General features: G+C 43.6%; 1 protein-coding gene across 1 annotated transcript; it reads left to right on the top strand.

Annotated features, from left to right (window-relative positions):
• The first annotated feature begins 8,308 nt into the window (after nt 1-8,308).
• LOC126545388 (uncharacterized) lies at nt 8,309-39,428 on the top strand. Its single transcript, XM_055061837.2, has 5 exons — nt 8,309-8,373; nt 12,850-12,966; nt 26,633-26,778; nt 31,933-32,006; nt 38,023-39,428. Exons 1-5 carry the CDS (start codon nt 8,331-8,333, stop codon nt 38,111-38,113), a joined length of 471 nt encoding a protein of 156 aa, XP_054917812.2. The 5' UTR covers nt 8,309-8,330; the 3' UTR covers nt 38,114-39,428.
• Nucleotides 39,429-67,487: the final 28,059 nt, after the last annotated feature.

Raw genomic sequence — 67,487 nt, 5'->3', positions numbered from 1 at the left:
TCTTGCTTGTGTCCGCCCAGCCGCCTTGGTTGCGCTTTTCTAGGGACCCTGTGCATCCATGAGCTTCAGAGCGTACGCTAGAAGCGGGGGCGAAATGACGCTAGGCTTGTACTACATTTACTCCCTTGTGCGGCGGAAAAACAGATAGGAGAAAGAAACCGGAACCAATCCACCGGTATCATAATTGCGTGACGTTAGAAATTTCGTGGTCTCCCTTTCGTTTCCTCTGAAAGGAGATTGTGGAAATATGGCTGCGTTCAGTATTTATCTTCGAATATATTTTAATTGCATTTTAACCATCGCCACATAATATCCAGCCATCACTCATTGCAGAGGCTTATGACATCAGAGGAAGCACTGAGGTTGGCATCAGCCGTGTTTCACGTGTATCATATCATGTTAACTTGCTTTGGCAAAATGTTACCCAAAATGTCATCCACTTGCTATTTCGGAGCATAATTGCTCAATGTGCAGTGGAAACTTTTACATCAGGCCCTCCCTTACACAGAAAGGTTCTAATTTGAACCAGTGCTCTGTTTTGCTAATAATTTAGGGAAAATAATTTTTGCTTAACTTAATGTAAACATAATAATAGCTTGCATGCATAAACAGTGAACTTACTCCTTTGCCACATGAGCCCAAAAATTTTCATTTTTAGCCGTGGTATTATATATCAATATTCAATCTCATAACTGCTACATGATGATGATATGCCTAAAATTTGCAAAACTTTCCACCAAAAGATAAATACTTGTTCGTACTTAAATGTCTGTCACTAGTATACAAATATAGTATCAAAACAAAATTATAACGATCTTTACTTCACAGTCGATGAAGTATCCTTGAGCCAAAGTAGCCAGTTGCATACACAATGGCAAGAATTTGCTATATTTTGTACAGTTTATGCCAGCGAACCTTCTCATTCTGTGGCAACTTTAGAAATAGGTCCATTGTTACTCAAGATATCTATGCTATGCATAAAAAATATGCTGGTGCATAAACCTTGGCTCCATGGATTCCATAGCCTTGGCTGCGTGGGCTACATGAAATTAACAAAATTCACTAATTATGTTTTTAACTAATTACCTTATGGCACATTGCAATTTACAGATTCTAGCGGCTGAGACTACAAGGCATATCCACTTGAAAAGAATTGTGTGGATGACACCATTTACTAGATATGCGTTGTTGTCAAATTTGCAGTAAAAAATGCAGTGTCATTCTACTTACTTTCTTAACAACACATCATTTATGCATTGAAGCGCAAAAGCAACTGGAATGCCAATGCATTTCTCTGCAACGTTCGGAAATTAATATCTCGTAAACTGGTGTCATCCTGAGAATATGTTCCAAGTGGATCCGCCTTGCAAACTCCTCAGCTGGAATTTGTAAATTGCAGTATGTACCATAAGGTAATCAGGTAAAAACTTAATTTGTGAATTTTTGCTAATTAGTGAGTTATGCATTTCAATTCTTTTGTGCAAGTAATGTCCCCCTCTCCAAGTAGACCAGCTCATGGATTAAAATTGTGCTATCTGCCATGTGCAATTAAAAAAAATGTTTGAAAGTGTTCGCTGAAACACCTAGTATATGGGTGAATGAGTTTTGTTAAAGGCAGTTGGCTGCATATGATGTTAAAGTGAATGTCATTAACGTTTGTTTGCTTAACACCACTGTAACAGCATAAGAACATAAAGGCAAAAACCAGTTATTGTCATTTTTATGCACATTTGGCAGGTGCATAAACTTGTCTTCTTTAGATACCCTAATAGGTTCAGTGTACAGTATTCCTTGTATTTTATTCTTTCCAAAATTATAGGGTTGTAAACTTAGTACTTACATTTTGTTCAGTTTACCGATCTAAAATTTTTCACTGCAAAAGCAATTGTACAGACTCTCTGGCATGTTTTCTCCATCGCTGTGCTGTCCTGAGCTAAAGGGGGCACTAAAGGCAAATATTAAGTCAACGTGGACTGTTAAAATACAATTCCAGAAACTTTGCAGTGCTTGTTTCATGCAAGAAAAGACTTAGCATAAGACAAAATAACATTTGAAAGGTGCGTATACCTTTAGCGAAATTCGTATCGCCTGCTCCCGAGCAGGGAGTGGTGACGTTGCATAAGCTATGACTGCCCTTTACTGGCACCGGTGAGTAAAACGACACTCGACAGATGGCACTACAGTTTTTTCGCAAAACGGAAACACGTGGCCATGGAGAAACCGAGCCAAAAGAGCATTGGATGCACCGCTGAAATTGCTTTTGGCCAAGTAGCATGCACCGTTTGGGCGTCTTGCGACATCACATGGACGTGGAATTCTGTGCTTTGAGTTTCGCGAGCGAGCAATACCAACACAGCACTATCGATAACGAAGCTACTGAAACGCTAAAGGGCAGGTGGCACAGAGTCGAACAAAAACGAAACCTTTCGACCACCTGCATCATTGTCAAGGGTAACGTCAATGAGTTCTTTTTTGTAAAAATCAAGCTGGTGACGTAGAACTGGTGAAGTAGCATTTTCTTCCATCTTATAATGCAGTGCAATTATCTTTTATTATGAGTGGTTGAGTACTAGTGACAGAATTAAAATCACGAGTGCCTACGTCATTGGTTTAGTAGTACTTGAGTGTCCCGGGTGAGTCTCAAACCGTATCCTGCATTTACTTAAACTTCTTGATTACTAAAGCTTTGTTCGCAATAATATTGATGCCTTACATGTTCTTCAGCATTAATCTATCACACTAGCTTGACTTAATTTTTGCCTTTACTGTCTCTTTAAGTCCACCTGCAAGGACAATGAGTGGCAGTGATGCCGGACTCTTGAGATATCCCTAGATGACCCTAAAAAATCTGTAGTGTTGCAGGAAAATCCCTAGCTTTACATTTTGTATGGTAATTTTTCACAAGTTCTTCGCTCTGTTACGTCAGTACTATAGGTGCGATAGTGACAGTACTACATGAATCGTGGCAGTACTATAGCATGAAAAACAAGGAACGAAAACTCTAAAACTCACCAACACATGCTAATAATTTTTTACTTCAACTCTTTTCATGCTACAAAAGCCATAACAACTTAGCCAAAACTTGTCCAACTTTATATTGATGCTTCATTGCTCATGTGATTCAAGTGGTAGTCACTCATTAATATCTTTAGTTTTTCCAAGAGGGCAAATATTATTTTGCAGTAGCCCTTTCATATCAGAGCCGGTGAAAAGGACCGAGAGACAATGAGCATTTACCATGTCTCCTGATGCAGAGAATTCATAGTGCTGAAAGCCACCCTCACCATTTTCTTGAATTTTCTTTCAGAGCAGTCAATTATCTGCTGGAGAGTGGATCTCAATAGCCTACTTTCAACACGATAGCGTTAAGGAGTCCGTGTCGCAGAAAATCCAGTGTTTGTGTTGGACATTGTTTTGGCAAAAAGATTTTCAAATCACCCATACCCAGGCCCTCTGTGTGACGCAAGGAATTTACTGAACTAATTGAATTTCTCAAGCTAAAATATGTGGAAAAATCGCAAACTGTGAATTACGCACAACCTGCAGACATGATAGCGCTCAGAGTGTAATTTGAATATACAAGAAAACATAATTCTGTTACGTAGAAACTCAAAGAAACCCCTTTTCCGGCGTTTCTACCATTCACAAACCAGTCGCGGTGTCTGCCATTTGCGTGCACCGGCGCGCAGGTGTCTCGAGGGCCACGGAACGGTGTGCCCAGTTCTTTGCGATACCTCCAGCTGGTGCTCGCCTCCATCGCATCGCGACCCACGCAAGAGGCCGCATTTCTACCAGAAAGCCTGCCTTTGTGCATAGCATTCGCGGCCAGCGTTTCTAGGTAAACACTAGGGTTACATAGGCTCCAGTTGCTGGCAAACGTGAGAAGCAGTCAGTCATCTTTGAATGCTATCAGTTTCCACTCTTAAAGGCGAAGCTTAAGAGTCCTCCAAATTTTTTGCATTGATTTTAGCCTAACAAAACGCTTTTGATGGCATTCATGGAAATGTCTGTTTTTCTGAGAGGCTACGATGTGTATTCTAATCCACTGACACACTTCTTCATTTCGTTTTTGGAATGTATTAATGATTCCATAGGCTTGATTCTCCCTTCCAGCAGGGCAAAAGATATATATACGTAGATTACCAATAATATCAGCATTGGATAAAGTAAAGAAGCAAAATTGGGGAACCAGTCACCTGCTATTTTTGGTTCCTTGTGTAGCCAGTTTAACATCTTGAAAATTGCAGAGGTTGATTTTTGTAACAATCCAGTTTTGATTTTTATAATACCCATCATACCAAGTGGCTGATCCCAGCTATAATGATGAAAAAATAGCAAGAATTTAAATGCGTTATTACAAAACATGGTCCTAGGTGTATGAATCGGTCGATAGGATCAGCTCTCGGCATGTTTCTAAAAATATATAGAAATTGTCACAAAAATCGCAAATCCTTAAGTTGGTGCTGAACACCCTAGATCTAGATATAAATCTCATGAGTTGGCTTCACCGATGAACAGCTCGCCCGCCGTGTGTTAGTGGTCACATGGCCTGCTGCAGGTGTGAGGGCGAGCCGAGAAGGCTGGTGGCCTGATGCATGTCGTCTTCCCACACACCCAATAGGCCCAACGTTGGGCGTCATGGAATCGAGCCCGTGTTACTCCATGGCCGGGCTAGAGGAGGAAAGTGGGCGTTTCCTCCTTTAATCCGGCCGTGGCTGTCCGGGTGGCCGAGCACATACATGACTCATGCGCTGTATGTTGGTGACCGTCTGTTGTGGTTACCAGGGCAAAGGACAAACATGCGAGGGTAAGCCAAGAAGGCTGGTGGCTTCAAATGCGCTAGGGTGCCTCAATGTCCACCTGCAATGTTCAAGGTGGGGACAACCAAGTCGTCTGCTACAGAATCCATCATTGCATAGCCTGTCTCTCGGGTAGCACGCTGCAAACACACGAATATGCCACTGGATTCTCTTCCGCAGGTGCGTTTCCTGCTGGCAGAATTGGTTGAGGTGACAAGGCATAATAATAAATCGGGGAAACAACATTTTTAATGGTGTAGTTCTGCTCAACCTATGTTGTGATGCGATATCACCCTAGATGCCGTAGTTGACTGATCTTTGATTTGGGTAGTGCTTTTAAGGCAGTGCATTTTTTCAAAATCAAAATGAACCAACTTGCTCCATTTGTTGCTCTTTTGACTGGTCTTTACTGGTGGGGTGTGGGCTCGTTCCCTTTAGCATAGGTGAGCTCTAGATGTTGCACCTTCCCCAAGCAAAGTGGTCTCAGGAAGCAGAAGCATTGGAATATGAATTTGAATTGTTGAAACAATAAAAGAACAAGTAACTTATTGAATTGCAATTCTGGTATTTATGTCATTGTTGGTAAATATGCTAGAGCAGCTATTTTCATGCTAGCTTGGTACACACATGTAGTTTAAGAGAACAGGTGTCATGAACACACAGAGTAAACTTTTGAAGTGTTCTATTTATTGCACTTGTATACTGAGTCCTAGCCTGAAAGGGAAAATGAGCTGAAGACGGTTGCTATCACAAACATATTCCTTCAGCACTGTTAGATATGCATGCTTGCTGCTGCTGCACTCCAAAAGTGTAGTCTTGTACTGTTTGCACAAATTAACCACTTTGATGAAGCTTGACTTTCACAATCCACTGAAATCTTCTTTTCGGCTCTTTTGGAAAGTGCAACATTCTGCAGCCATTTCTAGAGTCGCTCGTGCACAACTGCACCTAGCACCCAGGCATTCTGTGCCGAAGACCACGGCCGGACAGCTGTGCAAAGTTAACATGTGCTGGTTCCATGGGAAGTGGGCTGTGCAATGGCGGACAGTGCCTACAAAAACCGGTCGCAGCAGCGACAACTCCTTCAGAGAATGTGCCCACCCTGAATGGAGTGGCGGGTGTGGAGGTCATTGAGGCACCCTAATATGCGCTTGTCTTCCTGCGCGCCTAGTCTTGTAAGTCATGAGATCTGAGTTTTTCAGTTGGGATGGTGAAGGAAGCGGCAGCATGAAACTTTCTCTTTGGGACATGCACGTGTGCTCTCTGCTACCAACACTCCCAATTGCAGCAGCTAGTACTCATGGTCATCTAGTGACATCTGTTCATGTTAGTTTTATGGGCGTGTGACACCACCCTTGTTTAGTTGATAAGTGAATAAACTCATTGCAACTTATACAGCCAATAAATTACGAACTTCATGTAATTGTCTAATACTTTGCTATTTCTGCCAGTGCTTCACCTTTCTGGTGACACTGCTACGTTTTTTCCTTAATTGTTGAGGGTCTGTATAAAAAATGTTTTTAATGTACTTGAATAGAAAAAAAGTTTGTAGTTGGGTGCAAGCTGCAGGTTCCCCAATATTTTTCTTTGCTGTCCCTCTTACCTTTCTAATGAAAGTAAGGTACGCCCTACTTCTGAATTTTGTGGAACACCAAAGCAATGAAAAAATGCCCTTTTGTAGCAAATGTGCAGTCACCATCATACTTGACCGAAGCAAGGCTGAAGTGCCTTTTTGTTTCTCGTGCAGAGGATGCTGGGCGCTTTGAATGTTTGCTCCTTACATCCTTGTTAAAATTCGGCTGCTGTACATGTCTTCATTGTTCATGTTAAGTCTAATGGTGACTGCATACCCTGAAATTTACAGCAGCACTCCACACTTATTTCAGGCTGTGTGCCATGGTGGTAGGAAAGTTGCCTTTCCACAGCACTGTTGTCCATAAAAATTTGCCCACGTTAAGTGAAGACTTCATGCTTACTGTTCATGTCCTTAAAGTCTCCAATCCTATAAGCAACAAAATGATGCAGGACTTTTAGGATTTCTTTTACCTTGTTTGTTTGTGTAGCACCTGATGGTGACTATTTTCATGCAGAGAACTCTTAGTGTCTTTCTCTTTATAATTTGCCTGTGGTCATGCTCAAAATTTATAACCATGTGTTTTGTTTTCTTTACTTACACATTTCTCTTCTTTGTATTGCATCCCTGTCCTGTGCTGCAACTTCACCAGGGGGTAAGTTCATATGACTCTCACTCCATAAGCTCATTAAGTATTTCATCTGTATATTTGCTTTTGCAGATACATTGCTTTACATTGACAAGTTGTGTTGTTAGATAATATGTGACACATGGCAAAATAAGCAAATTGTCAAAAGTAGCAACTGGGCTATTTCTTCTTTTTTTTACATCCTTAATACGCTAATATAGTGAGTGAAAATTGGCTTGCATGGGTGACCTAGACAGGATGCGACATCATGGTCACATCAGGAGTGAGCTAGGGCTGGTAATACCAATGAATGATTAATTGATTAAATATATCCCACAATACAATTAATCTTCATCGATGTCCACTTTGCATTTAATCGACTCAGCCAATTAGACCTGTTTGAATAATCGTTTTTGAGAATTTGACAGGAGTGCGCTCAAAAATTTTGAAATTGTATCGGAATTGCGGTGCACGAGAGCAGTGACTGTGCGGATGTGGTAAAGCAACTGTTTTTTGTTTTCTTTAAGTCCCTTGTGATGTGGAGCCGAGTGCTCCCCATCTCTCCTGCATATGCCACCACGCCACCCAAAGCCGGAGGCGTCAAATGCCCTTGCAATTCAAGTCATACTATATATAGCAACACAGTCATTGTTGTGTCACTCCAAGTCCGCTGGAGACGTGGCACAGTATGCACGCCGGTTTGGAGAATGTATGTTGACATAGAGATAGAGTTCATGTTGATTCCAGCAAACCTATAGTGTCCGAGCGTCTATTTTCGCATGCTGGTTGTGTGGCCATTCAAAGAAGGTGTTTGTTTTATCCAAACCATCCCAGCCAATCGACATTCCTTCCCTCTGTAAAAAAAGAGCATGTGGTTTAAAATCCTAAACCAGTAATTTGCTTTTCTTTACTACATATCCTTTTTGCTTATGCAATTCGCCTGTACCAGTGGCCTAGTGAGCTCATGCAGGTATTGCAGTAACAATTGAGTGTCAGTGTTTAACAAGCCAAAGCAACTCGAGGGCTATTAGAGATGTAGTGGAGAACTCTCGATTAATTTTGACCACTTGGGGTTTTTCAATGTGCACCCAAAACTCTGTATACATGAGTGCTATTGCTTTCCACCCCATTGTAATGCAGCTGCCGTTCCCAGAAATTGAATTTGTGACTCGTACAGAACACCATAGCCACTGAGCTATAATGAAAAGTATGGCACTTGCCATATATTGAAGCAAACCTTAATTATCTCATATTTGACTGTCATATGCTTAATACATGTGCCTTTTTCCTGCTCTGTCTCCAGGGCTACACACCACTCCATCTGGCATACATGTTCAACCAGCACCACATAGCTGAGTTACTGCGTACCTATGGTAAGATATTACATAACTGTTTAGTCTGTTATGCATTATTTTGAAGTTCTCTGGGTTATGGCATTACAGATTTGCAAGTAGCGAAAAATCAGTAGTGAAATGAAATGTCATTATAGCAGTTCTTGTTATTGTTTTAGAAAGTCTGGGTTTTTGTACTACACGAAATTATAGCTGGCAGTGAGAAAAGCTGACAGGTAACCAATATGTGCAAGGCAGTCTTTGACTGTTGCTTAGGCTTGCCTTAGAGGATGACATATAGTAGCAGCTGCCTAGCTGCTAATATATACTCTGTGCAGTATTGGGGGTGAAGAGTTATGGAGTCGCCATCTGTTGGAAGCGCCTCTCTTGCGTAGTATGAGGAATCACGCGGCGCGCTCCTCATAGATATAGCTTATGGCGCTCAATAAAAACACCACGCGGCAGCCCTCCTGGACATTTATGTAGGTACTCTCAAAACGAGGGAAGTTTTTGACTGTCGATATAATAATCTTGGGCAAACTGAAAGCACAGAATCGTATACAGACGCTATCTCTTTACCGAATACGCACAGTGAACGCCACTGCGCGCGGTCGCCGCTTTCTAGAACCGGCTTCTTGCGTGAAAGGTAGGCAAACGCTGAGAGTAAACTGTTCTTATAGTGGGCTGTCTGTATAACCAAATGGAGCATAACAGAATGGAGCCTCAATCCAGCGATTGCGCGGGTTTGCAGCGACCAACTGCGCGTCTGCATGCATGTCCGCGCACAATGTTTTGCTTTTGCTGCGAGCGCATTTTCGTACCGTGCCATGAGCTTTAGGCCGCAGCATATGAGCATTTGACAGTACACTAGCAACCATTGTTGCGTGGTCTCTATCAAAACTGTTCAAAAATAATAACGTTATAGAGACTTCGACACCTAACTACGGCGACTGTGATGTGCCGTCGCAGCAATTCAATATTTTTTTGTCTTCTAAATTCTATGACATTTCAATATTATTGCTCAAGTTGCGTCGCACTGTATGTTTATCAGTCTTGTCAGTGTGCGATTGCCCTCTGCTTCTTTTTCGTAATCCATTGCATTAATTCATAACACAAACATGATCATAAATACCATGCTTCTTTTAATGTACTTCTTACCGCTCCCTTTCCATTCCACTGAACTCGCCAGTATCTAGCATCAACAAGTTCATAGACCAAACTGTTGACATTAGCCGGGCAGCGAGCGTGGGCGAGCGTCTCGCTGCGCGTTTTCTGCTACTCACCGAACATGGCGGTCCCGGCGCCGTAGCAGAAATCTTCCTCGCGTCTGTGCTTGCTGCATACCCGAGTTGTAGCTGATGGCTGTCTGCCGGTTCTAAGTTTCGCCAGCCAAGCTTCACGCAGCTCCTTGCCCTGCAGCTTCGTGTGAATAAGGCTGACACCGGGCTCCGTTGCGTGCGTCCGGCACTGAGCAGTAGCCTACCATGCTGCACGCCTCCAAAGGCAGCCAATACCTATTATAGTACTTTCAAATGTTTTCAAGTAGATACCCAATGTGGGAAAACTTCACCGCTTAATCAGAACCGTAGCGCAGGTGGGACTTTAAACTTTTGTTTTTTGCTCGCTTCGCCGCTTCCGAAGCAGCTGACGCGGCTGCTGTGTCCACGTGACCCCTCATGCGACGTCACGCCGACAGTGGCGCCAGCTTTTCCAGTGGTGGAGCTCGCCCCCAATATGTTGCTGCAGCAGTAATGTTTCGTGGGACGCCTAGAACAATGTACTATTGCCCACCAAAGTATAGTATACACTCAATTAAATTGGGGCAACTAGTTTAAGGAGTTGCTTGGACATGGTATTTGTGGTAGCTTTGCGTCTTAGGGGTGCCCTGGTGGCCTGGGCCCCCCTTTGTCGCCTGCCAGCTAACAGTATTATGTTTGCAACACCTCCCCATCCCTCTTCTCTGTATGCTATGATGAGGGCCCCCTTCTGAAGGCTACCTTGGACCTGCCTTCGCTTAGGAATCTTATGTTTGGGTTGTAGCATCATTTATTGCATGTGCGTTCAGTCCCTTGGCTTTGTGCATTCTGGTTTCTTTACAAGAACCGAAAATTCATACTTGAATTGTGGGGTCTTTGGATCGCACAGGAGTACCGACCACCGCAGGTTCAAGCTTAGCGAGCCACAGGGCTGCGTCAGCCATCGGCCTCTAGCGCACCGCTGCACACGAGCTCAGGCCGCAAGGGGCTACTGAGCTCGTGAGTTAATGGAAACCGTTTGTCTCCGGCGGCACCCAATACTGCACAAATGCCCGGTCTCGGGGGTGTCAGGGAACCAAAGGAGTCCCGCACGAAGGGCAAAAATTACAGACAGGTGTGTCTATAGCACGTTGCTGCGTGAGCACAGGCTCAAGCTGGGACAAGCCGCTAGGAAAAGTCCCGTTGGCTATGCTACTTGCTCTCGCGATAACCAATGGGCCAACTCGCGAGAGCTCGGGCAATCTCCGTCGGCTTGGGCCTCCAATAAGTGCAGCTCGGCGGGGTAAGACCTTGCATGAGCACTAGGCACTGGTTCTTCGGCTTAGCATCCAGAAAGGATCAACACAAGGTACGTGCTCCCCGCACGGACAAACGCCCCGTGCGTGAGCTCAAGTCCTAGTCACAAAGGTGTCGGTGGACAAGAGGAAGCATGTACGTACTCGGTGCAGTCCATAGGCAGAAGCCCACGCTCTCACCACGAGAGTAGCCGCCAGCAGCCACCTCGTGACGTCAGCGTCCCCGCCCTCACCGTGAACCATCGCGAGTGGAACACCACCGCTGGCAACTAGCTCGGAGCGAGAAGGGGGTGAGGCGTAGGGATGGCAGAGCAGGTGAATGTGCCCGCGCAATGGTGCCAGCGAATTCCTAAATCGCCACAGACTTAAAGTGCAAGAAGTGAGTACAGAAAAAGGAAGACCAGACAGGATGAGCGGTAGTGAGGACAGAGCAGCGGGATTGGACAATAGAAGTTTAGAACACATAAGGGCCCCGTGTACCAGAAATTAATCCTACAAGTACTGAAATTTGGGCGAGTTTGTAAGAATTCCTACTTGATTTAAAGTGCAAAAAACGAGGGCACAAGAAGGAAGACCAGACAGGACGAGCGCTGGTTTTTTTGTGCTTTATGGTCAACATTATGTTACCCGTACTTTATAAGCGGGGTTGCATGCATAGTACAGGGGACAAAATATGGCAGCTTGCTCTGTTTATGTTTGGAATCAGTCAGAGTTTGAAATTCTTAGGTCTCGTGAGTGAGTAGGTAGGTACAGAGCTGCCCACTGTCAAAGGTGCTGAGTCGCAGCTGTGGTGACATTTTCGTGCAGGTGCAGCGAGTGCCAACGATGCTCAGCTTGAGCTGCTTCTGCTGCTGCTCTAAGTGCTCCTTTCCATTTTGTCAAGGGCACATACAAGCCAGAGATAAGCAGTGTTTTCCTGACCCTTATGCACATCTGTGAGTTGCGAGAGAGATATCTGGGGACTGCACCTAGGTACTAAACAGGAGGATGCACTAGTTGAGTTGCACTAGATGCCCACAGATAAATACTCTGGAATAAGCTCTCTCCACTCATTTTTCAGTGTAGTGGTCACAGCACTGCGCTCGTGATTGGGAGATCCGTAGTTTGAATTGCATGTTCGTTTAGCAATTCACCGTTCTTGCTTCATAAAGAAATGCTTGCTGGTCAAAAGGTTTACATCCATCCATGATGCTAAACTTTGGATTCGACACCAATGTGTACCTTTGGCATAGGCATTTGGACACAACACACGCACATATAGAAATAATTAAAATTGTATCTAGCCACCATACTCCAATAATAGAAAACGATAGTGTGAGGTAATTATAAGAACGTAGGACAGCTTGTCATCACTGACTGGTAAGTTGGAACGGTCAAGATGGGCGAGACACACCTTTTTGTGTAGTGTTATTCTCTTGTGGTGCCCTGACCACTGGCTATCGGGTTAATTGACCAGGGAGCTGCTGGTCAACTCTGGAAACAAATGCATGACTGCTTGCTTTACGACACCTTAAGCAGCGGCTGCACTCGGCAGCAGACAATGTGAGCCGAGCACCATTCATGGCACTTACTGCACCTGTGCAAAGCGCTCGCCGCAGCCACCGTTGGTGATGGCGCGAAATGGGGGCCATGCGCTCAGCTGTTCTACTGTTCATCTACTTGTCCCCAAGGTGATGCAACAACAGCAGCCTACATCATGTATCCAAAATGCGAGGCTCACAGCCTCAGTATTTCTTTTACTATTTCTTATTTGGTTTATTTGCTTCCGAAAGTTTAAATCCAGACTTCCTATGCTAGGTATTGTGGGCTCTGTGTACATATACAGTCATGTTTCTCGAAAAGTACAGGTTGAAAAAGGCCTGTTTTTACGTCCCACACTCCTAGTGACATAATTATATGAGCCAATCACTCACTTCCGATATTTTTTCTGATACTCCAATGGGCTGTTATGCACATTTGACATGCAGGTGCAGATGCCAATGTCCGTGACAACAGTGGACGCAAACCATGCCAATACCTGAAGGGTGGAGTGCCACAGCCTGTCAGAGCTACTGTGATGTCTGGCTCCAAGAGCATCCCACAACGTAAGCACCCACCTCTGCCACCTGAGCTAGCACTGTCCCATGATCTGGGCCTTCAGGCCATAGCAGCCCCAGCTAAAGGGATCTCGCGCAGCCAGTCCTTCCTTAGCCAAACCTTCCGCCGAGCTACCAGGCCTCACGTCGGACTCAGAGCATCTGCTAGACCCCGAATCAAGTCCATCTTCCAGTAGGCAGCCCCCTGCTACCAGTGACCTGGACCAACTGTTGTTGTACCCCATGGCTATGATACTACTCTCACAGAGTCTTCTTTCTTGTAAAGTGCCTTCTGGATGCTTTGTGTCAACCTGAACATTCTATTGACAAAAAAAAAGACATCTGTGAGGTTTGTTATGCATCTGGCTCTGCATACTCTGAGGCTACTCAAGCTGTCTGAATATGTCTCTCTCTGGTGGTGACATCATGTATATATTGGTGGTTTCTCAAAGGTAAAAAGACTTATTGCATTGAGGCATGCTTTCTTTTGATCTATGATGTCACATGCGTGGTGTAGAAGGTTAGGTATAGGTAGTATGAAATCGGGAGTTCGACGAAAACTCGTCTGGTCAGGATTGCTCGTAGTCAAGGGTAAAACGGGCACTGACCAAAAAGATTAAAAGAAAAGAAACCATGATGTTTCTGCTCCCATATGAGGGCCCTGAAATGTCTTGGTTTCTTTTCTTTTAATGTTTTTGGTCAAGGCCTGTTTTACCTTGACTATGGTAGGTAGCATGTGGCAATAGGTAATACTAGGATTGCAGTAGCTCTTGCATGACTTGTGCGCAAGTGATTGTCTTGAAATGTGCCTCTCTCCCACCTGTCTGCAAGTTACTTCCATCTTTGACTTTGCTAGGTTAAGCAAGTGTTTGTTCATCTGAAGCATAAAAGCCCCTTAAGTGCCTAATTTACCTAAGAAGCCTTCTCATTTTTCAATTGTTGCATACAGTATGTTAAATGTTGGAAACACTTGACTGTACTGGGCGAAGTTCAGCAGAAATTGACACAAGTACCCAAAATTTAGAGCACAGTGCCTCTATTAACTGCAGTCAACACATCTGCAATAAGAACAGGACTGATGTTTCCTTCAGGTGCCACTTAAATTGTACTTTGAAAATTTAGTTTTACCAGATTTTTTTGCATCTTGAGAATCGTGAAAGTGTGCTGCTGTGGAACGGATTAATAATTTTGAATTCTTCAGTGAGCTTTATCAAGTTTACACAATGTGGACTCTATGTGAGAACTCTCTACATAAATGTCAGATAGGAAAACAAACTATTTCATGTCTAGCATACTTGGAAAGCACCCATCTGGCAACATATATGTTAGATGTAAAGCATTGTCAAAAACAATGAAAGAAATGAACCTGCCACATGATGACATACTGATACCGACAGCGAACACTTCCAACTCATTTTACTAAAGCAAAAGCACCATGCACATATTATGCAAACTTACAGTACAGGTCCAATCAGAAGTGTTTCAATATGTTTGCGAGACATTCTAAATACCACTGTTTTCATCAATGATTTTGCATTTGATGAACTGTCTTGGCATGGGCAATTGTGTACACAATGGCTGAGGGGGATATTCGACCAGTCAAAGTCACAGATGTCATTTGCTTGAAGCTACAGTCACTTTATTATTGCGTTGAGATACATAATCAAATAGGCCGAAATTTTTTAAATAAAATTGTCCACATATTTTTTCATAATGTTTGCAACCAGGCTGAGGTTATCCATAGCACTTAAGAATTAATTAAAGTTAAGGCTTGTTGATGCAATGTTTGAATTGAATTCTGGGGTTTTACGTGCCAAAACTGCAAAGGGCTATTGCATTAGTGGGGAGCACAAGATACAAAGAAGAAAACAAGATACAATACAAAAGCAATTAACAATATCTATAAAAGGAATTCAGCAGGCGATAAAGATGAGCAGGACCAGGTTAAGCATTCCAGTGTTCTATAGTGCGAACAAAAAGCTATTTAAACACGTCTGTGGGATGATGAAATGGAGATATATTCAGCTTGTGATAGTGTCTAGTGGACAAAGATCTAGCTGGTGTGATGTAGCTGCTTAGTATAGGAAATCGTGGAGAGTTAATCATAGCATGAGAAAACTTTGAAGACTCAACATGGTGATGGAGAGGGGGAGTGGCAAGCTGAAGATTGCAAAGATCAGAACTAGGTGAAAAATACCTGCTGTGAGAAGAAATGAAGTGTACAGTCTTCTGCGGGGCAGGCTCAATTTTGTTGATGTTAGATTTCTTGTATGGATTCCATACAATGAAGCCGTACTCTAGCATTGGACCCGCGAGTGTGTTCTAGGGGAGGAGCCTTGTGTTAAGAGGGCCCGAATGAGGAGCACATTGCAGATAGCCTAGCTTTCTAAGTGCGCGGTTGCACATTTGTTCAATGCAATGGGACCAAGACAAGTTCTTTGAGAAAAGAAGACTACTGTTTTTATACTTTCACACATTTCTCAGTCGAGAACCATTAAACAAGTAAGTGAGAAAAGATGGGAAAGAACACGTTGTAAATGACATAAAAACAGTTTTGCAGAAGTTAATTTGCATCGGCCAAGTTTCACATTGTGCACATTCTGGATGTGCACATTACACCCATCTATGCCATGTTGGCAAACCTGAACATGAATGTGATCACAACACATAGATGTATTTTGCATGCTTATTAGTTTCATCACTCAATGAATTTTACATGCATCCACTTATCCCATCCACACATTGCAATATGGCATGCTTTTTCATAGCGCTTGGCAAGTTGTAAGGAAAATTGTGATACGCCTAAGACTGTTGACAGCTTTATTGCAGTTAAATGTATGTAGGAGAACACTTATTTCACTACATGTAGATGTACATTTTCATATTTGGTCATCATTTTCATTTAACCCTTTGGCTATGTGTGGGAGGTGCGAGATGTAGTCAACATTTTGCAAGAAAGCCGTGGTTTGTTTTTCATTGGAAATTATTGTTTACTTCCAGGAAAGCAGTGCTGTGCATTAAGCTAATAGTATTTTAGTTGCTGCCCACTGCAGTCTTTTTCATCTATACATGCCTCTGAAAACTTTCTGAAAACATATTTCTGTCTTCATTTAGTGGCGGTAGGGAGAATAGAATCAAGTGTTTTCTTTTTTTTTTTTAATACTGGTTTACATCCATGGCCCTGGCAGTAAAGTTTACTACACAGTAATTACTAACATGCATTCAGTATACATGACATTATTCATTGTTCCTGCTCTACAGCTGGAAATGTCTCACAGATGTTAGAGTACTGAGTCAACTGTTTTATTATATTTGAAGTCTGTATTTTACTTCCTTATTGTGGCTTGTCGTGCACTTTATTTGTAGATAATAGATATCATACTTGGCTCTTAAATAGGTATGCACAAGAACTTTGTTGAAGCTAATGTTTACAGAGAATAGTGTTATATGCAAGCTTGCATGAGCTGCTGCTGAGGACAAAATATTCTAGAGGGACATGTTTTGACAATGCCAAAAAGAAAATAATTGAGAATCAGGTCATACTGACTATAAACATGTTCTTGAGAACTAACCTGCTAGCACTTGCTGCATCAGAAGCTGTATTGCGGCAGCTATTATGTCTGCAGAAACTACTGTATCAATGAGTAAGGATTGCTTCGCAATATTCTGATGTAGAAAGTGTCAGATTTTGGGGACAAAAAGCCCATTTTGGAAACTTGCACTCAGTTTGGGAGAGAGCTGCTAGAGCATTGTATATGTAATCTAATTTTTGCAAGCTGGATTCTTTCTTTCTGTCTCTCTTTAATGTTTGTATGATGCCTCTTAAGTCATTGAACATTTGTGTAAAAAATCCTTGTCAGAATAGACGAAGAGTTTATTTACTCAATGCTGATTGTGACCAGCACATGTGATTTTTTTAGCCTATACTGTATGTATCTCTACCTACAAGAGCTACATTGGCTTTTGATTGTGTTGTCCTTTCAATGTCTAGATAAGGTTTTGTGCTTATAGAGTCTATATTGTATGTTTCTCTGTTACGAGGGAGTTTATGACTGTTGTTGGTGTATAAATATTTGAAGTTTTATTTTACAGCTGACAAATTTATTACCTTGTTTTCATTTTGTTCACCTGAGGTTTCTGTGCTATATTTCTTTGGACACATTGCAACTAGTGTCATTATTCATCATCAAATATTGCAGCTCTGTTAGTAGAGAGAGGAGCATGTTAAAGGGACTGTGCAAAACACTTAATTGGATAGATGAATTCACTGTAATAGTAGGTAAAAGGAGTGTGCAAATTTGTATATTCTAAACCAAGCTGAATTGAATTGTGGCACGGAGTCACATTTTAACTATTTCTTGAATGTGATGTGAACCTTTAAGTAATTATACAGTTATTCTAACTCTTCTTATGTTTCTGGTCCATCATATTGCAATTTCACAGAAAAATGATGTCTCATTGCTTCGATATCGCTCTGTAGATACTTTGAGGATGCTTCCTAGAAATACTCGCTGCAAGAGGCTCGTGTGTAAGTGCCTTTTTATACCTAAGACATTTTGTGACTGTGGTAAGCTGCTGGGTCCATTTATTAACATTTTTGTGGCTACTAAAGTACACCCGAAAGCAAAAGTTTAGAGAGCGCTCAGTGCACACCCATTTTGAATGGCATTTGCTCCTCAGGTGGCAATGCTCTTGTTTTTCATATAAATATTTAATGGTGAATTCCACTAGTACAAATAGAAAACGTGAACACCATTGTTACTTGCCATACAGTTGCAGATTAGAGTGAGAGAGGGAGGCTTCTTGATATTCAGTTTGCATATTTCTTCAATGATAAAACTATATGCTCTAAACTAGGCTACGTAACAAAACTAAACTGCTAGCCTTACATAAATATGTTGATGGATTTTGTATGCAGGGCTGAATACTTTTTGATCCACAGAAGGTTACATAGCCATGTGAACCTTGATGCATTACAAGCCCATGTACTTAGCGAACAATGTCAAGGGAACATGAGACAGTAGGCTGCCATTCACGGATTCAACATTATTTCAAAGTGCAGGTATATATGTTGTCTTTGGATTAGTGTTGTCACAGCACTTCACTATCAAGGCTTTGCAATTACAGTTTCAGTGATGCATATTGTGTAACTGACCACCTGTTGCATTACAATTGGTGCCATAGCTCTGTTGTACAGAATTTTTGTAGCTTGGATTATGCTGGATATTTCTGGTGTGATATGCATCAATAAATGCTGAATTAAAAAAAAAAAAGACAGTGCACAATGAACAAGCACACAAAGAAATAGACAAGCACTTGGCTACTTCCTTGTGTGCTTTCCAGCTTTGTGCTATATTTTTTTCTACTTTCAAGAGGCAGCAACATGCACTGGGAAGGCATAATATGGCCATTCTATTCCAGTTCTTTTCCTTCTTGTGCTTCGTCAGTGGTCCAACCCCTTACCATGAGAATCTACTGGTCTTGAGTGGTGAAAGATAAGACGGAAGTGTAATTGTGCGAAAGGAATCCTTACCTTGTACCGGCACAGCTTTACAATTTACTCTAAGCAGTAGTGGCATCAGTTTTACATTTTTGAGTCTTCTGTCCTGTACTGCTGCCTTAACAGAAGTGCACCGTTTACAGTTTCATTGAATATAATAATTTACACTAAGCAATCATGGCATCAGCTTTACATCCTTATGTCTTTTGTCCTTCTATTCTGCTGCCTTAGCACTGCAGCAGAAGTGCATCATTTATAGTTTCAATGAATGCAAGTGCATTGCTGTAGCTTAGTTAAGCACATTGCTGTAGCATTATAAAGTTTGCTTTGATTTGAGCAGAAGTTATAGGATGTGTTTCATATGGTACTTACTGCATGCTAGGCCATAATACTATAGCATAGTGTATTTTTTAGTTGCTAAAAGCATATGAGCTCTTAAGATAATTCACTAAGCTAGTGATGTATGTGTGTGTGTTTGAACGAGAAGAAAGGAAACCGAGGGGCCCTGGTTTTTTTAGTCATGTCATAAGAAGCCAACAGTCACCAAGGACAGCATAGGGGAAATTACTTGTACTTTTTAATTGAATTAAAGAAATGATAAATTAATGGAAATGAAAGTGGATGAAAAAATCACTGGCCAAAGGTGGTATATGAACGCACGTCTATGGATTACGCGTGCGATGCTCTTGCCAATTGAGCTACCATGGCACCATTTTCCCATCCACTTTCTGGAAAATTTGTTTCATCTACTAGAACTAACCTTGGGAATGTCGGCCAGCACCACCACTCATAAGCCTTGGCCGCGGATGTGGAACATCGTTCCTGCCGCAAGTGTCACATGTACACGTGTACGTGAACTTTTTGGGTGAAGGCAACTTGTCAATAAACCCACAAATGCTACCTGGAGGCGTCAATGCTATATATATATATATATATATATATAATATTATCACGTTTTGTGCTTACATTTCATTGGTAAAGAAATTCATCTGCATGTATCTCGTAACATAAGTCCTTTTTCTTTACTCTGTTGTCTTGTTTGACATATGGACATTTACACAAGTTTCATATGAATTAGTATGTCAGCAACTAAGTAAATGGTTTAGTCATTACGAGTGCTTTTTTAAGACTGAAAATATTTACTCTTACAAGCTTTAGAACATGGACCTGATATGTTTTATATTGTTCTAACACTATTTGTCATGCACATATTAAGCTTTGGTGAAATACTGTTATTTTATGGAATTTTAGTTCAAGCAGTCAGTGTTCTAGGTCATACAGTGCACGACAGTGCAACCATCTTGGTAGTTTCAGGCATCTTTGTGTGGTTTGGCAAATCTTGCAAGGAACCTTTTCTTTCTTCCTTTTGCTTGTTCTTCTTTTTCTTCCTTTTTTTTTTATGCTGCAGGAAATGGGTAGCTGTGTAGGCTGTATAAAGCTGGCTTCTATTGACCTTTTAACTCCTACGTTCTTTCTTCAAATGGAAATTGGCAATTTTAGCGCATTATATCCCTGTTCAAAGAATATATTACATGTGCCACTGAGCTCTCATATGCAGTCAGAATATCAACAAAGGGAAATTATTTTGAAAAAGAGGCTTCTCTTCAATTCACTTCTAAATTTTAAATGTAATTGTCTGAAGAGATAAGGAAAGGAATACAAAATGTCAGAGTAAGTGTGTGTGTGTGTCTGTGTGTATCTGTGCTCAGCTGTATAAGCATGAAATAAGTTGGCATGCCCAGTTTGTCTCTGACAAGCAAAGTGAGCAGCTGTGGCCTGTATGACCAGGGCCTGTCTTTGACAAGTTCAGTACGAGCATGTATGGGAACTACAGCACAGGATTGGGACTTAGAGTCAATGTCACCCTGGTTAATATTCTTGTGTAACTCCCAGCTTATGATGACCTGAGAATGTTTTCTTTTTTTTCCATAGTTTGGCTATTCATTCGATTAATTTTTGCTTGCTGTCAACCTTGTTGGTAGTGTATGAAATATTTTGCTGCAAATTCAGATTATGGGTGTCTGGTCATGTGCTTGCTGCCCACACAATTTTACTCGGGTGTATGTACTCGAGGTTCTTGCACTGTACACCAATGCTGCATTACTAAGGTAAACGCTGCGTTTATCATGAACCATTGTGCTGGAATGAAACTTGCAATGACAAGAAACAAGGTGGACTACCTCATTCACTCAGCTATTTAAAATTTCAATTTGGAATTGTAGTCAATAGTTGTCAATTAAGTGTGTCTCAAGCTGGAACCAGGGTTACAACAAGGAGACTTGTCTTCATTCACCTCCACACCCAGCCGAGGAAGAGAATAAGGGAATGCATGGAGTAGGGTGAGGAAAGTTCAAGTGTTACAAATAGAGGAGGGGCGGGGTTGGGGTGCAACACAACCCTTCACTGTCCCTCCTATCCCCCACTCCCCATCTTGTTTCTATGTAGCTCCTTATTCCTTATTCTCCTCCCCCATCGGATGTGAGAGAGTGTATAAACTTTGCCAAATAAGGCAGCTGTTGCTTGGACAAAGAAATGGGGCCTTTGTTGTCAAAACATTGGGTCCAGCCTGAGGCTTTCCTCGTTTTACTATTGTCGATAATTTCGTATCTTCATTTTCCCATGAATTACTGCCTGTCTAATATGAGATTGTGAAGTAGTTGTGCACTAAATGCACTCTAGCTGCTAAGTTAAGCATTGTGAATTAGTGGTGCCAGTGTCATACTCATGTCCAAAAGTGCAGAAAGAAGGGCACCTACTTTTCTTGCATTCACATTCCATTACAGCATGATGTTACAGTGCAGGCTACTACTACCAAAAGCACTATACTGTTTTAAGTTGTGTTGTGCTGTAAGACTCTAGAGTTATTCAGATCCACACCTGTGTTGCTAGTTTGCTTGAATGGCAACAATGTTCCGAGTATCTTACAACATCATCAATTGTGTCTTGACTCTTTTTCTTTTCCTTTTGATAAAGGAGACCTTTGTTTGGCAAGCTGCATATAGCATTCAGATAGGCCTGTAAGGTGCAGCTTCTGTCCACATGGTGTGTGCTAATTTGAAGAAAATTGTTGCAATAAACTCACTTCATTTGACCATATTACCAAAATGTTCAGAATTGTAAATGAACAGTAGTACAAGATCATTTGATGTAGCATAGACTATTGAATTGCTGTTGTTTAAGTGTTCTGAGAGGTGTCTCTTTGCAATGAGTCACTCTAGATGTGGCCAGGCTCATTGTCTCAATTTGTCTACCTGGTGTTTTTCAAATAAAAAAAAAAATGTGTGTGCAGGCAGGCTAGCTTGAAGCAGTAAATATTGTACTTAAAAGCAGTTAGACATATGATTCAAGTGCTCTTATTCACGCACACCATGTTGCATTTTCTCAACTTCGGGTTACATTTGCTTAACTTTCCTAAGTCTTGTAAGGAAGGTCTAAATGTGGCAATGGAAACGATGTATAAACACAAGTTTAATGCATGCTAGTGGGTATGAACAATCATGTTTATGTTATAAGAAAAGAGGAAGGAAGAGAAGGGAAGGTGACTTCTTGGCTCCGGACACACTTTAACTGCAAAATAATGTAGGCTTTTAACATACTTTCTCTACTCGGAGTTGGTGGTTACCAACAGTAAAAACTGTGTTTTTAAAATGGTCTGGCTTTTATGGTGTGTTACATTGTAAATGGGGCATTTCTGTTTAACTTAACCAGTGAACAGGATGAACCAGCTTTCGTAATTCTTTTTTGTTTCTTACAAACAGCATCTGCTGTGCCTGCATAAGTATAGCTTAGTCACAGTTCAACAGATAACACATATAAAGACTGTTTAGGAATTCCATACATCTTGTGAGGAGGACCACACTGCTTTTGTGTTGCCCTCCAAAAGTTGTATGTATAACTCATGTTACACTGTATATATATGCTAGATTTTTACAGGTATAGTATTTCGGCGTTTATGGGGCATTGCATTTCATTTAATATTTCTGCCTTATGTCCTTTCTTTATTGTGAATTTTTTAGGCTTACAAACTGCTAGTCTTATAGTAGAATATGGAGGGTGTTATGGACAGCTGAGCACCTGTAGTGAGAGTAAGGATATGAAAGCACCCTTGGTGTTCTCAGGAAAAGTGAGTGCTCTACCCTTTGATTCCAATTTAGACATTCCAATGGCAACTAGGTTGTAATGCCTGACATGCACTTTTCATTGTTGGCATGTTTCATACCTCGACCATGCAAACTGCTGGCCTCAAGCAGAAAACCCTGGCCGTGTGTTTCCATGTTTCTATATGAACAAAGCACTTATAAGCATGACGTTGCACAATGTTATGTATTTGTAAATGCCCAAATGGATCCATGATATGTAATCACTGGTGATATTCTTCAAGAGCCCAGAAGTGTGCTCAAGAATGTAATATATGTACTCGGAAGCAGCCACTTTCATCCAAAAACTTTGTAAACAAATGCTAAAACAAGAGGAAAAGTGTGCCAGCCTGTCCTGTCTCTTTTTCTGCCGTTCTCTGCTGACTGAATTCTATTCTCTAAGCGGGATGTCCACCAACTGGACCAAATGTGTACCATTATGCCTATGGATACTTATGCTGCCTTATTTGTAGCTTTCTCCTTCCCTGTTGTTTAGTTGTGCTTGTTATCAAATGAAGTCTGAGAACTGCCTTTTTTCCTTCCATCACATAAAAATACATGGTCTTGTGCATACAAAGAAAAAGGGTGGGAGGGTATATTCTATGGTGCGATTGAAAAACAGCTTAATTTCTGTATACATGTGGTCCATGTAGAATACGTTGAAATCCTTAGTCACAGCCAGAATTTTCTGAAGTAACATTTTGAAGTTGCACCACATCATACATGCCCAGAGGACTCTGTATGAAGCTCTAAAATATGTTACTGAAGTCTTATTGCTAGGAAATGTGCTAAAAGTGGTACCTTTCTGTAGATATTATGAAAGCAAACAATACTTCAGTGTTTCTGCATAAAGTTTTATCATCTTGCCTGGTTTCAGATTAGTTTTAGTATGCGATTGCAAAAATGTGTCTAAAAAATTTGTGAACCCTTCAGTGTCAGGTTGTTTTGTAGGTGATGCACCCCCCAACATCAGATTTTTTTCTCAACCATTGTAAAACAAAGAACAGTTTATTTTTGGTTGTGCAGAAATGGAAAATGACACAGGTAATGGCAAATTCTCTCTTGGGGTGGTCCTCGCATTCCTATCTGACAAAGGGAATGTCAAAACGAACATGACGGGACAGGAATGGGGAACTGTGCTGATACGTCAGTGACGCTGAAAGGGTTACTGGTTTTGTTTGCGTTCAGTCGTCCTAATTTTCTATTTATGCAGCATTGTGTGCAAGACAGTTTGTCGAGATATCAAATCAGTACTTCGATGGTCACTTTATCGTTTGGCTAAACCATTGTTATTGATGATCTGGGTCTGAGCTGAACACATGTCCAGTCTTTGTCAAAAGTGTAGTGGCCATCGCATATGTGAGACCAGCAGAGCTTTCTTTGGGCATGCTAATGGGGCTGCTATGTTTTTATTACTGCTGTTGAGGCCTTATACTTCGAATTTTGTAGTGTAGAGTGCTGGAGCTCTTAAGGGAGCAGCAGGCCCACGCAGCTTGGAAAATGGTGTGACCATGCACAGAGTAGTCGCCATACTTTTGACAAGGGCTGCAATGAAAGGTTTGTCTTGATAATGTGAAAGCACATTTCTTTGACGAACCTTTTCTTGGTGTAATGACTGAGCTGTAGCACCTGGCAATCAAATCTTTTTTCTGTTCTCATAGATGTAATTTTTTTTTTGACTCTCTGATCTCTGTTTGTGGCTGTGCCTTAGAAATGTGTTCTTGTCAAGTTTTGAAAAATAAAGGCATGCATTCTATTTTTATGACATTGTCAGTGTGGATTTGAGTGCCGTGCATTCTGTGACAGGGTGCCTGTCATTATGAGCACGTGTATACTTTCATTATGGGGACAAACCTTACCCAGGCCCATTCTGTGACAGATTTTATGGGAGGCTGCCACATTGGCATTCAGGCTTCATCATCTTGAGGTAAGGATTGCCTTTGGCTTAGCACTGTGGAATGTGTCTCTTGCTTTTGGTGCTTTGTCTATTTTTTTAACAACTTCTGCCTCCTACATTACAGTGCACCTGGCCAAACTTTGTTGTTGCTCGATGTTTTTGTGGCACTTCTTTTTTTTTTCTACCAAGTGTTTGTGTTCACGCAAAAGTCTCCCTCTTTTTTTTTTTATTTTGCATGCTTTTGATGGTGGCAGCATCTGTACCCCATATTCCTCTGTATTGCACCCATGACACCCACTAAACCCTTGGGGGTTTTGGCTGTAGTATTCTGTGGTCAACATATATTTTTGCTTTCATGCAGTATTCTGGGAACACTGTAATGTATTTGTTTAAGCATTTCTGTTGGATGAAACTGTGTGCGTTGCTTTTTAGGGTGGTGACAACCTTGTAACACAAACTACACTCACTTTCCTCACCTTTTATTTTTCAACTGAAGTCATGTAGTGAGTTACTTACATAAAAAGTTGTTACCTTACTAATGTGTATTGCATCATACTACATTCTTGGGAAACTATCCTTTAAATACTTGCATTGTGTTTTTTTTTTCTTTTCCACCACATAAGCATAATTGTGTAAATAAAATTCAAGGCTATTATCTCCTGCTGATTCATGTATTGGTTTAAAAAACTGTTCTGGACAGTGGTGTGCAGCTTTCATCAAAATAAACAGTGTGGGCTCTATATTTGGAATCGGTATTTTGTCTGATTCCTACAGACTTTGCTGGCACATTACAGCAAAAATTTAGTATAACCATTTTCAGCTACACCGCTTATTCCCTAACTTTTAAGGTTTTCTGCAGTTCAAGCAGTTGCTGTTAAAATCTTCTATTAATACTGTGCTAATATTTTGTGGCAGTGTAGCGTTGTTCCATTGCCGTAAATGCACTTTAGATGTCTGATCAGGTGATCACATTCATAACTTCACAGAAAAGGAGCGGACATCAAATTACTTGCCATCGTAGCTGCATCACATTCCTTAAGACTCCGATTTGAAACTCTCATCATTAAATACCTTTGTTTATGAGCCACTAGATGCCGTCGGTCTCTATGCTTTGTAAAGCAGTACTGCAGCCATTGACAATGCAGTTGTGCTTGTCTATTTTGGTACCTTTATTCCAAAATACGGAAAGCTGCAAGGATTATCCAATAATCTGGGAGGTTGCACAATAAAATGATCTTTGAATATGTTCCTCAATACATGAAATGTTACAGTGGACATCAAAAGTTTGAGGCACAGGGTCTGAGAAAAATCTGAATATTTCTTGAGCCTGGGCCTCGATTTCAGATTTGCTACCTGTACTAGTGTATGTGACCAACATAGAGCCGTACTGTTCTACTGGCTGCAGGCTAAAACTGTGCTGCAGTTCGGCTTTTGTGGTACCTGTATCCCACAATCGCTCTATGCTGACTGTAGGTGTGCTTTGCTGGGAGTCTTTCGTAGACTTGGCTTACAGTAAATGTTCCTTTCACATTTCCTTGTAAAATTTTGTTCTTAAATAAAGTGTGGCACGTAACATGCTCAGGCATCTTGTGGCATCTTAAGTTTGCTATGTTGAAACAGTTATTTAAATTGAAGAATTCTTTAATGGGGTTTAAGGGTGGAGCCTGCATTCTGGGCTATGAGGGAGTTGTAGTCGAGGATTTTGGGTTAACTGCAGGCATTTGCCCATTTCATCTGCATTGGACTGTAGCCACCGCAGCCAGGATTTGATCCTGAGACCTCGTGATCAGCAGCATAAGGTCATGGCCACTGAGCCAGTATGCTGGTATTATCAAAGTTAATGCATACATGGGAAATGTTTATGTGCCCTTCATGAAAACAACCATAGTTCTGTTTGGTTCCTTTTGATCTGTTTGTTTGTGATGTTACAGGGATGAGTTCTCTTGATATCTTGCTTTTTGTGTGAATTGCTTGTTTTATTATCTGTGGAAGCTTGGGAATGGTATTCCTTTTCTTGTTTGTTTGTGACTGTTGAATCTGCTTTGCTTAGAAGTAAATATCATGAGTTGGATTGCTTCCGTGTTTTATTGTAACTTGTTTTCTGTTGTGAGAGTGACAATGCTTTTTGCTGGTTTTTCGCAGCTTCTCGGAGCCTTGAAAAAGACTTGGGCTTCATGCGGATGGGGTCGTTCAACAGTAGAGTGAAGCGCACTGCAGCAGCTCTCACAAATCCATTTGGAGTCCAGAAGCTGAAGCCCTGGGGTTCTGCTGACAGCGTTGCTGATGGTGTAAGCATCAGTCTTTTTAGCGTAAAAGGAACCTTTAGAGTGTTTTTCTTGCATAAAGGGTGGGTCAGCTGATATTCGTGAATTCAATATCTATGAATATCAGGTTCAAAACTGAGGAGCTTGTAAACAGGAAAGATGATCATATCTGGTGCACCATGGCAATTACAGTAAAGAAACAAAGGAGCAGCACATTACCAGATGCATATACGGTATTGTGTTTCTGTTAAAGAAGCTAAGTGTTATACTGTCACATTGCACTCTGTTTTCATGGATGCATACATGGAGAGATTGTGCAATAATAAATTGTGTTGCTTAAATGTAGGCAGCAAATTCTTATAGTGCCTAGAGATGAGGCATCCTTATTGAATGACGAAATTACTGTACTGACGTTATCTGTTCCATGTGTTTACTCAGGAACTGGCGCTTACACACAATAATGGTATTCGTGCAGCAGAAACGTTTCGAACAATTGCCACTTTGCATAGGTCTTTCTCCGTGTAAACCATAAGTGTTGTTATCCTTTGCGTTCAAATAGAAATAAGTGTTCAACAATTGTGAATAATGAATTTTCAAATCGAATACGAATTAAAAATAAGACTATTCAATTCATATGCGAAATTTAAAATATTTGCACATCAGCATTCAATAATTAAAAAGCACATGTTGCCCATTTCTAATAGAACATAGGTAGCATGGAGAGAACAGTAAAAACAGCAGATGCAAAATAACACTAATTCCAGCTGTTTTGTTCGTCCACCTCTATGTTGTTCACGTGGATATTAAACTTTAAAGCTATTTTTCTTTATTTTTAGGAAGCTGCTATAGTGACTCATCTTTTTTACTTCATGTGCTTTAATAACATAGTTAAAACACAGAAATATGTCTGCAAATATTGTGGGAAATCTAATTCAATAAAAGCAATGATAATGATCGAATGTCCACCGTTATCCACGTTTTGAGGGGGTGCTTATAGTAAATCGAAAAGTGATGATCACTCATGGCGAGTGGAGGTCGTCAAGATTCCTTAAGGGGTTAAGATCACTAATTTGCCCACCACCTTGTGGTGCTTAAGATGGTTACCAAAACTCTGTTAGGCATTTCTCCAGTCACAGTAAATGGCACATTTTTTGTGGTTATGTGATGCCACTTTCGGCCTCTTTCGAAGTATGTTCATGTTTATCATTGCTACGGGACGCAGTGCTTTGTGTGTAGGACATGAGAGCACAACATGACCATAGAAGGGTAGCAAGTGCACTTTGCTGCAGTGCGAAAAAAATATATATTTATTTTTGCTGCAAATATTCTGTGGAAATGACTTGTGTTCAATGAATCCAAGGATAGGTCATTTCAGTGCACAGAATGAATCTGTACAATATGTGCCTTTTTTCAGGCGACACATAAACATCCATTGTGTGAGTTATACCTTGTGAGAGCATTCATCAAATGGTGTAGAAAGCATGTTATTCTGGTTTCCTGAGGCTTCTGTTGTCGGTAGTTTCATCTTAACACGCAGCATGCTGCTTCAGCCATGTGCGTCCATGTGTGCATCCGATGCTTGCGTGACCTATTCAAGCCTACATACCCATCTGCTCATTCGTATTGTTCTCGTTGTGAACAAGGCTCTCATGTGATAGCTGAAGTTTCGTTTAATTTTTCACTAAAAAAATATGTTCGTCGTTGGGGTTCCCTTTTTCCACCATGCCTCTTCCTGACCAGACGGGATTCTGTCAAATCCTTAAGTTCATGCTTTGAAAAATGAGGACATAAGCATGTCACATCATATGTTGATTGAGCATTTCTTAAGATATCAATAGGCAAAAATACAAAATTGAAGTGCCCATCCACAAATTTTTGTTGTGAAGAGAACAGAGATCTCGCAAGTACTCAAAGCAAGGAATGCATAGCTTATAGCAATCAAAATATAACAAGCAACCAGCAAAGAAACAGTGTCCTACTAGGTGGCCTGCGGCACAAATCCATGTCTCTGCCTGGGAGAATGCTTCAAGTAAGGCAATGCCCTTACTAAATATAGCTGTGACTGTAGTATGTAGGAGCACTATGTAAATACTAAATTGTTCATAATGCATTTGTGCACATAAGTGGTGCTTGTTTCAGTGTCCAAAGGGTATGACATATTTTATTTGTTGCATGTAGTTACACAGTGACTGCTAAGTGAATAAAATTTTCTCACTGCAAAGCTTTAAAGACTACAACAGCAGTTAGCTTTTTTCTGTCTGTGTGTGTCTGAGCTTTTCTCCCTGTCTCTCACTTGTTCCCGCTTTTTCTTTGTTACTAGTAATGTGCTACTTCCAACATAAAATGTGATTCCAAAGTGAGCATGCAACCTGCACTGTATAACTGTTCAACAATGAGCAATCTGCATCGGTCTAAACCACTTAAATGATACCACATAAAGAATGTGGCCCTCCAGCGTTATCATCGTTTGCATTAACTCTAAGCAAAAGTAAGCAGCTCATATATTGATGCGATCACAGTATCAGATCATGTATCAGTATAATTTCTTTTTGTGCGATTTTAATGTTACTTTAGAAGAAAGCTTGTTGTCTCAAATGCACTCTTTGTCACCACGAGGAGGATAGGTCTCGTCAGGCATATACAGCCTTTAGCCTCCCTCCTGACGTGGCAATGTATGTTTGGATGCTGTACATAACATTGAAAAAGAGAATAAATTGAAAAAAGAATATCATACAACACAAAAATTGCGTGTAAAAATTGGGTGTAAAATGAACTCAAAATGCTAGCCTAAACTATTTGTATACGGCCTTACAACATTACAGATGGTCACATGGGCACGCTCCATAATTTCACACAGGATATTATGCTTGGCACGTAAAACCCCAGAATAATTTTTTCTTAGGATATTATGCAGAAGGTTCATTCCCTATCAGCAACAGTAGCACTTCAATGGAGGTGGAATGCAGAAATGATAGGGTACTGTGCTTTGGGTGTATGTTAGGGTTCACCACAGGTGGTCACAATTATTCCTGAGCTCTTCACTGCTGTGTTGGTTTGCCAGGTCCAGGTCAGGTCAGGCTGTTTAATCGGTTGAATATAGATGAACCATCTGGATGTTATCCAGCCTGATCTTCAGAGTTCAACTGCTGCAGAAGGAAGCACAGATTTCAGACCTTCTTTGGCTTGCTGAACATTGTATAACTTTATTTAGTTCCCTAAACACTAAAATCATGGCCTTGGTTTTTGATGCGAAAGCATCAAATGGCCCATTGAGCAAAAAAGCCGGTGCCTATAGTCTGTAGCAGCAAACGGTCCCTAAGTCCCATTGGCTGCGATGCCAAGTCATGAGTATACTTCGACGGAGCAGAGCTAGCAAAGAGGAACACCCACTGTCGCAGTAGCACACCATGTGTTCAGTGAGGGGAGAGGACATCACCGCAATGCCATGTCACCCTCGCTCTCAGGAGCCGGTGCCCGGTCTTTATCTCTCTTTCTCACCCCCACTGGGCTTAGCTGCTGCTTGCACCTGCTGGCCTTTGTGGCCACTGCTGCTTCCTCGGTCTCTCGTGGTGCAGGTCATCAGTGTCATGTGGCATTGGCACCACAGGCTGCTGCTTCTTGCTGGCTCGGGCAGCATGTACCGCTATTGTACATACTCGCGGCGCAAATCTCGAAGGACTGCTCAGCGGCACTCAATTGGGCATTAATGCTTTCTCATTCACAACTCATAAGAAGCGCCTAGCTGCGCGCATATTTTGTTTTCTAACAATTGTCATTCTTGAGAACAGTCTATTGTTTCACACCGATAGACACAAGGCTGTGCAGTCCTATAGGGCCCCTTACCAGTCTTGGTTGAAAATTTTTACTGGGCTCTGGAAGTTGTAAAGTGCCTCCCAGGGGGCATTCTACTGCAAGAATTTTTTAAAAGGGGTGCAGAGACATTCGTTCCCAAACTCGGCCATGGCCATCACGAAAGACACTGAGACCACAAACAGCCTAAGTTCAATCTTCCTACAGTGATGTCAAGGCAACTCTGACAGCTGAGAATTTCATGCATGCGCACCAGCACTTGTGCCATCTTTGCGTGCCATGGGCGGTAGTTCTTGCAGCTGCCTGTAAGAAGCACCCCATAGGGTTTATTAATAGCAAAGTTAGAAGCCGAAGAAATGTTGCGAGGTGATAGTGCAAGGAGGCACTATCATCGACATCCTTCCCCTACCTTCTTTCATTTCAGACCCAAGGGCTCACATGACTTTTACCCCCACCTCCTTTTTTTTTCTCTCCCCACTTTTCTTGTGCATCACATTTCCAGAGATTTGTTTTACACACTCTGTGCATTTCACAGGAATTCTCAATGTGTTGATGTTGCTACTGACTTTTTGTGCATTGCAGGCTTATTTTGCATGTGACACAGAGGTGACATCTGTGATGTCTCTGCTGGCAGGGATAGTAGGTCCTCTGAGAACAGGGGCACAAAGGTCTTGGTTTGGATTTTCAGCTGTTTTCACAGCATGCACTGGTGGTAATGTTTGCAGGCAAGATCAACACTGCTTGATCTATGCACCATGCTTGTATGTTTTCAATGCCCAACCTGATAAACAGCCGTTTAAAAACTTTTGGCATTGTACCTTGTCAAGATATAGAGCAAACAAAGTGCTGTGCACAGGTACTTGTGTTCTAAAGTGTCTGTACTCCATCTCGCAACTCGTTTGCAGCAATTTCGAAGCTGCAAGACTTCTTAGACAATAGGTAGGCCGAATGTCACTCGAGACCTGTTCATCTGCGCCACGTCGTCTGCTCAGCAGCTGCAGAATTTGTGGTAGTATATGACGTGTATGTGCAAAGGTCCTAACATGTCACATATTGCTCGAACACATCATGTACCAAGCATCTAATCCTGCCATTAGTCAGACAGTTAAACTATGTTCGCTCAATTGATATTGCCTGTATACGCCTCGCACCTTCGGCAGTGCTGCAAATGACTTGCGAGATGGAGTGTAGATGTAATGATAACCAGTTAAAAGGAATGGATTTTCCTGTTTTGGGAGTATCACTCTCAGCTGATAGTGCTGTATTAACCATTATGTGGTCCTATGTAGGGAATATTTTAGTACAGTTAGTTTAGAATATATCTTTTCTGGTTTCAGCATTCATTCATGGTTTATTTTCCCAATGCAGGCTGCTCCATGCATGGCACCACCGAAAAGCACGGTGAAGAAGAAGAGGTCAAAGAAAGTTATAGATTTTCCCAGGTAATGCCACTGCAAGGGGCTAGCGCTCTCTTTACCACGTTGTTTTATTTAATTAAGGCTGAAGGCTTTTTTTCAATGAGGTTTCCCCACTCCCTGTAGGTCACAGTGTAGCACTGTCATTTGCGCACTGTGATCTACGCACTGAACATCAAAATTGGGCCTGAAAATTGGGGCCAAGTAGCATCCACCTCCACAAAGAGTTAAGATTTTTTAAAGCGATTACCACAGTGCATGGGATCAGCGTAATTTTTTTCCATGATGAGTGCCTGTCTGTAAGAGAGGAGAGAGTTTCAATGGGGCCGTGCCAGTGCAATGAAACTAGATAGCCGGATGAGGAGGATGGTGCCGGGGGCTGCGATTGGTACACTTCATCTTACTTAGCTTGCGTTGGCGGGTCGAAAATCGCGACAGCATACAATGGAAGGTTAAAAATGCCATTAAAACGGATCCTCAGCAAAATAGAGTTGGCAGAGCGATGTCGTATACATGCCGGAAGGAGTCTATAATGTTTTACTGCCATGTAAAATCTTATACGCAAATAAATCCATGCTCCCTGGCAGCTCCGACTAGCCAGTGCCACAGCGACAGGCTGTAGCCATTTTCAACTCCTTTTGGAACGGGGCAGTCTCCGGATATTCAGAAAAGCTTTCAGTTTTGTTCGGCATACTAATGCATCTTTAACGCGTGCACGTCACTTTGACATGATGAGCTTTCGGGGTTTTGTGACGTCGCGTGACAGACAGATAAAGTGGGCGTAGCCCAAGAACGTTTTACCAATAACAATTGATCAAACGATGCCTTTTTCGCTAATGGCGAAAAAACGTCGAATCAGAAATTCTTATTTTTCTTTCGTTCGGTCTAATCATGCATAATCAGTGTGGACATATCATATTAGATTGGGCGTTATTGCAGTTTTCATGACGTCGCGTGACATACAGATGCAGTGAATGGTGACCCAAAAGCTGTGGTACGTACTGTGGTCTTGCTGGATAGCTCACACACAGAAAATAAATAATAATGTGTCCGATGGTGGTATCAAACCTGTGTCCTAGCACCACAGCCCGATGCTCAAACCATTAGGCCAGAACCACACTCATACTTCTCTCATGCTACTCTAGTGCTAACACCAAGCAGATGTTTGAGACAATTGGCACAAATACCACAGCTCGCAGCATCTGCGTGCAAAAGCACGCATGTGACAACACAAGCGTGCAAAAGCAAATGTGGGCGGCAGTTCTGATTAGGCGCATGTGCTTTCACACGAGAGCTTTTTGGCATGAGAAGGTTTAAATGCTGTAATTGAAGGTGGTGCTGCTTCGCGTTCCTCTGCCACATTGCCTCACGGTTTTCGAGCGCATTAGTCACAAAAGTCCACTGGGGATCAAGGATGCATCATTTCATTTTGCCGGTTTATAAAAGCTTCACTTACATTGATTCCCACAGTGTGCGGGATCTGCATGATCTTTAGAGCGCAGCTCTTAGGCACCCGTTCCTGTGGCGAGTGTCGGCATTCCCGGCGTAACTGAGCGAACAAGTACAGCAAAAGATGAGAGTGAACACGGTGCGCAGTGGGGGATGAAAAAAGCGGCGGGAGAGAAGAGGCTCGAGGAGGAAAGTGGAGAGGAGGGTGCAGTGGAGCTATTAGGTGGAAAGCAGAGCAGGGTATGGTGAAAGTGTGAGAAAAGCGTAGTGCAACATCGGTCGCTACGAGATGGCGCCAGAGTAGCGCGCACCGTCTGGGAGGTTTGTCGGTGGCGGCTTCTCTGAATCGCGCCCACACGTCACCCACGCGCTGGCCCCACAGGCTGGCTCTCGCAGTCTCCAGATTAGCGAGGCAGTGGCGCCACGTTTTGCTCCGTTTTCAGCGTGCCGCATGAGACTGATTGTCCACGCCAGCCAATATATCGAGAAATGAAAACACGTTAGAGCTGCGCTCAAATTTCGCATTAGGGACTATTTTAATCATCGCTGAATTTGCTTTTGGTCGTATTATAGTGTGCTTCTGCTTTTTATGAGACTAGCTTGTGCACGCAGTGACTCAGTTGAGCCAGTTCTTCTGAACCAGAACAGCACCCAATTCTTTGCTGTTAGCACCTGTGTGGGTCTTCGGGTCATCATCCTCATCACTAACTGCAAGTGGCCTTGAAAGTTTCTTGAACTCTTCTTTGGGCTACTTCCACGTGAACTGCACATGGCCTTTTGTGGAGTGCGTGGGGGGCTCTGCATTTCACAAGGAATCCCTCACTACACATATGTAATTTAGCTAGAACGCCAGAAATCTGTGAAAGACCTTTTCATCAATGGGTGGTGGGAAACTTGCGATGGCTGCTGTGTAACACCATCATGGCTAATTATGTTCAAGAAATGGCGGTTATTTATAGGTGAAGTGGCACTCTTCCAGTTTTAGGGCGAGCCCTGATGACTTGATTGCTTAGTTGTGTTCCTGCATGCAGACAATTATGCCATCAGTTGCAGCCTCTGGGGTGGCTCATCAATGATAGCAGCAAAAACATCAGCTAGGTAGATAAGGAAAATCTGTCATATCAGTCCTGCCACCACAAGGTCCATAACTTGTTGAAATGTTGTTGGTGCCTAGCAAAGCTTAAATGGCACGACTTTGAATTGTAAAAACCCATCTAATGCCATGGAAGTGATCACCAGCCTTAACTTTTTTTTGCCTGAAGAAAAACATTTGAATCGCAGTTGGAAGTACTTGTTTCCAAGGTAAGAACATGCAAAATTACTCTCACATGATTTGCTACCCCAGCTAAGATTTGTAGGCTCATTTAAAAAAACTGAAACAAGCATCTAGCACAAAACAATGTTTTGATATTCACATTTTCACACTGAACAAACTGGAACTTAACAGGTGAACTATCTCGCATCTTATGGCAGTCTGTGAAGCAGTTGGTATTGAATGGATTCGGACGCACGAGTTTCTCATAGTGTTGATCTTCATATGAAGCACCATGCGCAGAGCATTGTTTCCCAGTCTGAGATGGTGACACATTGACATGTTTTTTGCTGGATGACCACACACGACATCAAAATCAGGATTTCTCTCACTTATAGGGGCCCTGAAACACTTTTTTTTTTTGAGCTCAAGAAAACAGGAAAAAAATTTCATCACGAGCCATGGTTGCTGAGTGGCTGTGATGTTGGGCTGCTAAGCACGAGGTCGTTGGATCGAATCCCGGCCACGGCGGCTGCATTTCGATGGGAGCAAAATGCAGAAACACCTGTGTACTTAGGTTTAGGTGCACGTTAAAGAACCCGAGGTGGTCCAAATTTCTGGAGTTCCCCGCTACGGCATGCCTCATAATCAGATTGTGGTTTTGGCACGTAAAACCCCATAATTTAATTTTTTTATTTTTTTCTGGTTAAGGCAAGTGCACTGGTGGAAGACTAATCGCACTTTCATTGCATGTGAAGCACACCAGCACTGCTCCAAGGTCTAAAAATGTGGTGGAGCTGCCACATAGTCTTAAAGACTTGAGGACCGCTCTTGTTGTCACAAAGCACTTGCAGATGCACAAAACTTGATAAATTGCATAAACCACACAGTGGCAATCATGTCGATCACATATATTGAAAGAAGTAGTTTGTATGGGCAACATTTAGTCAAATACAGTGTAGACATGTATGATGACTCCTTGCAAGGTCACTCTGCATGTAAAAATCACTTTCTTGGTTGATATTTCGAATAGGTCTGTACTGTTGCTGCATCAGAGAGCACGTTGAAAGTTCCACACAATGGCTCTCACGAAGGCTGACCTATCCCTTTTAGAAAAAGCCATGAACACCACTTGCGATGAGTAACCATGTGCCACTCCAGCACATGGTAGCTGCAGCACTTCAGCGAGCCCCGCTAAAATTGTTCCTTTAGGGTATTTATTCCAGACGCCTATTGTAGAAGTGGATGTTACTGAGTCATTTGTATAAATGTGGTGCCAACCTTCATGGCATCGTGAAATGTACTAGTGCGAAGTAATTTAAAGGGCCCCTGGACCACCTGTGACATTTTTTGTACGTTACAAATAAACGCACGCATTGTGCACAGAATGTGGTGGCAATCATCTTTTGCGAGCATGACAGCACTATGTGCCGTAAGAACACCACGACAGCACTATGTGCCATGAGGACACCACAAATTCAAAAAACAATCCTGTGCTCCTCTCGTGGCCTTTCCAGTGCCTTTTCCCACATAGTGATGTCAGCAGGGTGTCTCCAGGTGACGTCAGCAGGTGTAAATGCTGTCTATTGATTGGTTGACAAGAGATGACAGTTCCGATATGATGAGAGGTGACTGTGTATATAAAGAATAGAGGTGTGCTTGCCCATTGTGTGCCACTAAACCTTTTATGAAGCTTCCATTCAGTCGGCGTCACGTAGAGGGCGATTAGGGGCGGATAGTGAAGGAGCTTTTCTTATGGTGTGTTGATGCAACCCGTAGTTTTTGCGGCACTACATAGAGTTGGGGAAGATAGCAAAGGCGAGTGGGAAACGGCGACAGCTGCGTAGTCGTTCATCTAACGCCTGTAAATTGGCTACTACTGCATCATTTCAAATAATTCTTGTGGCTATATGTTTATTATGCACTAGTACACATCAGCCACTATGTAATTCATTTTCAAGCTGATGGTGATTCAGGGACCCCTTAAACCTGGTAAGGGGTGTTAGCTTCGCCTTTATAGCTGGGACTGTCGCAGTGTTCGTTGAGGGAGAACATTTCTTTGGTGGTAAAAGAGGTGCTGAAGGGCTCTCGTAGTGAAGGGGGAGCAGGTCAGGCACCACAGAAATGCTAGTGGCTGCAAAGGGATTATCTTATGCTCATGTGACATACTGAATATGTGGTTTTGGATGATGACAAAACAGATTTCAAGTCAGTGAGGGCTTTGAAATGTCCGTGTACAAAAATCAATTTGCGTAGAATCTCCATTGCGTCCTTGTTTCACTCGTCACTTTCTATCACTCCAAACACTGCAGACAAAACCTGTCCACTTACAAGACTCAAGTAATAGAACTTTTCAGCATGCCTTGGCTTGTAGTTCATGTAGACAGATTTAAATTGGCTACAAAATGCCAATCTCGGTGATGCCTGTCAAATATCTCAAGCTCAAGCTTCAGTGACTTCGTTCGTGTAGCATACATTGTGCTATAAGTAGATAAAGGTTGGGGAAAGTTCACTGGGGCTCACTACTTGGCTGTTTACTTGAACAGTAGCGAAGCTGTGCTTGTCAAGTTTCTGGATTCGCTTGAAAGGTACTCTATCCTCTCTAAACAAACAGTGCACTCGATTCCTGAGCTAACTTCTGACTTTGTCCAGGAGGACATCCAGCTTTGCTCATAGTGTTGTCCTGCGTCGTAATTGTGTTTTGAGCGGGGTCATCTTGGAGAGAAGTTTGCACCAGCATGAATCATCAGAATATTTACAGTGGCCCGCCCTGGCTGCTGTATCCCAGCTTTTATGGCACCAGTTGTGGGTCGTTAACTTCTAAAAGATATGAAAACTCCCATAATGTAGGGAAAGCCGACCACCAGGTCAGATAGCTTTCATAGCGACAAAACAATGAGTTCACACTGTCCGAGGATCAGCGTGGAGCAATGACTGTGGTGCAGTTCACATGATAATGAAATATAGAGTTTCTACACACTGCACTATATTTGTAGCAGTATGACATTTCCAGATGTGCATTACTTGTATACAAATTGCCATTGCCCGCTACAGTAAGTGTATTTTGCTTTTAGTGACTCTTTGAACTTTCTTGAGTTGAGGTGCTGGTTGGCCAGTCAGTCACCCCCACAATCAACAATGATATTTTGTCAAAGCCATGCATAGAAAATTCTAGTTTATGAACACTAATAACCAGTAAACAGCTCTGAAAGTGTGCCAATATCTTTGGTTCACTTCTTCTCATGCTGAGAATTTTTCTCTCTCAACGCTACATATAGTCTGTTGAGTGGCACCATTGATGTAATATTCAACCTTATAAATTCGTTATTCATTCCTTCCCAGCTCAAGCAGCATGGACTCTGTGAAATCAAGGCTCAACATGACACCAAAAGAGGAGTCTGATTCTGACAGCGTCTACGGCTTTCCTTCCTGATCACTCCTGACCATTGCTAGACATTCTAACTTTTCATTCCAGCATAGAAAAGAGGAGGGCAGGGTACTACACACATTATCTGGTTCATGTGATCCAATGTAGACAGTTATTCTATTGATGTGTGCCAAGGATGAATCATGTAGGGTTAGGATGCATTGTTGTGTACTGGTGTATTTTGCCAGATGCAAGTGTGTAATTACTTGAATGGTTCGAGCCTAACTGTAGACACTTGACATTTTGCTGCATGCAGTCACTTATTGTGATGGCCTGTTGTCAAGCACTGTTTGCTTGCATGTGTTGTATATAGTTTAAAATATTTGTATAGGACACCTGTCATTTTGCTCTCATTAGTGTGTTAAGAAATTGTCTAGAGCACCATTTTGGGCAAATAGTGGAACTGAGCAGTCTAAGGGGCTATATGAAGCTTTTTTTTTTTTTTTAACGGTTAAGGAACACATTTCTGGAGTTGCACTGTCTAGTAATGAGAAATCATTTGAACGGTGTGAACAAGGCACATCATATTGTTTCAGTTTTCAGTGATAGTAGAATGGTGCATTCCACATTGCATATTAGATGTGTAAACACTCAGTTTTTAGCTGCCACAGTTCTTATTAGTGCAAATGTGTAATGTTCTATGAGCGTCTTTTCTTTTTTGCTTAAAGGGACACTAAAGAGAAGCGCTGAATTAGTTTAGATTAATGAAGTATCCTTGAAGAACTCTACTTTCATTAACATTGCAGCAACAAGTTGATTATTAGAAGAGGAAATGAAGCTTGAAGTTCACATTTCTTAATTTCATGCCAAAACCCGACCACCTGTAAGTCAGTGTGGCATCACAGATTTCAAAGTACTTTTTTGCGTTTGGGCCATTGTGGCTCAGTAAATGTGTTGAAACTTGCAAAGTTGAGTCTTTGGCTCTCTTAGACTACAATGTATCCCATTTTTACAGATAGGAATTTATCTAGGCCCAAGTAGACAGGGTTAAAATTAATGGCATCAGAGCAAGCTAGCACAAGAACTTCATAGTGGTTTTGCCACCGGTCTTTCATTTTTACATATCTTTTGGCTTACAAAGTGTCTTACAGTAAGTGTTTATTATTATTATTATTATTATTATTATTATTATTATTATTATTATTGTGGAAGGGTAATTTAGTGACACAGCTTAAATCATTTTTCTCTTTAATGTCCCTTTGATTGTTGCTTGCAAATCACTTTTCTGTTTCTTGTTTATTTCTGTTTTACAGCTACATTTAGTGTGGTGAATTTGCAAACATAGAAGCATAAATAAAGATGTAGATATATTTTTCTAAAATATTTTCTCTTCTGTGCACTTTCAGCAAAGTAATAGGCAGCCTGTCACAAAAAGTAAAGGCCTGTGCCGTGGCCTGAAATTGGCTGCTGGCATTCACTTCTATGTGCAGGTGCTCAATAGTGAGATTTCCAAATCGAACCGAATACAAATAATTAAAAAAACTACCTTCAAATATTAAATTAAATCTGAATATTTCCTCATATTTAAACAAAGCGATATATAAAAGTTGTGTGGACTCTGTTCAGTTAAAAGAAGAGGAGGAGGCATCGTATTAGGAACAAAAAACAAAAATGCTGATCAAAGTGGCTTTCTCAAAGGAGTTGACGTTTTGGCTTCCACGTGAAAGCTTTCCATGTGGAAACTTAGACAGAAGTGTTTAAGCCGAAACGTTACGCCCTTTTGGGACACCATTTGGGACCCGCCGCAGTTGCTCTGTGGCTATGGTGTTGGGCTACTGAGCATAAGGTTGCGGGATCGAATCCCGGCCACGGCGGCCGCGTTTCGATGGGGGCGAAATGCAAAAACACACGTATACTTATATTTAGGTGCATGTTAAAGTACCCCAGGTGGTCGAAATTTCCAGAGCCCCCCACTACGGCGTGCCTCATAATCAGAAAGTGGTTTTGGCACGTAAAACCTCATATTTAACACCATTTTGGTCGGTGTTCTGGTTTTTTTTTGTTTTTTTTTGTTCCTAACATAAGTTTACTTCCAGACCAGACTAGATGCCACGCAATTATCAATTGCAGGAGGCAGTCTTTGCATTAGTTGATGCACATAGTGCAGTTTACAACTGGAGCTCCGGACAACTCGGCAGCTTGGAAATGAGAAAAAAAAAAATGGAAGGTGATCATATCTGGCACATCGTGATAATGACTGTAATGAAACGTGATTTGTGTTGTCCTTTTCGTTCTGCTTCTGTCCTTGCTTATCTACCTGGCTTTCAGTGCCATGAAACATGGTAAGATTGTACAAATAAAGTAAGTAACCTAAATTGAGAAAACAAATTCATAGGCCACCTGAAGAGAAGGCATCCGTAATGGATGACTGGAAATTATTGAGCAGAAGTTTGGTACTTCAAGCATTCGCTACAGGAACTGGTGGCTCTCTTGAATCAACCATGACTCCCCTGCAGCAGAATCGTTCAGAACAGTTACCACTTGCATTAGGCTTTCTCTCTGTAGACTCCGATAAGTGTCATTATCCGATGTTTTGACAAACATATCCGAGGATCTCGTCATTTAATGAAAAAATATTTGACAAATTCAAATAGTGAATTCTGAAAACTACTATTTGCTGAATAGCAGAGGCTATTTGATTCATCTTAAGTATTTTTAATATTCACACATCCCTATTTTTTGTCAAAGGACGTGCACTCTTGCTTTCATCTTTAGATGATGTTTACTAGTTGTAATGGTATGGTCCACACAGTGTATAAAAATGCTGAAGCTTATGGTGTTGACGAAACATTGACTGTTAATGGCAACATGTTTGCATTAATTTTGCTACAGTTTTACAAATAGCAAAATTTTCTAATTGGATATGAATATTGGCGAATAAGATCCTGTTGAGTCAAATATCAGATGTGTTTATGTTTGTACGATACGGCACAAAATGGTAGAGAAAGAGGCTATTTACTGTATTTTAGCGTCTAAGGGTCGGACTTTTTTTTTTAAATACAGTTTGGCCGGAGTTTCATGGCTGTGGCCAATACAAACAAGCAAAAAGTAAATAAGTTTGAATTTTGGAAAAACGGTTATGCTTGCCATCATGAGCGACAACCTTAGGGAAACCTTTAGCTTCGTTCGCTGCCCCATTCGTCGTCTCTGGCACATAATCTTGGAGCTGGAGCCTGGCAATATACGAATGAAATGTTGGTGAACCATACTTGTAGAACTACGAATGGAATGTTGGAAATCCATACTGATAGAACATGAAGACGAACTTGTCTCGTCCTTCTGTTTGAGCTGTTTTATTCGCGCTGAAGCAGCTGGCATATGGTTCACCCTAATATGGTTCACTGCAAGTGAGCGTTATAAGATGAAGCTATACTCAGATGTGGGCTTCCATGCGCCACACGTGAGGTTGCACGATGGAAAAAGCATAAAGTTTCAGGTAAAACAATAGCGCTCGCGTACGTTTCAGGCAGCGCGGAAGTGACAAAAGCTGCACGGATGCGGAACTAGAGTGTACTAGAATGAGGTGCACTGTAAGTGGAATCTGTGGGCAACCTTGCCACATTTCTCAGTTCAGGGTGGAGACCATGGAGGAAGGAAGTTTTTCTTCCTCCATGGTGGAGACACTGCCGCTGACTCCGCCATCTTGGGTCAAATGCGGAATTCTGCGCGAAGGCATGTGTTCTTTTTATTGTGATAGCAATTGTATGGACACTCCAGGTGAATTTCCGCAGTCGGCATCGCCGTGCAGTTTCGAAGTGCATGTGCGATAAGCCCGTGGTCACGTGCCATATGCTGTAGATGGGAAGGTGAGCCAAGGAGGATGGTGGCTTGGTGCGGCAGGGTCATGGAGGAAGGTGGCAGGGTTGCGAGGTCTTTTGAAAAAGCAGCCGAAAAAGTCGCTAACTGCGGCAAAAGTTTTAATTGGTAGCCAGAAAAGTAGCCACATTGCGACAAACCAACAATTGCCAATTTTTGACGCGAACATAATGAAGAAAAAAGCGAAAAAGACTTGTAGTTTCCTGCTTCACTGATGCCAAACAAAAACAGAACAAAACAAATGTTCTCGCATATTATTGTATCCTAATTTACCATAACGACCAGCTGACATTCTTTGATAATATTCGCTGCCCACTTTCGTGCTTTCTCAGCCGAAGCGGTGTCGCCAGTTTCAACACAATAAACTCGCTGCACACCGTCCTTGAACCACCATGACTCTCATGTGAACTGTATGATGTCACACACTTCTCTCGCTGGTACGCAGTCACATAGACATTGACGCCTGTAATATTGTGGCTGTCGTGATGCGTTTTTGGTTGTTGCAGTTGTTTCTGGTGCCAAGAACCATGAGATTCTCTATCGAGGTAACCGTCGCTGGGGGTGATATCGGGACATCACCTATTGCTTCCATCGTATGAAGGGCGCAAAAGTATTTCCTTTAAGATTTGTTCATTCCTGTTAATCGGAAGGAGCTGCTTGGGCCTGTTCAATTATCCATCCATATGACAGCCCTGGACAGCCCGAAACGTTCATTTCAGCCAACGAGCGTTGCATATGAAACATCTCGGGCAGTAAAAGGATGAATAGGTGGGCTAGTTGGTAATGCATATTAATAAAAACTTAGAGCACTAAAAAACACGCGTGTGGTGTGCATTTCTTTTTCTATGTCTTTCGTGTTTTTAGCGCCCTAAGTTTTTATTAATCTCGGGCAGTCCTGGATAGCCCAGGATAAGTCTAATAGGCCCACTGACCATATGGCGGCTGTAATATATTTTCAACTCCTGAATTTACTTCTGGAGCTTGCAAAACACGAAAGCATGGTCTTCAATATGTGGCGTTTGGGGCTGTTGCTCGATTCGAGGGGTGTGTGGTACCACATTGAGCACCCAGTTTTAATGGGTTTCAGTCTTGCAGACAGGGTGAGACTGTCAAAAAAATGTTTTCCTTGCCTGAATCAAGTTTGCAGATTTACAGGCTGTCCCAAAACGGGCCATTTATATTGAATGACAGCTAGGAACTTCTTCAGCAGAACCGATTAGCACCCGTGCGTTAATTCTCTCGGGAGCTGGTGCACCTCTGCGCAACAGGCACTCGCATCGGCCCCTCACCTTCAAGACTTCAAAAATGCAGTTATGCGTTACATTCGAATGCAAACGGCTATTACGTAATTCTTAATAGTGAATTCTGAAGTCGAATACGATCTGAATAGCAAATACCACTCGATTAGGCTATATGTTTCTACTTCATTTCGCCTGCTGCCATGTTGAAGGAGATCACCAGACAGGCCACAGATATTACTTTGGTAAAAACTTCCCGGTCTCCCCGATTCAGTCTGAGTGCACAGGCAATATCTTGTCCCTAACACTGTTCATATTAACGTCCAAGAATTGCCTTGATTCCTTTTTCTCAGAAAGTCTATTGGTTCACCTGGGGCTGGTGCAACTTTTAAAAGAAACATGCTTATTTCGGTCAGGAGTTTTCACTTTTTCAATCAGTGCATTTATAATATCTGATAATTTTTCTCTTGCATATATCTTGTGGATATATATGTCTATGTACCCTTAGATTTATCTAGAAGTGCATTGGTCATCTGCATCCCTTCCATCCGTGCAGTTAATGAACCCAGTTTATTTCACTATAATATTGTTTTCTTTGATCTTGACCCTGATCAATATTCCACCAAGGAAAAGCACGCATCAAATGACACGATATCAGTAACATTTTCTTGCGTAGCTTCATGTTGCAGATAGGCGGCTTCTGTGGCAAAAATTACGTGTTACCTTTAGAAGACAATGTTACAAATAGCAGTTCACCTGTCTAAATCTACAGTTGTTACCGGCCGACCATAAAAAATCTTACTTCAGAGACTTTGTGTTAGAAAAACTGGGCGTCCGCCAGCGTCCGCCCAATAAACGCGCACTCCCTAGCAGACGACGCACTTGACAACGACAGCAAAATTGAAGACGTCATGTTGTATAACCGATGTCATGTATACGTAGCAAAGAGGTGTCAATATAAATTTGCAATGGAAATAAAGCACTATTATAAGAGTGTGCACACACAATTGGTCTCGGGGCTCACAGTGAAATTACAATGAATATGCCGCGAAGCACGTCTCCGCCCCAATCCAGTTAGGGTTGGGGCGGAGACTGAGGACTTACTTTTGGGAATGCGGTTGTTCGCTTGAAATCGGGTGCAATCGGGACTCGATGGCAACCAACCAAAGGTCAGTGTGACGCCTCGCTTTGGGCGCTCATGGCAATACTACAAGTGAAGCTATGCAAGGTGATATGGGCTGGACAAGCTTTAAAGTGAGGGAAGCTCGCAGTAAAATTGATTATGTAGAACGGAAGAAAGTAAATGGGCTGGGAGAGTGTTCAGGTATTTGTATGAAAAAGACATTGATTCACAGTGGAGGAAAAGAACTAGGAAGCTTACCAGCAAGTATGCGGCCTGTAGCATGAGCAAGCAACGAAGAACGTCAAGCGTAATGTCTGAGAGGCTAAAATAATCTCGTGGGTGGTGTGGGAATTTATGATAACTCAAAGGGAAGCTCATTACTTTTCGAAGCGAGATCAAGATGCCTTAGAACAAGCACCTGTAAAGCGAGATATAAGAATGTAGAAGCGTGTGCTTGCTGTGGTAAAGCTAGGGAAACAATGGAGCATGTTTTATTAGAATGCGAAGGTATCTTCCCAACGGTCGATTATGCATGCATTATGCGGATATTATGCATGCAGCGCTGAACTCCACTGAACAGTTATAACAAATGTTATCGGTTGACATGCAAGCACAGGTTACTTTTTTTTTTAGGTTCATTCTCGCAGACTTTTCATCACGTAGTCGTATACACGCTGTTCAGTCAAATATATATGCAGCAGATTTTGGAAAAATAAATTCAAACTGCCTTTTCAAGCAGCTATTTACATCACCTTCTATGAAAGCGACCAGCCACCTCATAACTTTGGGTGCTTTTTTTTTCAACATCTCTCAAAATGATTTAGTAGAGTCTGATTGCAATGTCATGCTGCTTGAGCATGTACAGACACTCGTTGCTGCAAGCTTTATTACCAACATGGTGCGACATTCAGTAAAAGTACAAGAGAATCGGAAACAGAAGTACTAGCTCAAATCATATCAATCTTTATTTCATCACCAAGGGAGGAAGGGGGATTCGGGTTAAAGCTGCGTAGGAACAGCATCACAAAGCCCGGTCCCCCTATGTACAGTTCGACGGTATTGAACTACATGATAAAAGCAAACAAAAAAAAGTGAAAGAAGTCATACATGTTGACAGCAAGTGCTGCGTTAGTACGTATAATCATAATCTGCTTTCGGTAAAAGCTGGACAGAACCCTTCTCACGGTGACTGTCGACGGTAATGCATTTGGCATTGAATCACTATGGCGACATAACGTATTGCCACCATCGAAACAAGTTGTGTGTAACGCGTGTACTGCAGGCGGGACTGCTTTCGTGCGTCCCTAAGATCACTCGGCGCCATCTACCACCGCCGCCGGGAAGCCTGCGCGAGGTCTCTGAAATGCATGGCGCGCCGGTGCGTGCGAACGCTTAGACACGCGTCTTCGTCCCCTCCGAAGTTTTCCAGAGGGGGGGGGGGGGGCGCAGAGACCACCCCCGGTGGTGCTGTAGCCGACTCCCCCCTCACCTAAAGCTGCATTACCAGAGTGCTGTTACCCACATCATTAGAGGTTTCTTTTGGGTTGCCTCTACCTTTTCACACAAAATGTTATTGTGGTTAAAAGCTTGCTGCATCACCTGGATAAAAACTTTCCGCCTATGGCCGCACCTATATTTTGGAACCTCATTAACTTATTAGGCAGGAAGTGTGGAAAAATACAGCAACATATCCTAGACGAAGATGAGAACAAACTGGAAGAGGACACGGGCATTAAATTAAAGCCGAAAAATAACAGCGAAATTATTCAAGGCAATGACGAGGTGGATATTGAGAATAAAGAAAAGAGTAGGAATGAGAGCCAAATGGAAAAGGAGTGCTGAGAAATCGCACCTGGAAAAATCCAGAGAGAAAGTTTCTAAGCTCATAGCCATATAGGGTTAGACGAGGTTCCCGTTAGGCTTATTATTCAACTAGGATAAAAAATAAGAAAGCTCTGTTGAAATCAGTAGAAGAAGAATTACCATTTGATAGGCGAATACCAAGTTGGCGACAAAGTAGAATGAATTTAATTTATAAAGGTAAGGGGGGCAAAGGTAGAATTCACTCATATATAGCTATGTACATTATAATATACGGGTTAACAATGTAGGCAATTAAATTGAAGATGCATGCAAGCACAGGCGTATTTAACTGAGGGAGGGGGCACTTGCCCCTCCCCTGTTGTCAAAAGTGAGGGGGTGACAAAATTTGCCATTTGCTCCCCCCTCCCCCACACACACTTGAAAGCGGGCACTTTCGGCCGCACGTTGCAAAGTCCAACAAAACTACAGCTGAAGCTAAGTTTTATTTCTTACTAGAGTGGCCACGTGATGCTTTTCTTTACTGCGTATCCCCTGCTGGGGCACCGAGGAGTCTTTTATGCCTCTTCAGGATGCGATGTAGCGGACGACGCGCGGGATTCGTCATACACGCTCGCGTTGCGGAGAAGGCCTGGCACTAGGCAGTTCCCGCCCTAACAAATGTCAGCACTATGCCATATATTTACCGTATATTTGCACCATGGCCAGTTTTTTGGGACCTCTATATCAGTATTTGGAAACACAGTCAGCTTGTCATATTTAACCTGGGCGGCGGGGTGGGGGGTGTAGGTCTGGATAAAGTATTATAATCAGCCTCCCCCAACAGCTGGTGTGCCTTACGGCATGAAATCCGTAGATTATCAAATGCCGGAGCTATTGAATTTCTGTCGAGAGGTAGCCTACATAGCATTGCAGTCTCCGTATCTTATCTACATCCGAATTCTAATCAAGCCGCTTACAGGTATAACTGTTAAATTTCATTGTGTAATCACGACTTATCGTAGATATGTTTGTGAGAATGGGCTTGGTCGAATGTGCAGAGCCATTTCAATAACAACAGAACACTGACTCGAATTTTTTCTAAAGGCACGTTTGAGTTTGTGGATTGCATTTTCAGGCTGTTTCTAAATAAGAACTACACTGCTACTTGTTTCCAACAGGAGCGAAAGTAGGAGGTATTTCATATTTTGAAGAAATGAAGGACACTTTTTTGGTGACATGTACCGAAAATTTGAACTGTGTAGGTAGCTTATGTGCTCTGAAAACACTTGCAGAATACTCGCTTTCCCCCGGTTATTGTGCGTTGAAAGGGTGTTTAGTTGTTACCCCCCGGTATCTTCGATAAGCTATGCGGGACGCAGTGTTTATATTTATTTGAAGTACAAAGCAATGTTCTGGGTGAAGAGCTATAAGTGTTTATTCTGTGTAGGTTCAATACAGCCTTTGTACGTAAAAAGTTACTTCTAGAACCATTGTAGGGTGTCATACTGCTGCTAGTCGACGTGTTTCCCAGACTCCTAAAGCAACAGCGCCAGATACGGACTTGAAATTCCATGAAAATGGGGAAAATTTTAAGCTCAATGCACTGCGAAAGTTTCATTTTCCTGCTTTAAATGCAAGTGTCGCAGATAATTACGAAACTCTCGTTTTTCCATGCGTTTTCGTGCATATTAGGAAATTCGTAGTTTTTGTGGTGTCCTCGGTGAGCTAAACAAGGCACCTTTTTTATATCAGGGAAAAATTAGGAGCATGGTACATGTGTAATATGTGGGCAGTGTTCCAAATGGGTGGGTTAGATGCGCCTTTTCCAGTAGAATACGTATGCAAGTGGTCCATAGCATTGTTAGTCTGTTTTACGAGCGGTGAAAAAAGTTACACGGCTGCGCTGGCCTAATGATAACTGTATACAACTGAGATCACATTTTGCGAACATCGGGGGGACAACACGCAAAATTTATGTGTGATGGTAAATGCGCGTCGATAAAACACACATTTGAATAAATTGTAAGCAAGTATTCGAAGGTATCGCGCTGTTGTTATTAGCTATAGGCTTCCCAGCGTCCCAAGAGAGGTTTGCGTTTCAGATATATTGTACTTTGAAGAAATATGCAGCATTTTAAGTAAAATGTATCGGGTAGATTTAACCTTTCTGGCCTATTTAGAAGCGCTACAAATAATTACTGGACCCTCACTTTTTTGTTTTCATGCTTGATATATTTGGTTCGCCTGGTGTCCTCTCTGAATAAATTAGATAGCTTCGTTATGTTTGGTGACTCTAAGGACAGAGTAATGGGTGATGTGTATGTACAGTTTAAAATAGATGGGTAATTGGGGTTTTCGCAATAAATTACATATACAAGCACTCTAGATTGCTATGAACGCGTCTAACGAGCGGGAAAGAATTGAGCGTGCTGCCCTGGCATAACTATAAAAGTCACCAAGACCGAATTTAGTAAGAATTGCTGATACTCTACGGAAACTCTCTGTGCAAAGTTAAGTACGGTTGGATCAAACGCAGCCTTTGTAACATAATCGCAGTTTCGCCTGCAAGGCGAAGCATTGATTGCGATAGCAAATTAGTGCATAGCTATGCAAAGTAAGGATAGTAGTTTTATCGGCCGTATAAACTAGGAAACATTCGCTTGCTAACTGAATTAACAAGCGTGGTGTCAGCGCGCACGAGCCAACATGAACACATCACACTCGATGAGCGCGGACACTCGCTGTCAAAACGCTGGTGTGAGCAAGCGCGGAAGCAGCAGCGAGCGAAGGGACCTTCGCGCGGTCTACGCAAACTAAGCGGCGAGAACATAGTGCGCACTAAGGTATGAGCCGTCTGCAGATCACTTTCCAAGATACGGCGCGCGCGACCGCGCACGGCCGTGCAAAGTAAGCACTTGTATTTTTGTGCGCAATTTCTATCGCAATAAACATTTCTTATTCAAGTGTTAGAGCGTGTGATATGGCAGCTATCAGCTATGCTTCCCAGTGTCCTGACGTAGCCGTAGGTTACAACAGGTTTATATTTCGTGGAACAGGTAGGAGGCTGATGCTAAGTGCAATATGCGACAAAATGTTTATGTTCCTGGTCCAGTTAGAAGCTTTGCAAATAATTAGCGAGCGGTCATATTTCTCCCCTTTTTTCATGCGTAATAAAACGTTACTACTTGGTTTCCGCGATGTCCTCAGTGAAATAAACAAGACACTTTGTATATATTTGGCGAAAATACAGGGCGCGTTATGGACGTCAGACTCTGGAGTTTTGCAAGACGCCTAGCGCCACCTGCCGTTGCGAAGAGGCAGTAATTGAGTAGTGCGAAGCCCGACTCCCTTGCTAAGTTGCCTATGCAGCTAGCGACTGCGAAACAACGATTTAACTAGATTTTGGTCCATATTGCGAGTGTTTTGCGCATTTAACACCCAGACAGAGAGCTATGAATTTCTACGCTAGTCGGACTCGCCGCTGAACTGCCATAAAGCGCTTGCTGGCAGTCTGATGGCCGAAACGACGGCAACCGCGATAGCTCCGCGCGCTACGAAGAAACGCCGCAATCCACGCTACTGTTGTGTAGCAAATTGCCATGAACGTGAAGGTCGCAATAATAACGTTCAGTTTTACCGATTTCCATCGCGATCGTATGAAGAGGAAAGGCGAGAGCGCTGGATACGGGCCGTTCAACCTGTTGTGTAATCGGATTACTTGCATTCCCCACAACACAGCGGCTCGGATGAGAAAGTGCGACAATTTTGTTCTTCTGTAATTGTGTTGCGTGGCTCTGACGGAGGACCGTGGTAACCAAGCGAAAACTCAAGAATCTGCAGCCGCCACTTCGTTGGTAACAGAAAAAACAACGTTGCGAACCATCCTGCTTATGTGCCATCGATCTCCACCTTTTAACAGACGTCCGTCCCCGCTTGGCTCAACAAGTGAACGGAGAGATTTGGCAGGTCAGCTTAACCAAACATTTTGGTTCGTTTATGAATTCAAAATCCTGTTCTAGAGCGTCTTTGTATCGCGAGCTCATTTCTACTTTCGGTATTTTGTATGTCCTGCGCCGATACAACAAGCACGCTTCGCAACGTGCTCAGCCTGCTCGACTGCGTTTTTCAGATGTGAGCAATAAGGTTGCTATAGGAGCACTGGATGGGTAATTGAGAAGTAACGCACGTGTGTAAAGAAAAAAATGTCGCATTTACATTTATTTGTGCGCGCTTGTTGCTTGAAGCGTCTGCGAAAACTTCAAATTAAGGTACTGAGCGATGCTGAAGCTCCTGAGAGAAAGAAAGGTGCAGCGCGTATGCACTGTAGGAAGCTTACTTTCGTTATGATCGCACGCTATTCGCTGCCTTGGAAAACGTTTTCTGTTACTGCCCTGGAAAAGGCTATGAAAGGATTTACTCTGTAAATAATTGCGAGACAAAACATTATGATAAAATACATAAAAATATAGGAGATACTTAAGTCTTGTGTTCAGGACATATCCAATATGAACCAATTTGAAATGCTTAGATCTTTATGCTGATATGCCTATAGACAAACCTGATGCTCTCTGTACTTGCGAGTAGCAGCACGCCGAAATAATACTTGAGACTTTATTTTATATTGTACACGTACTTCGCCCTGCTGATCTTCCTTTCCGAGGCGTGGATGGGCGGAAGAAGCTTTCCAGGTCCTTGATTTTTAGGAAACCGTGCCTCAACACAAACGAAAGAGAAGGGTCCATTGTGGCCTATGCACCTTCGCTTGCGGACAGCTCTCCTTGCACTACTCAGTTCGCGCCAAGGCTCCGATGGGGGCGCTGGTGACGGGTTTTTCCGCAGCGCCGCCTGGGCAGAGTCTGAGGTCTAGGTAAACTACAAAGACAGGGGACTAAATATGAGACTTGCAGAGAATTATGCGTGCAAGCGATCAGGGGCATTGTGAAACTGTTTTTACGAACAAAGCAGAATTTATCTCGCTGCCCTCGGAAAACTGTGACTACCAATATCAAATCTATGGGAAATTGAGGGGGAGGGAAGGGGCATGGAGGGAAAAGGACACCATGGTAAATGTTATGGCGAAGTAACATGTTGACGAATTACTGACTTTTTAAAAATTCCCAACAATAACTGCTCGAAAGCATTAGATGCGGGCAAGGTTTCAAACGGAAGTCATATTCGGGCAACTCTTTAAAGGGGCGCTGAACCACCCCTCCGGCTTGGTGAAATAACATAGTCCGCGGGTAGCATACGCTGCTGTGAACACCTCAGCCAAGTTTTGCTGTTGTACGCGGTGCGTAAAGCTCGCAAGCGGATCGCGAAGTTGCCTTTCTCTCAAATGCTCTCTTTGGACGTCAGACTCTGGAGTTTTGCAAGACGCGTAGCGCCACCTGCCGGTGCAAAGAGGCAGTAATTGAGTAGTGCGAAGCCAGACTCCCTTGCTAAGTTGCCTATGCAGCTAGCGACTGCGAAACAACGATTTAACTAGATTTTGGTCCATATTGCGAGTGTTTTGCGCATTTAACACCCAGACAGAGAGCTATGAATTTCTACGCTAGTCGGACGCGCCGACGAACTGCCATAAAGCGCTTGCTGGCTCACTTTTCAGATGGATGGCGGAAACGACGGCAACCGCGATAGCTCCGCATGCTACGAAACGCCGCAATCGACGCTACTGTTGTGTTGTAAATTGCCATGAACGTGAAGGACGGAATAACAGCGTTCAGTTTTACCGATTTCCATCGCGATCGTATGAAGAGGAAAGGCGAGAGCGCTGGATACGGGCCGATCAACCTGTTGGGCAATCGGATTACTTGCATTCCCCACAACACAGCGGCTCGCATGAGAAAGTGAGACAATATTGTTCTTCTGTAATTGTGTTGCGTAGCTCTGACGGAGGACCGTGGTAACCTAGCAAAAACTCAAGAATTTGCAGCCGCCACTTCGTTGGTAACAGAAAAAACAACTTTGCGAACCATCCTGCTTATGTGCCATCGATATCTCCACCTTTTAACAAACGTTCGCCTTCCGCTTGACTCAACAAGTGGAACAGAGAGATTTGGCAGGTCAGCTTAACCAAACATTTTGGTTCGTTTATGAATTCAAAATCCTGTTCTAGAGCATCGTTGTATCGCGAGCTCATTTCTACTTTCGGTATTTTGTATGTCCTGCGCCGATACGACAAGCACGCTTCGCAATGTGCTGAGCCTGCTCGACGCGCGTTTTTCAAATGTGAGCAATGAAGTTGCTGTAGGAGCACTGGACGAGTAATTGCGAAGTAACGCACGTGTGTAAAGAAAAAAAAATGTCGCGTTTATTTACATTTATTTGTGCGCGCTTGTTGCTCGAAGCGTCAGCGAAAAGTTCAAATTAAGGTACGAGCGATGCTGTAGCTCGTGCGAGAAAGAAAGATGCAGCGCGTAGGCACTGTAGGAAGCTTCCTTCGTTATGATCGCACGCTGTTTGCTGCCTTGGAAAACGTTTTCTGTTTGCTGCCCTGGAAAAGGCTATGAAAGGATTTACTCTCTGTAAATAATTGCGAGACAAAAAAATACGATAAAATGCATAAAAATATAGGAGATACTTGAGTCTTGTGTTCAGGACATATTCAATATGAACCAATTTGAAATGCTTAGATTTTTATGCTGATATGCCTATAGACAAACCTGATGCTCTCTGTACTTGCGAGTTGCAGCACGCTGAAATAACACTTGAGACTTTATTTTATATTGTAGACGTACTTCGCCCTGCTGAGCATCCTTTCCGAAGCGTGGATGGGCGGAAGACGCTTTCCAGGTCCTTGATTTTTAGGAAACCGTGCCTCAACACAAACGAAAGAGAAGGGTCCATTGTGGCCTATGCACCTTCGCTTGCGGACAGCTCTCCTTGCACTACTCAGTTCGCGCCAAGGCTCCGATGAGGGCGCTGGTGACGGGTTTTTCCGCAGCGCCGCCTGGGCAGAGTCTGAGGTCTTTTCAGCAGAAGGCCCTGTCCTCACTTTCTAGACGCTTTCGTTCGTCATTCCCTTAGACGGCTGCTATTGGCCAATAGCTGTCGTCAAGCTGTGGTCGGCTACATGGTGTAGATACCGCGGCTGCCGCGGAGTGCCGCCACGAGTCAACTGGCTAAGCGCACTGCGGCTCGCTGAGGACAACCGCGTTTGGCTTATGTTAATCGCGTCGTAGGCACCAAGGCGGAAGTCGTGACGTCTAAAACCCCCTTTATTTTGGAAAGTAGTGACACTCTTGGATCTTTGCCGCCGCAACCTCACCCACGCCGCTGTACTCCTCTCATTTTTCCTCGCTGTAGCCGCACCTGCACCTCCCTCGCGCTGATTGGCTGTGGCGCGCGAACCCTAACGTCTAGGAGACGTCGTGAAACTCGTTTTAGCTATTTCTTTTTTTCCGGCCGCCATTCACGAGCCACGTGTTGATCGCGCGGCCACGGCGCACGTGCGTTTTGCAAGTTAGATGAGCTTCGTTTGCCGGAAGAATGCCTGGATGCTGGGCTTTTCAATGCAGCTTTTCAAAAAAGGCTAGCGTTGTTGCAATCCCCAGAGAAACAGGACGTCGTGCGGCGAAAACAATATCCGCGCAACATGGGAAGAAAGGACTTCGCACCTTCGAAGCACGTCATATTTTTTTTTCGAGGCAAGCGCTGTACTTTTGTTAATACTTGTCAGAAAAGTTGCGCCAAGATTTTTATAATTTTTGCAAGCCAGACTTTTTGTTAAATTCATCACAGTGCAGCAGTGCACTGTACATTTAGCGTGTGTAAAACATGTCGCAAGCTTTTTTCTATCTGTTCGCGTCATGGTGCAGTTTCTTTTTCTTTCGCGTTCACATTATTTTTACACCATATATTTTTAAAATCCGACTCGGCGTTCACCCAGATAATTGTGTCTCGCTTTCCTTCTAAACTTTTTAGCATTGCACTTGGGAAGCCATGGAAGCCGATACTTTTTACTCTTGGTATGTTTACGTGTGTTTTATGCGGCGAGCTATATATTTTTTCATACAAGCACTTTTTTGACGGTGCAAGGCGTAAGTAGGAACGGGAGCACAGCGGAGGCCGTGTCCTCTATTCCGGCAAACTGGGGCGGTTTGAGCGGATTACCGGATGGTCGGGGGCGTAAACATGAGCGGCCAGATTGGTGGCGCCAGCTGGTGGTGCAAAGCTCAACCACCTAAACACAGAGCCAATTACTATATTCTTCTTAGCTGGGGTGCAAGTTTTCGACAGCGGCGTAATTGTGAACACAATTACGCTGCTGCTGAAAAGTTGCACCAGCAGCGAAGCAGAATAAAGTAGCTTACTGCAATTTTAGCTCTGTGTTTGTCTGATTGAGCTCTACAACACCAGGCGGCTTCACCGCTCCGGCAGCTCACGTTTACGCCCCCGACCATCCGGTAATCCGCCAAAACTGGCCCACTTTGCCGGAATAGTGGACACGCTAAAAGTCTCTTATAGACGTCAGACTCTGGAGTTTTGCAAGACGCGTAGCGCCACCTGCCGGTGCGAAGAGGCAGTAATTGAGTAGTGCGAAGCCCGACTCCCTTGCCAAGTTGCCTATGCAGCTAGCGACTGTGAAACAACCATTTAGCAAGATTTTGGTCTACATTGCGAGTTTTTTGCGCATTTAACGTCCAGACAGAGAGCTATGAATTTCTCCGCTAGTCGGACGCGCCGTCGAACGCGCCGTCGAATAGGTGTTCTGTGGCCGAACTGCCAAGCGCTTGCTGGCTGATGGAGGAAACGGCAGCGCAACCTCGATAGCTCCGCGCGCTACAAAGAAACGCCGCAATCGACGCTACTGTTGTGTTGCAAATTGCCATGAACGTGAAGGACTGAATAACAACGTTCAGTTTTACCGATTTCCATCGCGATCGTATGAAGGGGAAAAGCGAGAGCGCTGGATACGGGCCGTTCAACGTGTTGGGTAATCTAATTACTTGCATTCACCACAACACAGCGGCTCGCATGAGAAAGTGCGATAATGTTGTTCTGCTGTAATTGTGCTAGCCCTGACGGTGCACCGCGGCAACCAAGCGAAAACTCAAGAATATGCAGCCGCCACTTCGTTGGAAACAGAAAAAACAACGTTGCGAACCATCCTGTGTATGTACCATCGATATTTCCACCTGTTAACAGACGTCCGCCTCCGCTTGACTCAACAAGTGGAACGGAGAGATTTGGCTGGTCAGTTTAACCAAACATTTTGGTTCGTTTATGAATTCAAAATCCTGTTCTAGAGCATCGTTGTATCGCGAACTCATTTCTAGTTTCGGTATTTTGTATGTCCTGAGCCGATACAACAAGCACATTTCGCAATGTGCTGAGCCTGCTCGACTGCGTCTTTCACATGTGAGCAATGAAGTTGCTGTAGGAGCACTGGATGCGTAATTGCGAAGTAACGCACGTGTGTAAAAAAATGTCGCGTTTATTTACATTTATATGTGCGCGTGTGTTGCTTGAAGCGTCTGCGAAAAGTTCAAAGGTACTGCGCGATGATGTAGTTCCTGCAAGACAGAAAGACGCGGCGCGCTGGCACTGTAGGAAGCTTATTTCGTTATGTTCGCACGCTGTTTGCTGCCTTGGAAAACGTTTTCTGTTTGCTGCCCTGAAAAAGGCTATGGAAGGATTTACTCTCTGTAAATAATTGCGAGAAAAAACATTACGATAAAATTCATTGCTAAATTCATTGCTTGTATCGTAATCAAGTTAAAATTTTTCTTAATTGTCTACCTTACGACCAAAAAATTTGTGTGAAAAACGTGTTACACACTTGTTTCATCTTGTATATCATTGTATTTTGCTCACCCTGCTTGGACTTCTTGTCCGCAGTATTGTATGAATAAATAAATAAAATAATAATATAGGATATACTTAAGTCTTGTGTTCAGGACGTTTTCATTATGAACCCATTTGAAATGCTTAGATTTTTATGCTGATATGCCTATAAACAAACCTGATACCCTCTGTACTTGCGAGTTGCAGCACGCGGAAAAAAACATATGAGACTTCTTTTATATTGTACACGTACTTCGCCCTGCTGAGCTTCCTCCCTTTCCGAAGCGTGGATGGGCGGAAGAAGCTTTGCAGGTCCTTGATTTTCAGGAAACCGTGTCTCAACACAACCGAAAGAGGCGGGTCCACAGTGGCCTATGCACCTTCGCTTGCGGACAGCTCTTTTTGCACTACTCAGTTCGTATACCAAGGCTGCGATGGGGGCGCTGGTGACGTGTTTTTCCGCAGCGCCGCCTGGGCAGAGTCTGAGGTCCATACTCCGGTTCTGCTGAACGCACTGAAGTACTTTTTGCGGCAAAGTATTTCTGAAATAGCCTGTTTTCACTTCAAATGCCTTTTTCCACTTCGATAAAAAGTGGTTCAGGGCCCTTTTAAAGTGTGTGAAATAGTAACAGAGGAAACTGAAACTTTTATTACATCTGTTCAAGAGGAACAACTTCGGAGTGGGAGCAATGGCTATCGCTTTAACGTCATTGTGTGCTGCAAAAGAACCGTCTCAACGTTGGTTATGTGAGCTGCCTGCACACTAAAACGGCATCCACGACTAGAACAAAAAAATATGTCAATGCACCATGTCACATGAGTATCGTATATAACCGAAAAATACGCGGCGTATATGAATAGCGGAGTATGCACCAGTGTTACGATTTTTATTATTCCAAACACACGCTTTATAAGTCTTCGTTATTTCTCGTCATCATCGTAAATACAAATGAAGCAGATCCAACGTGCCCTGTTGAAATATATATACAGCGAAGCTTTCCGTAAATGCATAAGGAGTGCTGAAACTCGTGTCTGTGCTTATTCATGTGAGTGCGGAATGAAACCGAAGGCTTTATTCATGTTGTCGAATAATAGAATACGCCTTGAATGTATCCAGCGTTGTAAGAGTTCAAAGACGGAAGCTGGCTTTCTGTGCCATTGGTATCGGGTACCCGACCTCCTCTTGGAGGCGCAGATGCGACCGTACACGTAAAATCCCTTAAACTTCGTAAAGTAGTGCCACGCTTTGAAGAATGCCGCCTCCTCCTCGCGCGCTTTGGCCGAAGCCGACGCCGCGTCGCTATCAGCCTAATAGCATCACGTGGGCCCTCGCGCCGTGCATCAGCGCCATTTTTGCTCGAGAAGCGTCTACGGAGTGGCGACCTGCGCCGTTGCTACGGTCTAGCAGTGTAGGCGGCGCCACTGTCGAGGAGGGAGCGTGAAAGAGAGGAGAAACGAGGAGGAGTGAAGGCAGAGGAGGAGAGGGTCGCTACTTGGCGAAGTTTTAAGGGGTTTTACGTACACGGCGTTGCAGGCGACGCAACGCATGCGCAACATGAGCCCATTTCCGGTGCCCTCCCGTCTCATCGCGGCTCTCCGCGTCGCGACCCCTTCGCCCTCTCGACCAGCGGTCAACGACCCCAATGCGCAAGCTGGTTTCCTCCCTCTAAAGCCCCTCCATACACGTTTCCGCCGAAAAAGTGGCGGTGGCGCGTGGATGGATGGGCTTTACCTCCCTCTACCTTCCACTGCTGTGGGCGAAGTGGAGCCATCGTCCCTAATGGGCGCCGCCGTATCGCAGCTGTGTGCGCGCTATTCGACGAGAATGAACGAGCAGCAGCAGCAGCAGCAGCAGGTAGCCATGATCAGTAAGAGAGGCGCACGGAGGTTCGCAAAGAAATCTTCACTTTAAAAATGTAAATAAAAGGAAAGGCACAGTGCAAGCTGCAAACAGAATCATAATGTCGTACATCATACAAATATGCGGCAGTGACGTCAGTTTGTGTTACACTAGTATTGTGGCCTCTTTCGATCGCAATGGAGCTCGATTCGGACAGAAATTCCCGACCCCGATTGGTTCCCTTCCGCACCTTGCGCAAAGGCGCAATCGTGACCGATCGGGCTCGATCGCGTTAGAAAGCGCGTCGTTTGACACCGTATGAGCCGCCGCCGCATGTGTTATGCGTAAGGTCACTGTGTGCTCGGTAAGGGCAGGCAAAACACGTACCTGGCGCAGGAATGTACTATAAGCTACCGAATAATAATTTTACGGTCAGGATCTTCCAATATTTCCGGAGAAGGTGTATTGCGCGATAACGCTATGATACGTCACTTTTCACCCCCCCCCCCCAATTCTAGCCAATTATGTACTCACTGCCTATTGAAACATATCTTGGAACGTGAACGTAGTAAAATTAACTATAAGGACATGATGCGATGATGTTCCCCAGACACGTGCTTTAAAGAAGGATTAACTGTAGGGTAAAGCAGCGAAAGAGCCATTTCACCGCCACAAAGAAACGCTGTGCAAACAACATCTGTCAAAATGTGTTGAAGCCGAACTCCACAAGGCAAAAATCATAGTTGGCCTAGTAAACAGGTGACTCACTGCATACGTTCATTTGACTTAGGGTCTACCTGTTCGTGTAATCTTTGTACTTAATTTCGTTTCATTTTACTACCTTAAGGACCGCGTGCGGGGTATATTAAATAAGGGGTGGTTAACATGTACACACAAGAGAAGGTGTTACGGTGAAATACAAGTTTGAACAGCTTCCAAAAGTTCTGAATGACATGTGATGTCAGCGACATTGAAGGGTACGTCGTTTCAGTTTCTGGCAGCCCGAGGAAAAAATGAAGCTTGAAATGTGACAGTTCGTCTGCGAGGACGAGCAACTTGGAGTTGATGGCTGGTGCGCTGTGACATGCGTGAAGATGATGGCGTGATGTAAGGTGGGCGGCTTAGCGAGCTGTAAAAGAATTTGGGATAAATATAGAGTGTGGCGATACGACGACGAAAAGCAAAAGATGTTAAGCTATGGTCCTATAATGTAAAACTATTCCAGTATGTTTTTATTCTAATCTCCTGACGTCAAATTTGCGTAACCGCTGACGCAAGCATGCATCGGGCGGTGACCCGCAGGGTTGTCTGAACAGACCGATCAAACGCTCTCCTCGTTTATAGGAGGTCACTTTTGTTTGCTTTAAAAACGAATAACATTGCCTATACAGTGAGCGGCTTGTCATATCTTATTGGCTGACAAGAGGCGAGGAGCACGCTTAAGTGCACGCCGAGTCAGTGCACTGAAAATCGATAACCGGATGAATATGGTGGCATGCCGGCTTCTGCGATTGGTCCGCTTTCCCTTACTTGCGGTGGATGGTCGAGAACCGCGGCGGCATGCAAAAGAAGGTTAAGAATGCCGCTAAAACGGATCCTCAGCAGAGTTGGCAGAGCGAGGTCGTAAACGTGCCGAAAGCGCTCGAAAACGTTACGCGACCACGCAAAAAGTTTTATTGTGTGCAAATAAACCCATGCTCTCCGGCAGGTGCGAGTAGCCAGTGCCATAGCCATCGACGGCAGCCAACCCAAAGTAACCTTTCTATGCAAATGAGAGGGGGGGAGGTACTACCTTTACTACCTTTGTACCTTTACTAGTACAAATGTGAATAATGCCCACCATTCGCCATAAAGACGCGTAAACCCGCAAGAGACAATTGAAATAAGGTGTATCTCATAGGTACACCTATGAAATACACCTCTCCTTTACTTGGCAAACAAGGAACCACATCAAATGCCCTCGAGCATGAAAGAAGCAACGGCAAATTCTGAAGATAGTGCAATGGCGGGCCGACCCGCGGCGGAGGTGAAGCAGGCCCATACGTGGGCCCATACCGATGATACCGAAGGGCGCGTTTTCCCGACCCACAGGGGTATGTACCATTGAGCTTGGACTCTTTCTGCACTATCACCAGGATCGGTCCACATGATGATTTCTTCTGTTGACGGACGCTGAAAAAACTACGGAAGGTTAGTCATACAGCTTTCCCTGTAAAAGGCTGCAACATGTTGACCGCCGAATAGATTGATTTGTCAGCGCCTTAGGAATGTGTGCGAGAAGTGGTGGCGTGGGTGGGAAGGGGGGGGGGTGGTATGCCGCTTAATATCGGGGGGGGGGGGGGGGCTCTCGGGCTCTCCTCTGGGTACGTGCCTGGTTCAAGGCCATTTGCCAACGGTGGCATCAGTTTTGCCCGTTATTAAGGTAATTCTGCAGAAATGCTTGGTCAGAGATGTTAGTCACAGTGCGATAAATCACACAACCCTCAGCGAACATGCGAATGAGACAAGATACATGCAGCGGAAGATCGTTAATGTATATTAGGAAACAAGACTGAACCTTGAGGGACGCCTGAAGTGATAGGGAGGGGTTTGGAGGAGTAGTTATTAACAGGGACGACTAGTTAGGAATTATTTTATCCATTGTACCACGTGAGGATCTAAGTTCAATCGGGATAATTTTATTAGTAAGCGATTATGAGGCACTGTGTCAAAATCTTTAGAATAGTCTAAAAAGATGGCATCGGTGTGAACGTTGTTATCAAGGTTAACGGGAAGGTCATGAAGGAAGATAGCTAGTTGTCTTTCACATGAAAGCCCCTTACGAAAGCCGTGTTGAGAAGGATGAAAGAAGTGTATAGTGAGTCTAGAAAGTTCATGATATGCGAGTATATGAATGCTCCATGATTTTTGCAAAAGACACTAGTTAACAAAATGGAGCGGTAGTTTATGGGGGAGTCCTTGTTGAGTTTCTGTTCATGAACTGGGGCTATGAATACAACTTTGGGGGAAAAGTTCATCGCGGCAGCTTCACAATACGTAAACGCCTCCCGGGTATTAATGGAAAGACGCGCGTCCGCAGCATTGACCGAGTACTTCCCCCTGTCATATTGTACGGCTTCTACAGAAAGAAATTGCTGGAATTCATTATATTCCCGACTGCACTACCTGAGCTTCTTTGGAATTGTAGTATAAGCGAGAGCACAGAGCTGCGATTTCTTTTTATAATTGCGAAGAATTCAGATTTTAACCACGGCGCTCTTATCCTATATCTACTATGCGAGGGCGTGTTTGCCCCAACCGATTTTCGCCGCTACTGGCCACAGGTGGAGCTGGGTGTTCGGCTCAAATAGAGTTACTGTATATGCTACCAAAGGGATGCTACCTGCGGTAGCATATACTCTAGGCTCAAATAAAGACACGTTATCAAATTTCGCAATAAATGGTGCAAGCCGTGACCGAGTAGACGTTTAGATGAAGCAATCGACGTGAATGAATTGTTTAAATTTTATTTTACTTTTCCTTCTTTCTTTTTTTGTCGTTCAGGGCATTTACCTTTCTTGCAGTTCAAAAAAGAAAATGCCCGGAGATAAACTTGTGGCTGCGGCAACCGCAGGGAGACCGCGAAAGCACTTTTGGGGATACTACTTCGCCCAGTTTCTGTTTTGCTGAAGTACTTCTTGCAATGCCAAACAGGGAGGGAAAAAAAAGAATATATAGAAAGAAATGAAAAAAATTGGAGGACGCTTCAACTTCGCCTTCAAGAGTGGAACGCGATAGCGTTATCGCACCCCGTTCGCACCGCCCACTCATTCGCTCGGCATGCTCTTGACGAGACGAATGGGAGAAGCGGGCAAGTGGCGCGCCATCTGTCGGGGCAGCGCCGTACATTGCGAGGAGGGGGTCTTCCGTGTTTGCCACAAGATGGCTCTGCGTGTGCGCCAAGCGCAGAAGAAATGTAGCGGAAACGTACTTCGCTACTCGTTTAACTGCGACTTCTGTAATTTACATGCTCATAATTACCGATATACACCGCAGTATAACTTTCTACGGCACATTTCTAAGGCAACACCGCATTCACTAGAGGCGCTTTTGTCCTGCTTTGAACCATCGAACTCATGGCTGAGTGGTAGCGTCTCCGTCTCATACTCCGGAGACCCTGGTTTGATTCCCACCCAGCCCATCTTTCAATTTGTTTTTATTTCTGAATTGCCTTCCTTGATTTTTCGCTCACGGCCAACGCCGCCGACGCCGGCTTTTCTGCGACACGAGCTCCTTAACGCTGTCGCGTTAAAACGCAACAGCAAGCTTCGTGACATATAGTTGACCCGGTTACAGCACGAGAAATTGAGTGGCACCAGTGAAAGGCACCTGACTTTGAGAGGCAAGCGTTTCTACATACAAACGTTCGATAGAAGCGTGGCGTTAAATGCAGTGTACCGCTGAAGTGAAATGCTTGCTTCATTCACTGCAAGTCGCAGCCATGGCGCTTTTCTTTCTCACTTTCTTTCTTTTTACAACACGAGTTTCGCTGTAGTGTTTTGTTTTCACTGATTTAAATAAGGCGAACGTTGTCCCCATGATGCTTGTTATGCATGCCTTTCCTGTACTACAGCTACACTGGGTATTTCTTTCCTCGTTGCAATGCCGTCAATTGGTAGGAAACGTTTCGAGCGCGAGTATAGCAGAGCCATGGTTTTAAACGATGCGTTGGAGCCCTTGAGTCACCTAAAAAGAACCTGTGTGACAAGGTTTTCGGTTTCGATTGTGCATTTCATAGAGCCAAGTATGATGACTGTTATTTATTTTTCACTGCCGAAAGTATATAAAACGAGCTCCTCGCGCGCTTTGCATGCGCCGCGCGTCAAGTAGCTATACGAGTACGCGACGAGTAATGCTGTCAATATTTTTCACGAGTGGGAGATGCACTTTGCCCGGATACGTATAAAGGCAATAAAGATTAACAATGCTTCTTAATTAAGCACAGTGCAGAGCAATTCATTACCCATTTGTTATGCGCATTTTCGGTACCCCGCAGGGGCGTCTGCGTAAGCAGGCGTTTGGTGTGTTGCGACACCACGTACCCGAGCACACGAGGGTTGGACCCTTCCGCGTGTAGCCGTGCGCGGCTTAGCCACGTCTGGGGAAAGGGGGATCCTGGAGGTTGAGCCGATGCCGGGTGTTCGGACCTTTAAGGCCCCCCGGCGGAGCCAACACACCTCTTTGGCCTCTACTTCGCATAGACGGCACCTCCAGACTGACCCACCTGGAGGAAATCGGCAGTCGCCTTTTCCTGTCCTCCTCTCCATTCTTCGTCTTTCTCTACCACTTTTCCATCTTTCCTGTCTTCTCTTCACTTCTTATTACTTCCGAATTTCCTGGCGGCAAGGGTTAACCTGGTGTGCTATGATCTACCTTGATTATAACATATGTGGTTATAGTAACAATATACAGTTAGCATGGCAGGGCTTGCTTCACAACAATCTCTTCCGTGTCCCCTCGTTGGGCTCGGTGGTGGGTGACTGGCATTGATACCGAAGAAACAATACATTTCATGGGACCCTCGAAACCCTTCTTACCTGATCGCCCTCCGAAAAGGGGGCGCACCGATGCAACCTTTGAATTCTTTCTCAAGAAACGAGACACATTCCCCAAGTATCATGTAATTCACTGTGAAAACACTGACAAAAAAGCGACAAACATTTCTCCCTTCTTGGTGTCAAAATGCCTCACGGAGGTCATTGGAAGTGGCTACAAAGCCACCAAGATGGCCAGTGGTGACCTTCTGATTGAAGTGAAAGACAAACCGCAGTACGAGAAACTAAGAAACCTGGTGGCGTTTGGCGACAAAACCATATCTGTTAGTCCACATCGAACAATGAACACCGTCAAGGGTGTGGTCTCAAACGACAACCTCGTGGATTCGACTGATGAAGAACACCTGAATGGATGGAAAGAAGAAAACGTTATACATGTACAACGTATAAAAATCAGGCGCGACAACAAAGAGCTACCAACCAAACTCCTAATACTTACTTTTGACTCTAGCACATTCCCGGATGCAATAGAAACAGGCTACCTCAAACTTCGTGTAAGACCTTACATTCCAAATCCTCGACGCTGCTACAAATGTCAGAGGTTTGGTCATGCCTCTCAAAGCTGCCGAGGACGACTAACTTGTGCGAAATGTGCTACAAAAGACCACTCTGCTGACGATTGTACTGCTGAGGCCCACTGCGCGAAATGCGATGGCAGCCACCCTGCATATTCCAGATCTTGCGCAGCCTGGAAGAAAGAAAAAGAGATCATTACTATCAAAGTCAAAGAGAATGTCAATTTCCGGTAAGCACGACAACGTATTTCACCTTCATTTGCAATGAAAACTTCGTTTGCCAAAGTGGTGCAACAGGGGGCAGCACCACGACGGACCCCGGCGGTCGCCCAAGGCACGCGCGGCCTACTGAGGCGATCGCCACCCGCCCCCACGGTGGGAGCAGCTGAGGCTGCCCTACCCTCCTTGATATCGGTCACACCGGAGGCCTCTACTAGCGTTGACATCACCCTTCGCAGCGCAGAAGCTAAGGAGGATCCATCACCCTCCAGGCAGGTGAGGCCACAGCCTTCGTCCCTCGAGGCGAAGGCAACACGACGTACACATCGCTCGTTACAGCGAGTGTCCAGCGCTTCGGAAGAAGCTATGGACACTACCCCAAGCAAGGTGGTGCAGCAACCACTTAAGGAGCGGCGAAATTCTTCGGACCGCTCCAGAAAAGACAAAACCAAAATTACAGGGCCGCAAACGGCTCTGTAGGCTAAACACACTCTTTTTCTTACGCACAGCACCAAATTAACTTCATTCTGGACGCGCTAATTATGCAGTGGAACGTCAGAGGTCTCCTCAGAAACCTTGATGATGTTCAAGAACTTCTCTGCGAACTCACTTCAAAAGTGCTGTGTGTACAGGAAGCCCATCTTAAATCTAAACACACTAACTTTCTTCGTCATTATGTTATTTTTCGTACAGATCGTGATGATGCCATCGCATCATCTGGCAGTGTAGCCATTATACTTGACAAAGGTATAGCGTGTCAACACCTACAACTACAAACGCCCCTGGAGGCAGTGGCCGTTCGAGCCATACTTCTAAACAAACTTATTACCGTCTGCTCTCTGTACATACCCCCGCATTATCAGCTCCATAAACATGAATTCCAAACATTAATAGGTCAATTACCCCAACCCTATTTGGCTCTAGGAGATTTAGAGAGAGAGAGAATGAAGAGGAAAGGCAGGGAGGTTAACCAGATATGAGTCTCCGGTTTGCTACCCTACACTGGGAATGGGGGATAGGGGTTAGAAAGATGGCAGAGAGGAAAACGCTAAAAAAAGGAAAAAAAGAACACGCACACATGGAGACACACACACAAAAGGCGTTCCAGTTAAAGTCGTTAAAAAAAATTAAATTATGGGGTTTTACGTGCCAAAACCACTTTCTGATTATGAGGCACGCCGTAGTGGAGGACTCCGGAAATTTCGACCACCTGGGGTTCTTTAACGTGCACCTAAATCTAGGTACACGGGTGTTTTCGCATTTCGCCCCCATCGAAATGCGGCCGCCGTGGCCGGGATTCGATCCCGCGACCTCGTGCAGTTAAAGTCGTTTACACAAGCCGGTAGATCGCAAAAAGCGCGATAGCGCTTGCACGGCCTTCTTCTGTGACGGTAGGTCCTTTCGATGTTGTAGAATTCTTTTTTCGGATAGCGGTTGGTCGTCCAGTTGGTCAAGTTCGTGGCGAAGGCATGCCCTCTGTGGACTGTACTGCGAGCAGGCGCACAAAATATGGCCAATTGATTCTTCATGGCCGCAGTGGTCACAGGTCGGGCTGTCGGTCATTCCTATGCGGAATGCATAGGCTTTGGTAAAGGCAACGCCCAACCAAAGTCGATATAAAAGCGTGGCGTCTCTACGGCGAAGCTGTGTTGGCGCTCGAAGACTTAATGTCTGAGCAAGTGAGTACAGTCGCGTATTTCTTAAATGTGGCTCATTCCATTGCTACGCGGTGCACTGCCGTGCAAGTAGGCGGAGCTTCCGTGCTGCGTCAGTTCTAGAAAGAGGAATTTGGACGTGGCGCTCCTCAGTATGGGCTGAGCGCGCAGCGTGATCCGCCCGTTCATTGCCGATAACCCCGCAGTGACTTGGAAGCCACTGAAAGTTTATTTCATGGCCTGCATCACTTATGTGTTGTAACGTCTCTGTAATATGGAATATTAGTTGTTCGTGCGGTCCGCGTCGTAAAGGTGACAGTAGAGACTGCAGTGCCGCCTTCGAATCGCAGAATATTGTCCACTTGTGTGGTGGTTCATCACCAATGTGATGAAGGGCAGTAAAGAGCGCTGCGAGTTCTGCTGCCGTCGATGTTGTCGCGTGGGTCGTCTTAAATTTAATTGTTGTAGTTTTCGCTGGTATGACGATTGCCGCCGCGGAACTGCTTGGAAGGACAGATCCATCAGTGTAAATATGCGTAGAGTCACGGTAGTTCTCGTACAAATATAGTAGCGTGAGCTGTCTAAGGGCTGGCCATGATAGATCAGCTTTTTTCGAGATACCAGGTATTGTGAGGTTGATTTTTGGCTGAGCGAGGCACCATGGAGGAATCGAAGGTCTCGCAGCCGGAGTGAAACAAGCTGGCAATGATTCATCATATGCGGTTATCGTTTGGCTGAGAGATGTGTGTGGTCTGTCCGCTGTTAGGAAGGCCAAGTGGTGACGAGGAGTCCTGGCCAGATGCCTTATATGGGTCCTGAGTACTTCAATTTCAATGTGGGTCCTGACAAGGTGGTCTCCAGCGATTGCTATCGTAGCCACTGTTGAAGCACTCTGAGGCAGGCCTAGACAGATCCGGAGCACTTGACCCTGAAAACTTTGTATTGTGCGTAGATTTGTTTTACCTGTGTTGTTTATTGCTGGCAAGCTGTATCGCAGAAATCCTAGAAAAAGCACCCTGTACAGTTGCAACATGGCACTTGGCGATATTTCCCAGGTCTTGCCAGCGAAAAACTTGAACAGGTGACAGATGTCTGTCAACCGTTTTTTCACGTATGATACGTGTGGGCTCCATGACAAGTCCCTGGCGATTATGACACCTAGAAACTTGTACGATCGGACCCGTCGTATTATTTGGCCATTTATCATTACACTGTAGTTTGCCATGGGTTTGCGCGTAAATGGCACTAGTGCGCATTTCTCGGAGGAAATTTCCAGGCCTCGACTACGGAGGTAGATAACAGTTTGTGTGGCGGCTCTCTGAATTCTCGCTCGCAACTGTAGGCGTGTTACTGCAGATGTCCATATGCAGATTTCATCCGCGTACATTGATAGCCTGACTGTGGTTGGCACGTGCTCAAGGAGAGCAATTAGTGTTAGATTAAATAACACGGGGCTAAGTACACCGCCCTGGGGGACGCCGCGGTAGCTATAATGTAGAGAAGTATGGCCTTCCTCGGTGCTTACAAAGAAGGATCGCATGGATAGATAGCTCCGTATCCATTGAAACATCCGACCACCCACTCCTACCTCTGCGAGAGCAGAGAAGATGGCTTCATGCGTAACGTTGTCATACGCCCCTTTAACGTCGAGGAATAAAGAAGCGCAGAGACGCTTACGGCATTTCTCATGTTGAATGTAGGTGACCAGGTCGACGACGTTATCGATCGATGATCGACCGCGTCGGAAGCCCGCCATGGCATCTGGGTAGGTGTTGTGATACTCCAAGTACC

Source organism: Dermacentor andersoni, chromosome 1 (assembly GCF_023375885.2).
Source record: "Dermacentor andersoni chromosome 1, qqDerAnde1_hic_scaffold, whole genome shotgun sequence".
Classification (NCBI taxonomy): domain Eukaryota; kingdom Metazoa; phylum Arthropoda; class Arachnida; order Ixodida; family Ixodidae; genus Dermacentor; species Dermacentor andersoni.
Note: the sequence above shows the minus strand (reverse complement) of the source record. Positions and strands in the feature narration are given on the sequence as shown.

Bases quoted from the DNA above. Each gene is read 5' to 3' on its own strand.
- LOC126545388 (XM_055061837.2), top strand. From the start codon at position 8,331: ATGTTCAACCAGCACCACATAGCTGAGTTACTGCGTACCTATG. The intron at 8,374-12,849 runs GTAAGATATTAC...TTTGACATGCAG, and splicing joins TGAGTTACTGCGTACCTATG to GTGCAGATGCCAATGTCCGT. The intron at 12,967-26,632 runs GTAAGCACCCAC...GGTTTTTCGCAG, and splicing joins CTCCAAGAGCATCCCACAAC to CTTCTCGGAGCCTTGAAAAA.